The sequence below is a fragment of the Caenorhabditis remanei genome, chromosome III, assembly GCF_010183535.1.
Source record: "Caenorhabditis remanei strain PX506 chromosome III, whole genome shotgun sequence".
Classification (NCBI taxonomy): domain Eukaryota; kingdom Metazoa; phylum Nematoda; class Chromadorea; order Rhabditida; family Rhabditidae; genus Caenorhabditis; species Caenorhabditis remanei.
The window spans coordinates 11,796,435-11,866,132 of NC_071330.1; the positions used below are offsets into that span (position 1 = coordinate 11,796,435).

Sequence of the window (69,698 nt, forward strand, 5' to 3'; positions counted from 1 at the left end):
CGTGTCGAAAATTTCTACAGTAATCTTACCTAGCCGTATGCGATCCCCTTAGATGATGAGTCCTGTGATTGAGTGATGCATGAGGTCTTCCTCCTTTAAGAGATGTTGCTGAGTATCTCGGATAGTCGGGAACTTCGTCACTCTCCTCACTGATTGCATTCCCGGCTCGGCAGAGTGGAGGAATTGGAGAGGATGATCGCTTTTTGGGCTTCACGGCAGGTGGTGGGGACGTCTGAAAATTTCTCTGGTTTAGGAGTTCGGGACTATTCAGGAAACAGTGAGAGAGCGCAGTGAAACGACAGTGTCTAGCTTTTCTGTTTCCTCGCTTACACACCAAAAGTTTAGAAGGTGATATATCTGCAGGATTTTAAGATACAAAAAAAGATTTTGACTAACAAAATATGCAAAATTTTACACTGATAATTTTGATAGTTGTCAACTTTTTGATTGCTATTCAAGATTTAGAGATAATTGCTTTGAAAGTCAAATCCTCAAAGTCCCTGATGATGGAGCGCGCATAGAAGTCAGACTCTCTGATTTCTCTGCACTCTCTCTCCTCATAATCCATTTCCTCCTTCGCCCCCACCTATCAAAAATTCTAACCGATTGAAGATATCGAAAACTAAAAAATACTCCAAATGCCTTTTAGATCACTTTAGGTGACAACTCTTTGATATCTCTTCAAATTTTAATGATAAACTTCATCCAGTCAACTCACATTATTATTTTGCGTGGCAGCTGTGTTACTACTACTCATTGCCTCCTCTAGTGCCTCTACACGGCGGTCGTGTGGTTGTGGGACGCCCTGGAATCGAGAAAATATAAAAAATATCTGCATTAGAATGTTAGTCGAAAACTTGAGAAAATCAGAAGCTTTAAAAAAAGAGATTTGATTTTCAGATTTTGAGCAGTCTAAGCTTTTTTTGAATATTTTTCAACCATTCGTGTTCAAAACACAACTTTTGAGTTTTAAACTCAGTCTAAGTAGCTATATTTTCCAAAATCTTTTTCAAAACTCACATCCATCAACCCGCTGGGAACCCATTTCTGAACATTCACCGCCGACTCTCGATCCTCTTTATTGGCTCCGTTTACTGGCCACCTACAAAGTGGACGAGATCAAAAACAGATAAGAAATTTCAGGAAAAAGACATACTCGTTTCCTCCTCCATGTCTTCCACGTTCCCGTCCCCAATACGAATAGTTGACGGCGGCGTATTCCAAGAGGGCGGCAAAGACGAAGACGAAACACATCACCTGGAAATGGAGGGGAATAACTAGCGAAGTAGGAGAGTTAGAAAAAAGTTGTCAACTACAAAGTTAAAGAAAATGAAATTTCAGCTATTTTTGTAGTTAAAAAGATTTTGATAACTAATATCATTGCAGAGTTATATGCGTTCAAAGTTGCCCAATTACAAAAAAAAAATTTGCTCCTGGCACACTTTAAACACTTAAAAATGTGTCTCTGCACACCCGAAATTTCAATTAAAGGAGGACTGAAGTCATATTTTTATTTCAGATTCTGATACATCAGAAAATTCTGAACAACTTTCATCATTGGAGCATGTGACTTCAGTCCTCCTTTAAACTACAGTAACTCACCAAATAAATATCAATACTCTTGACATAACTAATCCTCGGTAAACTCTGTCTAACACCTGTAGAAATCGTTGTCATAGTGAGTACAGTAGTGATTCCCAATGCCACTCGAGCACTCGTCGCTTCATGGTTAATCCAAAAAGAAACCCATGACAACATGACGATAAGAACACATGGAAGATACGTTTGAAATATGAAGTATCCGACGGAACGACGGAGTTGGAAGACCAGAGATAGTCTCTGATAAGAACCAGTGGCTGTGGAGACAATACTGTCCTCTGTGTGGAATCCAGTGATGGTGAATTGAGGTACATCGGCTTGTTCTACACCGTGCACTGCTAGAGGATAGTTCCATTTCATGAGAACTTCCGAGGTGGTGTATCCATCTGAAATTTTTTTTAAAATTGTAAAACTTTCGAAAAAGAACTTTCGAAAAAAGAATTGCTCTGCTTACACGACTCAATCTCCACTGTGCAATTCTGAGAATCCAATGGGAAGTTTCTCAGATTCATGGAACAACTCAATGTAGACGTCAGACGCATTCCATAAGCGACCTTCCCATCTACATTTATCCTCAGCATCTTATTTCTTTCGGTAACTTCATGAAGGTAGGAGTGTTTGTCGTTGGCCAGGAAGGTATCCGGCACCCAGATGTTTCTGGAAAAATTAAATTTTTTTTTGCAAATTTTCAAAGTTGCCCTTTCTTTCTCCTATCGCTTTTCTCACTCTCCAAACACATGATGTTCTATAAAACGTGAGAAAAGAGAACAAATATGACAACCTTGCGGCGGCCGATTTCCTCGTCGGTTCCATGGTGTAGCGGTTAGCACTCAGGACTTTGAATCCTGCGACCCGAGTTCAAATCTCGGTGGAACCTATCGTTTTTTTAATTGTTTCTACTCACTGTGAGAACTCTCCACTCAACGTCATCTCATCGATCGGAATTTCATTGCTCCACCGTAACCTCTCATCCGTCCAATACTGATGTAAGTACATTGTCAAGGTGTAGTCCTAAAATAAAATCTGTTGTTGTTTTCTTCCTTATTGTTTTGTCAAACCATATCAACTTCTGAAATCGAGTCGAACGACGCAATGATAATATCCATTGTAAGAAGAAGAGCGTCTCCTGAAATTCCGAAGTTTAGAGGGGATGTTGTGGGTGCTGACAGCATTGTGATAAGTGGTCCCCGGGGTACTATGAACTCTCTCGTTTCGTTTCTCTTTTTTTCGGTTTTTGTTTAGAGTAGTGTCTTGTGAGAAGGAAGTTGTGTACAGATAGTTGTGTGCTGTCTGGAATGATGGGCTATTTCTAGGGGAAGGATCGGATAGGAAATGGAATAAATAATAAGGGAAGGGAGGAGATCAAAAAGTATCTGGATGATCAGAAATCGGGAAACATTGAGGAGGGAGAGGAAGAGGGAAGATCAATTCTGGGATACTGTAGCTGTGTCTGAAAGTTTTGAACTGTTCAAGTTTAACAGTAAAAGTGTAAGGGTTGACTTTTGTAGTGGACAACTTTTGAGTAAGATAGATATGTATGGCTTGGAACTATGTGGCTCCTCTTCAACGATCTAACTTTCTAATGAAGATTCCTACCGAAAAGTTGTCAATTACAAAAATGTTCACCTAGATTAGTGCTATAACATATTTCAAAACTATACCTATAACTCCACATCTGAGCCCACCAGCCCTACTCAAAGTTACCAATAATGTTCTAAGCTCCTCCATCTGACCCCTCCGTTCAAACATTCTTCGGAATCTCTCGAAGAAACTAAAAGTGTCACATCCTGATGTGTCTGTGACCAACATCTAATTTTCATTGTCTCTGCGTCTCTACCTCTCACCACACTATTTCTTCGTATGTGTCAAAATTCGGTCGAAATTCGATTTATAACCTTTGTCTTGCTCCCCGACGATTTTTCGGCTAGTTTTTTGCTCACTTAGAGGAGAAAGATAGATTTTTTGGAAACAGAGACGATTGGAGGAGGAAAGTGATTATTTTTCGGAATAAATTGAATCTTGGAGGATTCCTTAAACATGTGTACGTATCTTCTGTTGTCCACCCTCTGAAATAATTGGAGGGAAAGGGGGAAGAGGGGGTGGATGGACATAGTGGAGAGAGGATAACGTGGGAATCTGAACATTTGAGGAGATGGTCAGAAATTAGAGGTTCAGAGGGATCGAAGCATAATTTGTGAATTCCCAGTCATTCTCATTAAATTCTTATCACAACCTTCGCCGCCGCGCCTCGCCCCTGCTCCTTGTGGTGTACCTGGTAGCGAGACTGACCGCCAATCTTGCATCTAGGGTTCCATTCCCACTGGGTGCTATTCTTTTTTGCTTTTTGTAAGAAGAATCCTGGTATATTTTTCATTGAATCTAAAGGTATTTTTGATCGATTTTCAGTTAAAGTGTTGTATTTCAGATACGAAGACATAAGAACCTAGACAGAATCCCCAAGCCTTCAGCTTTGTTTAACTCTTGCTAGCAAAACTTGCTCCCATTCGGTTTTATTGTAGTTTCAGTATATGTAAGTGCCTCACCTCCAAACCCGGGTCTTAATCTGATATCATAGTCCAATAGTAAATCACTTAGGAGTGAAGATGCGTTCGAATACATTGTTTGACTCCGATTACTCCAATACCGGCTGATTTGATCTGATGTTGTGTTGTGGGCGGGGCTGAAAAAAGGGTTGTTGAAGAATTGCTGAAATTTTAATAAGGTTGTTACGGTTTCACTGAACTCAGAGCCCAAATGTTGGAATTTTTACTAAATGATAACTCATTTAGCCTTGTCCATTTCGCTATAGGAGAACAGATTCAGAACCGTTACTATTCTGACTTTTCAGATTCATAGATCTCCGCTTGAATCCTGCCTACCTTGTTCCATTCTGACAAAATATCGTTGACACCAAGAGTAGAGTAATGGACACATGAAAGACTCGCCGCGTTTTGATGCGGCGCATTCTGAAAATTTTAAAATTGAACCATCTGCAAACTCGATACTTTGAGAACGAGCAAAATTAGAAAACGAAAAAAGACTGTGGCCCGAAACAAGTCCTAAATCAAGAAAGCGTCAGTAGAGGTTTAGGGACTTGACGAGCATCTCGAGAAGAGAAGAAGACAAGTGAGGGGCGGTCCCAGTAGGACGCTTCTGGAGAAAGAATAGAAGGGGATGGTGGAGAAAGAGAGAGAGGGAGACGGACTTTTTTGTCTTTTTGTTCTGACTTTTCACATGTTGCCAGAATAAGGAAAAGGGGGGGGGTTATAAGTGAGGGATGTTTTTAAATAGAACCAACAGGGATAGGGGGAGGATGAGAAGGGAGCGAGAGGATATCTTGATAAGAAAGTTCAAAGTGCAAGAGAAAAAAATCGCGAAATTGGAAACGAGAATAATAAGACTAGAGAGAATTCAATGGTCTTTCAGTTTACGGAAAATTTGAAGCTTGAAATACAGAATTATAAGAAATATAAGGCATCCAAACAATTGATTAGAAAACAAATGCTGAAATTGTTCAATCTTCCTATAAGAATGTAATCAAGATTCGATTTGAAGGCGAATCGGAATCTACTTCCGAACAAATGTTTCAACGCGACTGATTAGACGCCACAGTACCGGACAAAAAGGTATCAACTTTTGGTATTTTCAGTTGAAAATTCCCAACTTTGATAGTGTGTCATAGTAAAACTAACTGTCTTATAAAATAACTTTTTATGGAATCAAACAGACCAAGAGTAGTACTTCTTTTTTGTAGTTGACAACTTTTTTGTACGGACATTTCCTGGAGAGTGATAGTAATTTTAAGTGGACAGCTCAAAAATCGCACTATTTTGAACTGAAAAAGTCGAATCGAGGGAGAAATTACTTTGTCGACACGTAACTTGCTAGGAGGCTTCCGAAAAGAAAAGTTGTCAACTACAAAAATGAAGTTCTATTTTTGGTCTATTCGATCTCATAAAAAGTTATTTTGTGGGACAGTTAGTTTTACCATGACACACTTTCAAAGTTGGACATTTTCAACTGAAAATACCAAAAGTTGATACCTTTTTGTCCGGTGCTGTACATGCATAGTGGATTATTCTTTTAAAGGGTGTTGTGTAGCCCTTCTTAGAAATAATTGTGCTTCAGGCAAGTCACAGTTATGTATAGGCAACCAAAGTGGGGAGATCTTGATCAGAGTTTATTGAAATCGAATTCCAAACCTTTTTCTCTGACAGTAGTCTATGAACGGGAGCGAGGGACAGGAATGTCAGGGTATCTGTACATGGTAACACACAGATAGACATACGCAGAAATTGATACAAATAAATCACAAGTATTGTAACAGGCTAAGGAAAACTGTTGAAAACTAGGAAAAAATAAGGAACTTCTGATAGAAAATACATAATTTGCACGTTAAGATAAGTCTAGACGAAAAAGGATAGGCAAGAGGTCAGGATGAATATCAAAATTGATATCATAATGAAGACCGAGCATAAAACCAAAGACTTGTTTCCAGACTTACCAGAACCTAATCTCAGATCAAACCTACCATCCTACATCTTCTCTCCGGTCAGATGAAACATACCGAAACAACAAAAAAGAAGAAAGAGAATATCGGAACCTAGGACCCGCCGCACGAAACGAAGGGATAATAAATATGCATGAAGAGGGGGACCAATGTCTCTCATCAAGATCCTTCTCTCCACTCATAAAAAATGTTTCATTCCACTCCAATAATAAAGTCATCAAAAACGGAGAGGATCCATCTGAAAAAGACGAGAAAATAGGGTTTCTCTAGAATAAGGAAACAGAAGAAGACGAAAAGACGAAGAAGAAGTCAATTCAGAATTCATGGAACAATTCCGATGTCGCCTACATCCCTCCTCTTCCGTATCTTTGCTCCCCTTTCTCGGGGACTCCTTGTGTTTTAGTCCCAATTTTAGCCTTTTTTTCTTTTTTCGTAGATGTCGTTGAATGGCATGACTGACAAAAATCAATTTTTAGTCTCGGGACATGACTTCATTTTTTTGGTCGAAGTGAATTTTTTCGTTCTACTAGTAAACTACCGTACGAACGAACTCTCGTAATGCTAGATAGAATACTTAGTTCAGATGTATACAGTGTTTTGTCACTTATCCGTCGGTATTTGCCTTGAGTGGGTAATAGGAAGTACAGCACAACGTAAACTAATATCCGAACTTTACAAAATTTGATTTTATTTCTCTCAAAAAGCGCAATTTCCCCGGTTCTGACTGAATAGTCCAAAATCGAAGGAGACAGCTTCCCAGACAATGAAATTTCTTAAAACGAATGCTTTCTGCAGTTAACTTTAATGCCATACACCCCACTTTTCGAAGTAATGGTTACGTTTTTCGTAGACACATAGAAATTATGATTTCACTTTGAGAGAATTCGAAAAAAGTGCAAAACCTCAATTTACTGATAATTGATGCGGAGGACTTTCTGAATTTTCAAAAAATGCCCAGAAAGCGAGCAGAAGATGATAAAATTACCGTAGTTTAAGGCGCCATGATGCCATGGCGTATTGAAAAAATTTAACCAAACGGAATTATTCTACTAGTTAACTTTATAGCAAACATTCATAAAAATTCGAGAATTTTTAGTTTTTTGAATCTAGAAAACTCCTTTAGGATGGGACTGCAGATAAGTTCAAAGTGCCGCACTGTAAGAGTATCACAGTGAGAGATATGTTATTTTAAGAATTTGAGGGATTTTAGATTCCTGGTGAAATCAAGAAAAGATAGTGATATCTTATACCATCAAATTACCAAAAGTTCAATTCGATTCTCACTTTTTCCACCCAAAACTCAATTTCCTACTGTTTCTGCAAAGCCAGAAAAACTAGAAAAACGAAACAAAATGGAACACTAACAAGTGAAAAACGGAACATCAGAAAAACAAAAAAATGTCTTGTCAACCCAATTAGCCGGGGTGGTGCCCAATGTCACATACATATCCATACACATATTTTGTTTTAAAGAGAGAACAATAGAGAGAGTGAGAGTAAGAGAGAGTGAGATAGGATGAGCTTTCCTTTTGGAAAAATGGTGTGACAAACATGGGTCCTTCGATACCCCCTGGGGGGACTATGGACGGATGGAAAACGGCCGGGTGTGTGTCACTTTTGGTTCTGGAGAGAAAGTCTCTGCCCTTTGACTTCTGGAGATTCCAAAAACCAAATATAGTCACTTTTTTGGGCCACATGTTTTTTAATCGATTGGTTCAATCTTGTCATAATTCTCTTCTCTTAGTTTTTGATCTTCCGGGGCTCATTGTTGAGCGCCCTAGATGATCAGACGCTTCTTCCAAATGCAAAAAGCGATAGGTTCCACCGAGATTTGAACTCGGGTCGCAGGATTCAAAGTCCTGAGTGCTAACCGCTACACCATGGAACCGACGAGAAAATCGGCCGCCGCAAGGTTTTCATATTTGTTCTCTTTTCTCACGGTGTAGAGATCATTTTGTGTCTAATGCAGTGACAGAGGAGAAGAAAAGTGGAGAATGAATGAATTTCGATGATTTTGAAACTGATAGTGAGAACTTTTGTGAATGATTTTTTTTTCTTTCATCTCCCTTTAGGCAAGAGTTATGCATGTTTATTTTATGGAACAGTAGGTTAGACTTACTGAAATGAAAATTTCATCTCCCAAAAACTTCTAAAAGTCAATTTTTCAAAATCTTATAGCTTCGAAGTCTTATAACTAATCAACCTAAGCACCTACAAAAAGTTTTCCACTACAAAAATGATCATCATAAAATTTTGCACATTCCATTAGAAGATTACTTCCCGGTAGCTCCTTTCCCCGGGGAGATACGTCTTCTAGAAACTTAGATACTGTAGAAAGCTAGAGAGCGGGAGGGTGCAGAGAAGCGAGACAGTCTCGCTGTCTGCGTCTCCCTATGTGCTTTACTGTCTAGGCTGAACTCTTTGTAAAAACTGAAGGGCCCTAGAAAAAAAGCAGAAAATAAATGTCACCAAAAAATTGTCTCGCAAAACCGAAACAACAAAAAAGCAAGATCCACAAAGGTGATATCTCGAAAAAGAAAAAAATCTCCTCCTCCTACTAAACTAAAACAAGACAAAAACTTGTTTTCTCTCCCTCTTCTCTTTCCTTTTTTGGCTCCGTCGGCCGTTAAATCAATCCGCCCCGTTTTTCGTCTCCTACTTCATTTTGATGATGCACTATTCTTCGTCTTCTAAGGAAATGTGAGCCAATTTCGAAACGGTGATTGAGAGGAAAAAAGGCGGCTTGTCTTCTAGTAGGAAAAACGTGTTATGTCGTGTTGAGAAGACGACTTCATCAGAATAGGCCACGCCCACTTTTTGAGGTTTAGAAGATTTATGGCTTCTTAGGAGAGCTTTCCGACAAAGGACTTGAAAGAAAATTGATGTCAGTTTTTTGAATTTCGAAAAAAAAGTAATTGTGTCGTATTGGGGTCTGTCTAGACCTGTCTAACCTATCATTGCCGCTGATTTCTCTTTTCTTTCTGATTATTTAATTGCATTGTTTTTTTTCGAGTTACAACCGAAATGAAATCATTTTCAGACGCTTCGACCATGGTGAGCGTCTTCCTTCTTCCCATCATAGCCCTTATCCACGGACATCACGCAGAAGGAATAATTGATATGAAGAAGCAAAGGTAGGTCACGGTTCGAAGATGGTCTACACTTTAGATTTTGTGATTTCTAATCATTTTTCGGTATGAGGGTCCTAAATATCTTTTCAAATTTTCACAAATCTCAAAATTAGCCGTGATACGGTGCTATGAAGTTTCCATATTCATAGCGGGGACCCCTTCTGACTAGGGAAGGTCATGGAGTCAGTCTGGAGATATGGGACGTGGCCTATATCGTTTGAAAGCTGGGGAAAACGCTGATTCCAAATATATATTCAGTCTTTATCCTCGAGATCTAGTATTCGAGGAAAAAGAGGTCAATGTTTGGACCGCTGACAAGTCATTACCTTATCGACGTGGGAAAAATGTCGGCAGCGTGGTGTGGGTAGTAATGCACAAACTCTAGACTTTGACCTCGTTTTTCTCGAATACTAAGCCTCGAGGGCAAAACCTGAATATGTATTTGGAATCAGCGTTTTCTCAGCTTTCGAATAATAAAGGTCACGTCCCATAACACCACGGTCACCTGGAGACCTTCCCTAGTGAGTGGAAGCAGCTTTAAGTCTCGTACATTTTCTGATTGACAAAATTCCCCACGATTTCTACATCCTAGGCATTTAATTTTATGTAACATTTCAAAAATTTTAAGCTTCCCCCAACAAGAACTCTCCGATTCCAGACTAAACAGCAGAAGCACCACCTATAACCAAACCCTCATCCGATACACCACCAAAGTTCTTGATACTATTCTACTCAACCAGGACAAGAATTTTAGACCAGTAAATCCAGGTAGATCAAACTAATTTTACGAGTGGAGCACAGTTACCATAGTTTTCAGATAACTCTCCGTTACAAGTCGAAGTGGATATTTCTGTCAGATCAATGGGACCGATTTCGGAGCAAAATATGGTAGGTGACTGATTTTTTTTTGTTCCGTGACTTTGTCTCATTTTTTCTTGGGAATCCCCTTGTCATTAACATGTCGCTCCTTCCTACTAACAGAGCCTGTCATTAACTTTTACGACACGCAGAGAGGGAACAAAAAGAGAGAAAAATAGATTTTCTAGGAATTTTTTAGTAGAAAATTTGAAAAACCTATTCGTTCTCTTTCCAGGAATTCTCTCTCGACTGCTACTTCCGTCAAAAATGGCTTGATCGACGTCTCGCGTTCACTCCAATCAATCCATCCAAACCAGAAATTCCATTGGCTTCGAAAATGTTAAAGGATATCTGGGTACCTGATACATATATACGAAATGGGCGGAAATCTTATTTGCATACACTGACAGTGCCTAATATATTGTTCAGAGTAAGGTCGGATGGACAAGTTCATGTTTCGCAGAGGTAAGACGCCCAGATGGCAATCAGGGCTCGACAACTTCATCTTTTGAATATTCAGGCTGACCATCCGTTCCCGCTGTCAAATGTTCCTGAAAAAGTTTCCTATGGACACCCAAGCATGTCCCATAGAAGTGGGATCACTTGGCTACTTTTCCAGGGATGTAATTTATAAATGGAAGGAAGTAGAGCTGGACTCAAAAATGGGAAATATGTTGAGTCAGTATCAAATCTTGTCTCTTTCTAAATCAGAAAGGAATGTCTCCGATTTTCGGTTCGCCGATAGAAGTGAGTTGAGAAGACACTAATTAGAGTAACCCACTCTGAAAACTTCAGACATCTCCGTCCTGAATGTCTATTTCAAACTTCAACGTCAACAAGGCTACTATATCCTTCAAATCTATACCCCTTGCACTCTTGTAGTTGTCATGTCTTGGGTGTCCTTTTGGATTAATAAGGAAGCATCTCCTGCTCGAGTCTCATTGGGTATCATGACTGTCTTGTCAATGTCTACCATTGGATTTGGTCTCCGTACGGATCTTCCGAAAGTTTCACATTCAACTGCACTTGATGTTTATATATTGTGAGTGTGGATTTATGTACGGGGTGAGAACAATTTATTTACGCAGCTTAGTTTCCAGAACTTGCTTCGTATTCCTCTTTGCTGCTATGGTAGAGTACGCTGTCATCAACTACGCCCAAATAGTTTACATCAGGAAGCAAGTCCACGATCTGAAGGGTCTTGAGCAGAACAGTGCGGTGAGTGATTGTGGTAGTTATCTCACTTTTCTGTTATCATTTCCAGATGAGAATGTTCACTGCTGGACTGATGGGAGCCCGACGGGACACCATTCAAGTAGATAATCTTGCTGTGGAGAAAGAGGAGGCGAGACTGAAAGCAGTACCGTGGTGGAAGAAGTTGTGTAATAAAGATGAGCAAGGGAACACGTCAGGTTACTCTATCAGTTAAGTAATGATAGTCTAATATATAATTACAGTCTTTTACCGCATGGCTGTCAAAGCAGCAATCGCCAAAAAGACACTGAGGAATGGAGACCCGGCGGAGGTAAACTTTTTAATGTAAAACTTCCGTTTGAACTTTTTTCGTTCCAGGTCGTCAATAAAATCGACAACTTCTCGAAGTGGGCGTTCCCGACTCTTTACATCATATTCAACGTGTTCTACTGGGTCGCATATCTGCATTTAATACCCGATGAGATTGATAGTCTGCCGAATATTGCTGGAGGATTGTATTGATTGATCTCTTTTTCATGTTTTGTGTTTTGATAAATCGCCTGACGGTCTGACTCCAGGGTGTGTTCAAAACTGTAACAATTTGAAATCTATTGAAATAGGGAATTGAAAAATGTTTCATTTCAAAAAATAAAGAAATTCACCCACACATAGCGGTAGAAAACAGTTTACTCAAAAACGATCCCTCTCCATGGTTCTTCGTTAAAAATCTCTCACTCAACAAATGAGAATAAAATGCTTCTTCTGAATTGATTGCTGGAGAATGGGGGAACACGCGAGCCCAAATTAATTGGGTCATCACGAATCTATATTGGCCTTCCAACCCGGTAATAATCAACTTGTCAACATCGAAACTATTTTCCACTAACTCGAAAAGGAATATCCTCTCAGCAGATGTCTTCATGGGCTCCTTGAGTTTCGAAATCTTAGAAACGCGTCTTTCTAAAAAGTCTTCAAATTTTCGGACCTCTTCCATCGCTTTATCTCCAGTCACATCCAAAAACTTTTCAGTTTCCTCCATCTCTTCAGAAATGCCGCGGTAAATACAGAAATGAGCATCTTTTTGCTCCTCGAAATGACCCATCCTTGTTAAAAACTCGTTTATCTTCTGATCCATCTCCTCGTCGATTTCTTTAATCTCATCAGAAGTTATTGGGGTGACCCGGTAGTTGTTGAACTTCTCGGCAAGAAGTTTTAGGTCGTCTGAAGAAAAGAGACAACATGAAGTTTGAATTCAGAAAAAAAGTATTTGCTCACCTTCGACCTCTTTTAATCCTTCTTCTCCAAGAATACTAAACATTTCCGCCGCATTCTTATACACCTCAACCTCATTTTTCTTAATCAATAACTGTCTCTCCAATACTCTTGAAATCCGATCAATCACTTTTTTCGCCATTTGAACTGATTTTTCCTTGGCCCTGTGTAGCTCTGGTATACTGTGAATGTTCACATACTTCTGTCTCATCAATCTCATTTGGTCTAGCAATCAATACATCTGATTTCCACCAGGCTGACAGAGGATATCATATTGTGCCGCTTCTCGTTTGAAATTCAAAATCTTGTTCTTCAAAAGATTCTGCTCCAAAAGCAGCGCTTGAGTCATTTGATTAAGAAACGCCGTATCCATTTCGAACGAATCTACACGAGATTCCAGTTGGAATTCATGATCTTCGTGATTTTGACGATTGTCGAGGAAGCAATTGGAACAGAGATAAATAGTTTTTTGAAGATGTAGTGCTTTGTTTTCTTCAACAATTTGGAATTCTCCATTCGGAAGTTTTTTTTAGAAGACCTGATGATTCGGCACAAGTGATACAGATACGAAGTTTTCCGGTGGCTTTGCAGAAAGAACATCTGATGTCAAGTTTCTGGAATGAAGAAATGGAGTAGGCGAAGTTTCCCATGGAAATTCATGAATCACATTTTTAAAGGCTTTATCTGAATCAGATCTTACCGTTGGCTCCAACATCAATTTCGCTAAGTTTTCCTCTGTCGCGTGTTCTCTAAATGTTTGCAACATTCCGACCAACTGATAATTTATTAATTTATCAGAGAATCCATTTTCTAAACCACAAACTGGACACTTGACACCTTCCAGACAAGGCTCACAGACTGTATGTTTGCAAGTCCCCAAACGAGGTCTTCTGTTTGTTTCATCTGGAAAAAGACATCTGGATTGGCAGACAGACAGACAGATTTACCATAGGGCTCATGACATAATGGACAGAATATTGAAGCGAGTAACGACATTTTCGAATTGGTGATGAGTTGACTTGACAAAAATTGAACAGAAAACTTTTTTGATAAGAGGAAATGTTGCGTTTTCAAGTAACCTCCCTTCCTAGTTCTTAAAATTTCCCTCATTGCTTACCACTATCTCGTTCAACTGATAACACGTTTTCTTCCAACTAAATTCTCATTTCGTTCAAGAATTCGTTTTAAAAATGGAGGAAACAATCGAATCAATGATCTGCCCACTGTGCGGCGCTATTTACGGTATGTCGATTTGCAAGTTTGTCCAGATGTCCAATGTATTCCAGACATGGATGAATACTCCCCCAGAATCACAAAATGCAATCATTCCTTTTGTTTGTCATGTTTGTCAAATATGGAAGATTTAAGTTGTCCAGTTTGTGGTCTGGAAAATGGAATGTTAGAGACTAACGCAAATATAAAAATGTTGGATAATATTGCTATATTGAATAGGCAATTGGAGTTTGAAGACGAAGAGTTCATTGAGCAAAATGTAGAGGTAAGCAGAGTGATTCTAAATCTAGGCTATGTAGAATTCTTTCAGAAGTTGCTCCAGTCACTCTGCTCTTCATGCCAACAAAACTCTCCTCCTAGAATTTGTAAAGAATGCGCTGAACAATCTGGAACGATCATCAAACAGACTAAAGACCAACAACGGGTTGTAACCGATTACACCGCCCAGAAACTGTCAAACTTCCCATTTTTCTGTGACGAATGTGCCAATAAAACTCATGGGAATCACGAAACAGTGACGATTTCAAAAATCAATAACTTATTCGACTTCCTCCAGTATGAACTAGTTCGAGAGTATTTAACTCACGAAAAAACTATCGTGGATATGTATTCTACGTATTCTTTTAAATATCGGGATGTTCTGAAACAAAATAAGATACGAATCGAGTGTGGAGACGGGATAGATGAGACGTTTGGAAGATATGATAAGGAATTGGTGAAGGCTTATAAGGAGTCGAGGAAGGAATTGGAAGAATTAAGGATGAGAGAGTCGAAATTGATTTTAAGACAGATGAAATTACACGAGGAGAGTATAAAAGTGAGTTGTTGTCCCGTATACATACTAGAATTATTAAAAATCAAACTAGGTTCAAATCAGAACCGTCCGTATCAGACCTGTCAGAAATCAGAACTAGTACGGATTGATTCCGAGTTCGATCGTTTCGAAACTATGCCGTCTCGCAACTAAAAAAATTTTAAGTAAGTATTGTAGATTCAATCAAATGGCGTTGTCACATATCGGGGTTGCAGAATGTCTCATTTCCATTTCCAATTGTCTTTCCATGTTCTCAAATCGAATCGCAACATTTTCAGCTCCATATCATCGATCTCGAAGTAAAATTGAAGCAAACAGAGGATGAAAATCAACGTATTGAAATTAAAGATAGTCTAAAAAGACTCAAGAAAATAGAACAAGAATTCATCGACTTTGCCTTGGAATGCTCATTTGTCCAACTGACTGAAAGGGATATTGAGGAGATCGACAACGAAATAATTGTCAGAATGGAGGCATTGGAAGCAGAATACAAAAAAGGATTGTTCGTGGAAATTGAGTTGGAGAAGAATTCCAAGTTCTATAAGTTTCAGGCGATACGAAAGGCGATTAATGTTAGTTTTTGGCTTACTAACGGGATTTTATCAGTTTAATTTCAGGCATTGACCAAAATAGCTCAAGAATATAATAACAATTGTTTCGAGGTTGCAGATGAAGAAGTGGGTCCATTGGAAGAAAGGAAAAAACAATTGAAAATTATCGCGTTGGCAATGGAGAATACAGAAGCCCAAAAAGATACTATAGATTCAGCAAAATACGAGTTTGCGATTTATCAATTCACAAAGTTGAAGAAATTCTATGAAATAGAGAATCTCGATGAATGTTGGGAATGTGACAAAAGCAATATGGATGCAACAGAAATCACTGTGAAGATAGTTTTTCTGGGCTTAATGCACGCTACATTTTTTCCAACGACTCCAGGAGCAGATGTTGAAAATTTAGTTTATGAATCATTTTTGTATGATTGAAAAATATTGCTAATTTGAAATATAATTACGGAATAAACTACTTTTTCAATCAATGAATGGGTTATAAAGATAATTGTGTATCATTGTACCGTCTGCATTGTGCCGAAGATTTTCTGGACATCTCCGAGCAAGCAGAGGGCTTCCCGGGTTACATAAGACGTTGTTCTGGTCTTCGACTCGGCTCATCGGTCATTTTAAACATCTATTTGCTGCGTACAATCATTTTAACTTTCGAAATTCATTTTCTTAAAATCTCTCTATCATTCTTATATATAAAACACATGTTGAGTCTGTCTGTCCTCGAATTTTATTTTCATTTCCAGAAATACAAATAAGAATCAAAAAAGTTATTACGTGAACTTGAGTGGCGTAGCCACGAAAAGAAAAAAACGCCGTAGGTTCTTCAGCCTCATTTTTCAATAATCCACGTAATCGTGACGTTTTCCCCAAAAATCATTCCGCCACATTTCAATAGATTCATTTCGAATTTTACTTTCACAACATGCGCGAGAGATGTGAGTTTCTTTTGAGAATATTAGAAAATAATGTGTATTGTATGATTTGTTCAGTTTCCTATCGAGACAACTGATGGAATAGACAAATATAACTTTCGATTACATTCCAGATTCGAAAAATGGACTACATACTTTCGAAAATGTTGTTGGTCATTTAGCACAAAGGGAAGATCAAATGCATTCCTTAGATCTGATAGGTGGTTATGAATGGTTTGTGTAGGTCCCCTCATTGGAAAAAATAAGAAATGTTGTTCAGGAAGTTAGGATTGGGAGTAGACGATGAATCATATTTTCGCCTGTTTCTTATTCGCAATAATGAAAATTCAATAGTTGAGATTGGGATTCGTTATTATCTCAAAGTCAAGAACACGAATGAAATTCTTCAAGAAAAGTACAAGACAGAAGGCTTCGTGTTTTTGAAGCACCGTGAAGTAGCAAGTAACAAATACATTCCACTTATGGATGTTCTGAATCTGAAAAATGGATGGTTGAATGATGAGAAATGTACTGTGGAATATGGAGTTCAAGTCGAATCTATTCTAGGATACGATGGAATTTGGAAGTTTAATTTCTACGACGAATTGTTCGATTGTAAACAGAAACAGAATATGATCAGCTTTGGCAAAAAGATAAATTCGAATTATAAGAGTATTTTGCATTCTCATAAGCAGGTTGGTTGATAAGAGTAACTAAAAAACAAATAGAAGGATTTCCAGGTTTTGATTCATAATTGTCCACATTACTCTGGTAGCACTACAGAATCTCATGTACTGATTCCGGATGATGTTGTGTTGAGTGATTTGGAAGCATGCTTGCAAATTGCTCATGGAGTTAAAGAAGGTTTGTCAAGTGAGTAGACCGCATTGCATCTTCCCATAAGTTAGTGAAAAAAACGATGAAAATAAATTCCAGTTTCCTGGCTCTTAGAATTGCCAGAAGTTGCTCAAAGCCAACATTTGACAAATGCTTCTCATTTCATCGAGGAACAGTTGATCTGGAAAGAATACAACAACGAGAAGCGTATTCTTCTCGCAATCCAACATAATTTATCTCGTTTTCTGGCGGTTCTTCTGAAAAGTGTCACACCAGAATATATTTTAGAAATAATTCGAGAATACGAATGTATTTTATCGTTGGAGATTAAGAAGATGATTGTAGCGAAGGTCCTCTACGGAAGATATTGAACTTTTTGTCAGTTTCGGATTAGTTTTTTTTCGAAATGAATGAACGAAAAAGTTAGAAAACGACTGAATTATTGAAATTAACAGAGTTAGAAGCGGGAGATCTACACTTCAAAGAGAAGGTGTTTTTTCATGGATAACTTAAAAGCTCGATAATATTAGTAATTCAAAAAATTGTTTTCATGGATACGAAAAGACTGAAAATTGTGAATGGCAAAGACATGACAAAGTGCGCCGAAGGCACGCCAGCGACAGCTGGTTATTAAAATAGACATCCGGATAAACTAATACAGACAGCCCCTTTCACAACTACCATTGAATAAAAAAGGTGTAAAAACGTTCTCAATTTTTTATAGTATCATGCCATTCTTCTTCCATCTGCTAAAACAACATCCAGTTTTATTTTCTAGAAAATATGCGGAACAACATACACACATGTTTAAAACTGCCTATAGGCGGAATATGATCTTTGAGATCAAATAAGGAAGCATCATGGCCTAACATTTCCATTTGAAGTTTCCAAGGCATCAAAAACATAACTGTCTCATGCCCCTTAAACCTTTTTTCTTTTTCCCTATTCAAATCCATTCGCCAGTGCGTTGACCTTAATCTGTACCTCCTCCTTCTCCTTAGACTTTCCCTTACTTTCCTCATTCTTTTTTATTTTTCCCACAGACTTCAGATGTTCGACGTCTTCTTTTTTCCTGTCCCCACCAGAACAATTTCCGCCTCATCAAACCGAAAACCAATCCATCATTTTTCGAAAGTCAGAAGAGAAATCCGTTTCGTGTGTCCCTTTAAAGTAATAACCGTAACCCAATCGTCCGTGGTTTCTTGCCTTCTTTCGGGATGAAATTCTCTGAGAATTCTGGTCTCAAGACAAGTTTTATCTTTTGTGGATTGGGGGGGGGGGACTGCCTTCTTCTCTATTTCTCTCATTGTCTCTTCATTTTCTTTGTCTTCTTGGAGTAGCTTCGTGATAATTGTCATTTGATGAAATTTTCTTTGGATTTCTTTCTTCAGTTTTCGAGATTTTCGAGATTTTCAAGTTTCATAGTGCTTCAGGATACACTATTTCAAAAACAGGGATTCTTTACTTATCGCCCCCCACATCAGTACAGTCCCCCACGTTGAAATTTACCTAGGAAGAGCCCCCCACCCAGTACAAAACAGGTGGGGGCTTTTTCCTCACGGCGGGGGGCTCTACTTCTATTTTGGTGTGAAACAATGACCCCCCACCAGTACAAAGTGGGGGACGATTGTTCAAGAACCTGGTATTCATGACTTATCGCCCCCACCCCCCTAGAGCCCCCCACCGAAAGTGGAGTTGTAATTCTTACTGTTTATCTTTAGCTGTAATCATTTATTGATAGCCCCCCACCATTGAACATCGGTCCCCCACCTATGGATTATCAGACCCCCATCATCATTGAACTCCACACTATGAATGAAACAAATGGAAGCACGTTTTCAGACTATAAGCTTGAACATCATAAATATAAATTATGCCGAAAATGTCTTTCCGGGTCTTTTTACCTAAGCCTGAAGATTCGGGTATAGTTGAATTATGTTGGACTAAATGGTTCAGGAGTATTGTCGAAATAAAAAAAGTGATACCCGGTGTTTGCGGACTTAATGCTAATTTTAATAATTTTTCCACTAAGTCCGCAAACACCGGGTATCACTTTTTATATTTCGACAATGTAAGCGAAAAAAGAGAAAAGGGAAAGGGGCTAATGTTCAATGGGTGGGGGGTCAATAATCAATGGTGGGGGGCTTTTCCCAGGTCCTTTTTGGGGGGTCATTCTTCAATATAGGGGGGACGAAAAGTAAATATACCCATCCAGATGTCTCCCTCTTCTCCGTCTCCCCTCTATCCCCTCTCCTTCCTGCCGAAAATCACTTTGTTTCGTTGTTCATCCTGATCCCCTCCCACTCTTCCTCTCTCGTTCCAACTTCTTCTTTCCCGCCATCTTCCTATATGGCACGTGTATCTTCCCCCCATTGTGTTAATTGTGGCTTTTGAAGTGTTTAGAGGAGCGAATCTTCACACCCGCCGCTTTCTTTGTACCCCGGTGAGACGAGACATGTAACATTTCGGATCTCATTCTCAGGGAGGGTATAAAGCTACAGGGACTCTAGCTTTGTAGCTAGAAAGATGAGATCTACTTCAAAGCTTGAAATGGGCTCCCTGTCTCCAATGAAGGCGTTCGTAGTCAGAAGCCACAGACAGACCACCGAAACTGTTACATTAAGCCATCACACTCCCACCGTCCCGCCGTCCGAAAAGTCCATAGACAAAGATCTTCGGAGGAGGAGGGATTGTTGCGGTCGAGTGCACTTCAGACTAATCTTAGAAACACATCATCATTCATAATCGACCACCGTAATTCTTGTTTCTCAGGAAGGGAAAGATTTATGTTTTCTGGAGAGAGGAGGAAAAAGTTGATCTGTATCCATAAGGAAGGTGTCCAGATGTCCGCCTTCAGCTGAAATATGAGTTTGTCTAGAGGGGTGTTGAGGCATGGACTTGAAACTATCTGATCCTGATTTAAAGGCTTGGCACAGTTCTCACAAGTGTGCTCCACCGAAATTCTCTTAAAAATGTCTGTTTTTTTCTGAGTTTCTCAATTTCGCACACAATTTTCTTCGGTTTCGGTAGAGCGCGGTCGTTCTTCTTAGTATCAAGTCTATCAGTTTCAAAGTATGGATCCACCATCTCCATCTCTATCATACCTTTTCAAATTTTGCAACTCCACCGAAATCTTCTTGAAATGTTTTTTTTCGCAGAAGCGTGCCGTGCCAATACCTCTTCCTTTCCTGATCTCTCATCCCCTTCCCCCATACAAAACCTCTGTGCTGGTGGTGTTGCTCATGAAGTGAAAATCAGAATCAGGTTTCGCTTTCTTCATCACAAACACATAGACAAGTGACGGAGAAAGGAGCGGTTGGCGGACGGACGACGGCGGCGGAATGAATGCGTACGCGCCAACCGAGATTGTGATCTGCTAAATGGAGAAGTGAGAGATGAGACAATTCGTGTGCCATTCCGATTCTCTCAGCTGTTTTTGGGCAAATAAATAGGTTTTTCAATTTTTTAATGCTTGATTGTTTTTACTTTGCTGACTAAAGAAAACTCTCTGAGCCCCATGAGCTCATAAAACCCTCGAAGTAAACACTGCCCCCTTTTCACTTTTATCCTTCAAAATCTCGTTGTAAATTACAGTTTGCAGTAGACAATATTACAGCTATAACCTAGGTATACCAATTACACCCATCGAACACCTCGTCATCATTTAAAATCATATTTATTAATCTTCATCTCGTCACACTTTCATTTTAATATCCTCCGACCTTGCGTAATTATTAGAGATTTTTATCCTAATAAATTTTTCGGAATTCGGATCATAAGCATCATTTTTTCATCATTTTTTGAAGGTTTTTCATTCTTTAATATTGAAAATTGGTAACATTTTCAATGTTTGGTCCAATTGAATTCATTGGATGAACTGATTAAGAAACATCCGGATCTCCAGACACACCGACAGATAAAGTCTTCAGTGTTTTCTAAATTTTCCATAAATGTCAAGGGTCGGGCTGGGCCGGGCTGGACTTTTTTCAAAACTTCGGGCCGTTTCGACCCGTCTTTTAGAGGGAAATAAAAAAAATCAAACTTGATTAAGTTTATTAACGCTAGAGGCGTCTCGACTGAAAAAATCAGTCAATCTTGTGAAAAATATCCAAAACAATCAGGAAGAAAGTATGAAAAAACGAGTAAATTGCGAAATTTTTCCGCATCAAAAGTTGAAAACTGAAAAAATATCACATATTTTTCAAAAATTCCATAGCCCTGAAAAGACGGGCCTGACGGGCTTTTTACGGTCCGTTCAATCATTTACCAAGTATGAAAATTATTCATAATTGTGTTCAATTTTCGGCTCCGGGTTATTTCTGACCCAGGACGTTTTGAAACTTTAATAAATCCGGGATCAAAATTTTTGAAACCGAAGATGTTTGTCCATTTAGAAACACGGGGTGCCATACCCGCTCCAATCTTGTTCACCTGGTTTCCAAATATCTCGGGAGACAGTTTTTTTGAATAAATATTTTCAGCTCTCATCAAAAAAAAACCATTGCCCCTGTCCTGTTAACAGACCAAAGTTCCAGTTTCCCACTAAACCAACTTCCGCCACTTCTCTTTATAGTCAGCCTCCCCTCATCATCCCGTCACATCCCTCTTTTTACAGAATCGCACCACCTTAACAGCCTAACAATCAGTCAGCAGGAAAAGTTGCTTCTCTCTGCTTCTCAGCTTCTCCTTCCTTCCCCTTTCTAGAATGTGTTAGTCATTTGAAGGGAGACCGGTCTCTTCCTCTCATATCCATACCATCTCTCACTCTCCAATAACAGCTTCTTCCCCCTTCTTTTCTACTTCTTCTCATTACGTCATCAAGGTTATCCATTTTTCCCCTCCGTTTCTTATTCAATCTCTCATAAGCTTTATGAGAGAAGATCAACCTACCAGATGATTCCAACGAAACATTCTAGAATTCATATCTACGAATTCCTTGAATTCTGATTTTTGATCACTATCTCTTATCATTTATCTATTATCACTGCTTAGTCTTCATTATTATAATTTTGTATATACGGAGAAGAGAGCCCAGAGAAAAGGGAGTGTCTGACTTCTCTGCGTCTCTCTTTTTCCACGTTTACCTTTAAACCTTCATAACTCGATAGCTTAATTAGCTAGAGAAAAGTGAACTACTTACAAAATATGTAACATTTTATGTTGATTATTTTTTATAGTTGACAACTTTTTTCTATTTTTCTTTGTTTTTGAGATACGCTCCGTTATCTTAAACTTACTTTTTTTTAGAATCCCCCTCAAATACAAATGAAAAAAGGATGAACGAGACGGCATGGTTGGATAGGGTCTTCTCGAATACATCACTGGGTCATCGGTTATTGGAACGGTAAGAACATCTGGACCTACAAACCCTATCTACCTATATTTTCCAGCCTGACTCTGACAAACCTCCGTCACGCTTTCTACCTGATATCCCCTTATGAGACTACTGTAGAACGAGTAGAAGACGTGCCGAACTACAATGCAGAGGTGTCCGCGTGGTGGTTGGTATTCCTTACTGCTGAATTCTTCATTCTGTTTATATCTGGACATGAGGATAGATTCGCACTGAATGACTCAATTACGTCGATATGTGCTGGAATGTTGAGTCAGTGTTTCAAGTGAGGTTTTATGACTGGGAGACTAGAAAAATACTCTTTCATTTTTTTCAGATTTGGAGGGAGAGCCGTTGCGATATTTCTCTATGTCATCGTATGGGATAACTGGAGATTATTAGAGCTACCATGGGATTCACCATGGGTTTGGATATTCTGTCTGTTTTTCCAGGACTTTATGTATTATCTGGGACATCGAGCTGTTCATGGTAAGTTTTTTTTGAATGATTTCATGGAAAACTCAATTTAAAATTATTCTGACCTATTTTTGGAGTTTTTTATCAAACCGTCATATCTCAACAATTTCAAAAGCTATCAAAAAGTTGTCAACTACAAGAATGTAGAACATTTCTCTTTCTAGAACTTGCTCTAAAAACATATTTGATAGTGCCAGAAATCGAAAAGTTATGATACACTAATGACCGTAATTCTAACAATTTTTGCCGTTTTTAGTTGAAAAAAAGTTACGGTCTGGTATCTATTGTCCCACAAAGTAAAATTTTTATGGATCATACAGATCGAAAAAGATCGAAAACACCATTTTTGTAGTTGACAACTTTTTCGCACGAGTACTCCCTAGGAAGTTGTGTATCGACAAAGTTATTTCTCAAATCGACCGATTTCAGTGCAAAATAGTGATTAAGTTGTCGTCTTAAAACAATCATAACTCTCTAGGGAGTGTCCGTACAAAAAACTTGTTAACTACAAAAATGAAGCTCTACCTTTGTTCTATTTGATCCATTAAAAACTGTCTTACTGGGACAATCAGTAATACCGTAACACATTTTCAAAGTTGGATATTTTCAACTGAAAAAGGCCAAAGTTGTAAGAACTAAAAAAAAGAAACCAAAAACTAGTCAGTTAGCGCTATCTCCTTCTGATGTTATTAAAATATTGACAATTACTAAATTTCAGTACACTTCCTGTTTTCTTTAAAGTTTGCCGTTTTTTGATAAAATCAGAAATAACACCACGAAATAAGAAAAGTCATTTCCAGAAGCCGGTTTCTTCTGGGGTCTGCACACCATCCACCACAGCTCCGAATACTACAACTTCTCGACTGCACTCCGTCAAGCAGCTATTCAAGATGCAGGGTTGGCTATCTATGATTGCTTACAAGCCTTCTTCATCCCACCGCCTATCTTCTTGGTTCATCGCTACTTTTCGGAAATTTTCCAGTTCATCATGCATACCTCGGTAAGATTTTGGATTTGATGTTTGGAAAATTGAACGTTGATTTTCAGTTAGTGGACTCTATGGGACCACTCGGATTAGTTTTCAACACCCCATCCCATCATCGAGTACATCATGGAAGGAATCCATATTGTATCGATAGAAATTATGGAGGTGTTTTCATTATTTGGGATAAGGTAAGCTGTCGGTTTGTCCAGATGTCTACAAATGCCTTTCAGATGTTCAACACATTCGAAGCCGAACGTCCAGAGGATCCTCCAATCTATGGACTGATCACAAATGAAAACTCTTTCAATCAAATCTACCTCCAATTCCACACTCTCTGGGACCTCCTTCTATTCAAAGGATTCACAAAAGACAAGAAAGGAGAACCTCTTTTCCCGGGAGTCGTCAATAAAATCAAAGCAGCCGTCTATCCTCCTGGATGGTTCCCTGGTGTTCCTATCACTCCATTTTTCCATTGGATGTCGATGGTCGACCCGGCTTATAAAGTTCCAGAGCCAAGTAAACCAGTTGTCAAGTACTCACCTCCTGTAAGAATCATTGTGAAAATCTATGTTGCTGTCTCGTTTATTCTCTTGCTGGCGATTTTCTTCCATTTCGAATTCGATAGAATTCATTTGAGTTATTTGGAATGTTCGGTGAAGATTGCGTACTTTGTGGTGACGATGCAATCTTTCGGAGCGTTTTTTGATATGAAGTGAGTGGAAATTTCAGACTTTATGAAATGAGACCTCTTTTTTCCAGATGGTACGCTCGGTACATTGAAATTGCCCGGTGTTGCGGTGTCCTCGGCTACTACGCCTTCTTGATGTTCGACCACATCGGTGCAGGAACCCATCGCCTCTTTGTCATTTCATTACACGTTATGGCTATATTGTTATGGACAACTGATATTATTGTGGAGGTGAGAAAAATAAGATTTCAGTCATCATCATCTCAACCTTTTTTTCCAGAAGCTCTCCGTATGCTGTTGCTCAAAACATCAAATCAGTCCGAAAGGAGAGGAAATTGGAGACTTGGAACGGGCGAATGAAGTGAAGACGATCTCGAAAAATGTTAAGTAATTTATAGTTCTCTAAGTTATATTTTTTTTCTTTTTCCACCCAGGCTTTTCTCATATTCTAGTCATTTTCTGTTGTTTGTTAGTGGTTCTGAAATCCAATAAATTTGTCTGTCTTTCTGCCAGTATATCCATGCACCCTTAGGCAAAAATATTGTAATTTTACTAAAAAGATCGAAAAAAATTAGAAAGATCTCTCTGACAAATACTGTTTGAATCTCTGAAGACGGCTTGGAGTGTAAGTTTTTCTCCATTTGTAAGTCACTGGGGCAAAGCTGAAATATAATGATTGTCAGTATGTCTGGAAGATCTTCTGTACTCACTTCCATTTAACAGGCTGTCCAAAATGTGGAACTTTCTTTCTCAATGGATTGGTTCTCCAATCAAAAATTGGAACGTCCTTTGTGACACCGCCTGGTGGTCCGGAGACGGCTGTGAATTGGAGGGTGTTGATGAGACGGGAGTTGGTGACTTTGACGTCGATAGCTCCAAGGTCGTGAAACGAGAGCGACTGAAAATATTTGAAGAGTAGAACATGCTGCTAATTAATTTTGACCTACCCTGAACGGATAAGTACCATTGATTGGATTCAAATCAGCTCTGCTAGCAATTGCATTGGTCGCCGAATATGGTGGATTACAGTCACACTTTGACAATGGATCCTTAGTGTAATTATTTGATCTCATCAATGAAATCATCGAGTCCATGTCCTTTACATTCACATGATCTCGCGCGAAGATGAGTGCTCGAGGGGTCTTGTCATAGCTGTACCAGTCACCGTACTTCTCAACCATTTTGTCAGTTTCAGAGAATCGAATAATCTGTTTGTAGTATGGTTGATTGTATCCTGGCCAGTAGGAAGTACGGAAGAGATGGGCGGTCTTGTCGGAGTGAACGATGTGGCCTCTGAAACATGGGAGAGGTTGGGATTCTGGACATCCGGACAGATAGACACACAGACAGACACAACTCACGGCATCTGCTCAATGACATGAATGATTCCAGTCTCTGGCTGAACCTCTTTTCCTCTGTGGAATTGCTTGTAATCCACTACAACCCATTCATTATTATATGTTCCACTGTTATGTCTTCCAAATGCTTCCGCCCATTGCAATCCAGATGATGCTGTTCTGTGAGCAATTTCAGCACGAATCCAAGTGAGAACTGTATTAGGAGTGATGAGGTCGAGTGACTTCTTGTTATAATTCTCGATCGTAGTCTCGAGAACTGCGAGTTTAGCAGAGGTGAGAATGAAGTCGTCGGTGGAGGTGATGGATGCTGAAAATAAAGATGATGACTTTTCAACTTTTCGACAATCTAGTAATATCACAAACCTGGATAACTTGAAAACGAGTAAACCTGTCCTGGATCTCCAGTCTTGAACGAATATTTCTTGTTGATTCTGAGCATAGTGCTGTAGGAAGACCAGGTGACATGAGAGAACAAGATATCCTCGTTTTTCGGTAGAAGCTGAAATTGAGAAGTCTTCTTTTCAGTAAAGCGAATTCTCTACCTTAACGAGAGCGGAGCAATGTCCTGGTCCTGAGAAGACTTTCTTCGGATTTTCTGGTTTTTTGAACTTCATGGCTAAGTCCTCCAGATCTCCGGCAAGTTGAATCATGCTGGAAATTGAAACTTTTCCTTTCAATTATCCTTCTCATACAACTCACAAAATTGGGTGAACTGCAATCTCCCGATAATTGATCTGAGCTCCCAATGTATTCTCATAACCATGAATCAACCCGAATAATTGATTGACTGTTAGATTCACTTGCTGCCAATACTCATCTTCCGGATGTTCTTTGATCTCCGTCTCCATCCATTTCAAGTTATCCTCGATGAACTCGGCGAGCTCATCGCAGAAATGTTTGGCACCGTCACAGTAACCGGTTACGGTATTCATGATGTGCATGTCGATCAAATCACGAGTTGCACGACCTGGAATTAGGTTCACGAACTTGTAGAGTTTTACCTAATGTTCTTATCAGTTTCATTTTGTTCTCTCATTTGTTACCTTCAGCAAATCCAGCGGCATATCCTTGCAAGTAGTGTGGAATCTTCGGGCTAATCACGTCAACTTCAAGGAAAACCCATCTGGAAAGACGTTTTTGAAATTGAATAATTTAGATATAGTTTTGAAATCTTTGTATCTATTTTTTGATCGATGGAAATAAAGGTTTTAAAGTGTGTACTCATAGTCAGATACCAAAAATGATAATTTTCAGTCACAATTTCCCGTAAATATCTTCACGTTTCAGTGTTACAAGTTTTGTCTCGGCGGACCCTAAACAGTTCATGTCTTCTACTTTTAATATGCACCATGTCCTCTGCATTTTTGCCTCTTTTCACATAGTTACAATCCCTTTCTCCTCATTTTCTCCATGCTTCAGAATGGTTCTTTTCGTACTATTATTCTCTTTTTTCGAATCTTTTTCACCTTCACTTTGTGTTCCGTGGATGCCGCTTGCTCATCGTCATGCTACAGAACAGTGTGAACTGTAGGATTCGAGTTACGGGGAAAATACAACAGGTGTCACGTGCAATGTTTGGATTATGATGTCCCAAGATTTACTCGTTTCGCTATGCGGACCTGGAGAACTGACACGTATTGAGTTCAAAGCGTGTCAGGTGTCAATTGCAGGGGACTCCATATAGACAATGTGATGAAACAAGGGGAACAACAGAGGTCACGATATCGTTCACAGAAAGATCCGAGACTAATTATACAGTTTGTTGGAGAAATTTGTAAAGGTATTAATGAAATAACAAGACATGGGGACCTACGAGAAGATTAAGAAAAGTGACTCAACAGTTTCAAACCCACAAATATCCTATTTTAACTAACGAAAACATCAAATTACCAAAATCTCCCGTGAACTTGTCTTCTCACACCTGACGGCTCATTTCCCCTTGTCGGCAACAATAAAGGATTTTTATGCTAAAAGACTGTAAGTGTACTCCCGACGTTTGATGTGACCGCTATACTCTCCCGAGTAAACAAAGGAAGACGTTCAATCTGTCCCGAATTAGCATGGGAGTTTATAAAAATAGTATATAAAGATGGCTATGAAGTGATAAGCGATAAAATGGGAATATTGAAAAGTGAGAGAGCTTCTGAAACAATTCGATGATGATTGAAATCAGATGGTGACTGGACAGTTTCAAACTGCTCTGGATTCAAAGTACAAAATAACATCCGAACGAAATCAATTATGAACAATGAACTGAACAAAGTTAGCACCCAATCGTGACTAGCGCTTCCATCCTCGTTGCAGTCTTTATTAAATTCTGTATGTCTGAACAACGAGGAGTGTCGACTCCAGGATGTAACGCAATTCAGACGTTGCTCGAAAGTTAGATTCTTTCCTGAAACTTTCGAGATCCCGACTTTCATTTGTAATAATAATGTTACTGACATTATAACATTTTGAGTGTGCCAGTCGATGATGAAGTAATAACAGATTCAATCAAATGATACTGGGCCAAGAACTTCAAAACCTTAACTCAGAAGTTCAAATCCCGAAAAACTACCAGATTTTCATATCTCAATAATCATCTCGTTTTCATTATTGTTTTCTCACTGTTTATGTTGTGACCAAAGTGAGAGCGTGTAGCATAGTTGTACGGAATGCCATTTTCCGAAAAACCGGAATCCGGAATCCGGAACCGGAATCAAATTTTTCATTTTCCGGAATCCGGAACCGGAATAAAGTTTTTCAAATACCGGAATCCGGAATCCGGAACCGGAATGAAAATTTTCATTTTCCGGAATCCGGAACCGGAACCGGAATGTCAAAAAAAACCCGGAATTCCGGAATCCGGATTCCGGACAACTATGGCGTGTAGTATTTATGAACAAAGTAGTTTTTGGAAATGAATGAAGACAATGAGCAGAATCCGTGCCAGGAATGAGACAAGTTCCCAAGAGATGTAGATCGAGTGCTGTTCATTGATCATGATCTAGTGTTCATGATCTAGTGTGATATTTGCAGATAAGTGCCTACGTTTCGGTTCAATGACTTTCTTCTGATGAATTCTTCATCCTGTTAAGCAACATAAAAACAGTCAATGGTTTTCAGCAGCAACCCTTAATTTTCCATAATCATTGTTGGCTTCGCCACAACATGAGACACGAGAAGAATCCGAATCAGGAGATTCCCGAGAAGACTTTGGTTGGCGGTAATTTACTTGCCAAGAATCTGTGCCAAGAATCTGGTGTTGGGGACACGCTTCTGGCGGTGTTTCTGATGATCCAAAGCCAACCGGTTTTGTGAAAATGTATTGTCACAAATTAGGTTTCTAATTTGAAAAGTTCTGGTGAAACCTTCATTCGAAATCCGATTTCGATACCATCAAGCTTGATGTTTCTTAGGTATTTATCATTCTTTCGTCTCATTACAAGCCCTCGTTACGAACCCATTTTATTCAGTACCATGATCTTTCTGTATTCCGGAGTATCTACATCCATAAAACATATTTTCTTGTTCTACTTATCCCCTATATTGACTCCTCTCCGTTTGTTGTGCACTATTATACACCAATTTTCATCTACCCTTTTTACCCTAAACAGTATCCTCCTTGCTCCTGGGAAAGTTGAATCACACGCTGTCTCTCTGTGTAAGTAAGGGGGCGGACCTCCCATTTGACTGCGTATATGGGCGGAGCAACAGATGACTGCGTCGAGGGGTACCATCTCACAGAAGAGTATAAATACCCATCTCATTCCTTCATTCTCATCTCATTCGTCTACCCAACTCACTTACTACTTCTCCCGAAGATGTCTCTCTCTAAGATGACAGACATCTCTGTGTCACTCTCTAGCTACACTGACGATCTTTGGAGGAATTGTTTCGAGCTGACCAACGAGATGAACATCACAGCTCCTGGTCGTCGTATCTTCCCTACTCTGGAGTATATCGTCGCGGGGTTGGACCCATCGAAATACTACGTGATCAGCATGCATTTCGAGTTTTTCGATGACAAGAAATTGAGATATGTCAATGGAGTCTGGACAGAATCTCCGTCAACTGAAGAGAAAGGAGTTCCACGGATTGTATTCCATAAAGATGGAGCTCAACTTGGAAAGGATTGGATGGATAAGCCACTCAGCTTTGACCAGATCAGAGTCACCAATCGCAAGTCAAATCAGCATAAAGGGCCATCGTTTGTAAGTTTATTTTTCAATAGTTCCAGATTTTGAATCCAATTATTTACAGGTCTACCTTCTTACTCAACACAGATACATCCCGGTTCTGACAATCTTAGAGGGAGATCAAATCGTTCACATCTCAAAAATTGACTACACTTCATTCATCACTGTGACAGCATATCATGTAAGTTTCAATGGGTCTAGACAATTAGATGATCTCTCAATATTCATCTTTTCAGGGTGATGCACTGAACCAACTCAAAACTGACAATAATCCATACGCAACGGGAAGCCGTCAGGATCGTCGTCAGAAGCGTGAAGCGGAGAGCAGCTCTCAATCTGCGAAGAAAATGAAAAAGGAGTCGGAACCATCCACGTCAAATTCTACTGCTCCTTCCATTCCTTCTCCAGCACCAACCGCTTTCCCATTTCTGTTCCCAACTAATCTACTATCACAACCAAATGTACTCCTCCAACAGTTTCAGTTGTCCTCTCAAATGTTCACTCAACCACAGCCTATGTTTCCTAACCCACTTTTAGCTGTACTCTTCCCAACTCCACCAATCACTCCAGGTGCACCGGCTCAAATTGTGACTCCTCCAGTGAATGTTGAGCCAGTTGAGCCACCTGAGGAGGATGCCACTGTTGATGCCTAAGTCCCCTTACATCTCCACATTTTTTATTTAAATCCAGTTATCATCAACCTATCGTTTTCCATCATTTTTTCCCACGGTTATGATCTCTTGTGTGTCATTCATTCATTCAATCATCACTTCATCTATCCATCGCTACATCGTTCAGTTAATAAATTTTCAAAAATATATAAAATTTCTCTTTGTTTTCAATTTGTAAAAAACGAATCTAATTCAGGGAATAGCCTTGTCAACGTATCGAAAAAGCACAACATTTCTTGTCCATCTAACCAATAAAAGTGAGAATATTCTTCTAGAAGGACCAACAAAACATGAACTACGGGAACATCTTAGATGGTTAGGTCTAGTTAGAGATAAATCAATGGAAAACGTGAACGGGTATTCAGAAAGTATTCCACTCACAAATCTTAAGATATTTCTTTTCTTGCACTCACCCCGTTTGGTTGACTTCATCGTGGAAATAAGCCGTCGCAAGACGTTTTCCACAAACATCGTCGTCTCCTGTACGTCCTTCTTTAAATGAGTGTAGACCACCGTCTTTATGTCCGCAGACAGTATACTGGAATTAGGAAGTTGACATTTTTGAATAAACTATACATTACTGCTCACCTGTCTCTCGAATCCTGCTTCTGTTCCGATAGCCAAAGTGGCTATCAGAATCGTCAAAACCAACTTCATGATTTTCAGCGCCCCGAGATGCTAGCCGACTCGAATTCGCTGTTTCGACTGGGTGCTGATCCAACGTTTGAGCGACGATTCACGGGTCCCTTGCAATTGCAGCAGGTACTGAATAGATGGAGAAAAAGACAGTTGTTATCAATTTGAGATAACGGGGAGAGAAAGAGATAAGAGGATAGCACCACTGGCTATTTGACCCCAGACGGGGGTTGGAAAGGTGTCAGGTGGTCAAGTTTTGATAGCAAGATTGTGTTTTATGGGGTTATTCACCTCCGGAAAAAACGTTTTTTCGCTCGATTCATTTACCGGAAAAAACTGTTTTTCCGTTTTTTGCCGTTTTTTCCGGCAAATGAATCGAGGGAAAAAACGTTTTTTCCGGAGGTGAATATCCCCCATTATATTGAAAAATAGGTAAATCAGATAGATATTTCCAATACTTATTCTGGTTTTCCAACGTTTTCCAGTGCAAAAACAACCTGAAATTGATAGCAGTTGTTTTTCGTTCTGAAAATAAGTTGTCTGTCCATCTGAAGGTCTCGATGTCTGAATGTGAAATTACTTTATTGCCACTTAAAAAAAATTAATAAGACTCTTGGAACAACAATTCCTTCAATCTGTCAATACGGCTTGGTGTGTAGGTCTTTCTCCATTTGTAGGTCACTGGTGCGAAGCTGAAATCAGGGAAATCATTATGTGTGTCAGATTGTCTGGCCGAAGATCGTCTGTACTCACTTCCACTTATCCGGTTGTCCGTAATGTGGAACCTTTTCTCTCAATGGGGTGGTTCTCCAATCAAAAATTGGGACATCCTTGTTGACTCCGCCTGGTGGCCCAGAGACGGCGGTAAATTGGAGAGTGTTGATAAGACGGGAGTTGGTGACTTTGACGTCGATGGCTCCGTGATCACGGAATCCAAGAGACTGGAATGGAAACAGGGGAAATTTATTATCTGATATTTATACTTACCTTGAATGGATAAGTACCGTTGATTGGATTCAAATCGGATCTGCATGCAATAGCATTTTCAGCAGAATACGGTGGATTACAGTCACACTTTGACAATGGATCCTTTGTGTAATTATTAGATCTCATCAATGAAATCATCGAGTCCATGTCCTTGACATTCACATGATCTCTCGCGAAGATGAGTGCTCGAGGGGTCTTGTCGTAGCTGTACCAGTCACCGTACTTCTCAACCATTTTGTCAGTTTCAGAGAATCGAATAATTTGTTTGTAGTATGGTTGATTGTATCCCGGCCAGTAAGAAGTACGGAAGAGATGGGCGGTCTTGTCAGAGTGAACGATGTGACCTCTGGAAAAGGAGGAAATTGGGATTCTGGACATCCGGATAGATAGCCACACAGACAGAAAAAACTCACGGCATCTGCTCGACGACATGAATGATTCCAGTCTCTGGCTGAACCTCTTTTCCTCTATGAAATTGCTTGTAATCGACCACAACCCATTCATTATTGTATGTTCCACTGTTATGTCTTCCGAATGCTTCAGCCCATTGCAATCCAGATGATGCAGTTCTGTGAGCAATTTCAGCACGAATCCAAGTGAGGACGGTGTTTGGAGTAATGAGGTCGAGAGATTTCTCGTTATAGTTTCCGATGGTCGTTTCGAGAATTGCCAGTTTCGCAGAGGTGAGAATGAAGTCGTCGGTGGAGGTGATGGAGGCTGAAATATTGGAGTGAACGATGGGAAAACGGAAACTGAGGGATGAGAAAGAGGGCTTAATAAAGAGACGAAATCATCTATATGCTTGAACTGTTCTACATATTCCTCCTCACGAACAACTGTTCAAGAGCTTTGGAGATATTGAATACCGTTGAAAGCAAAATGTAAGCTAGCGACATTCAATGATCCATAACTATTTTGTACTAAACGGTATCAAACAATTTTCAACTGCAAAAATGTGGAGACTAAAATTTGCAACAACTTTGCTGTTAACATCTTTTTGATACAATCCCTCTCTCTTGTGATATATCCCCGTACCTGGATAACTCGAAAACGAGTAAACCTGTCCTGGATCTCCAGTCTTGAATGAATATTTCTTGTTGATTCTCAACATGGCACCGTAAGATGTCCAGGTGACATGAGAGAACAAAATATCTTCGTTTTTGGGAAGAAGCTGAATTGGGATAAGTAGATTATGTTCCAGTAAAGCGAACTAATTACCTTGACAAGAGCGGAGCAATGTCCTGGTCCTGAGAAGACTTTCTTCGGATTTTCTGGCTTTTTGAACTTCATGGCGAGGTCTTCCAGGTCTCCAGCAAGTTGGATCATGCTGGAAATCAAAAGTTTCCGTCTCAATTATCATTCTCATTCAACTCACAAAATTGGGTGAACTGCAATCTCCCGATAATTGATTTGAGCTCCCAGAGTATTCTCATATCCGTGAATCAACCCGAATAATTGATTGACTGTTAGATTCACTTGCTGCCAATACTCATCTTCCGGATGTTCTTTGATCTCCGTCTCCATCCATTTCAAGTTATCCTCGATGAACTCGGCGAGCTCATCGCAGAAATGTTTGGCACCGTCACAGTAACCAGTTACGGTATTCATGATGTGCATGTCGATCAAATCGCGAGTTGCACGACCTGGAAGGATTTTTAAACATTGATTTCCTATATTCCTAAGTATAAGGAATCTGTTTTAATTCAGTTTTTGTAAAAGTGCTAAAACCAAGACAACGCTGGTTTTATCTGGTTTCTGCTCGTATTCACTCAATTTTCCTGCTGTACGGATGATTTTCGTTTTTTGTTTATCGATAAAGACTAGTGTATTTCTCTAAACATTAATTTTCTGCGTTTTCCTCTCTTCTTTCTTTTCACAAACTTTCAGAATTCGTATTTTTGCCAAAAGAAGTTCACAACGACACTCCGTTATTCCGCTAGTGCGTGTTGTTTATCGTAAATCCACACACACTTATTTCACTGTTTTTCTGACAACAAAGAAGGAATTGAGTCGAAAAGTAGATTTTCAATAGATTTTTGTGATTTGTGGTTTGGTTTTTGGTATTTTTCGAGTTGAAATTACTATAATTTATCAGTTTCCGGTAAAAAATTGACCAGGAAAAGGGTTTTCGAGTAGAAAGTGTGACTCATCGCTTTGTTTTGAAATCCGCTGTAAAACTAATTTACTTTGTTCCTCAAACAGTTTCATAGACTTTCACTGGTTCAAGATCTTTGGATATACTTCAATTCACCTCATTTGAGCCTCTTTTCCTACACCTCGTTGCTAATTTCTCTTCGTTTTTCTCACCTTCAGCAAATCCAGTGGCATATCCTTGCAAGTAGTGTGGAATCTTTGGGCTGATCACGTCAACTTCAAGGAAAGCCCATCTGAAATAAATTCATTAAATAAAGTGAGAGAGCTTTCAATTTTATCCAAAACTGAACAACTTCTGTCAAAAATAAAAATTTCTTCATAAAAACGTCTCAAGCCAATTTCACTGCTCAACATTTTCCATTTTCTTTACAAAAGTTTTGCGAAGTTATTCAAAACATACTATTCTCCCTGTTTTCCCTATAGTTTTATCGATTTTCCGTGTTTAGCAAACAAAATTTGTCTCGTTCTGGTGAATCATTATGTGCTTACCCCGTTTGGTTGACTTCATCGTGGAAATAAGCCGTCGCAAGACGTTTTCCACAAACATCGTCGTCTCCTATACGTCCTTCTTTAAATGAGTGTAGACCACCGTCTTTATGTTCGCAGACGGTATACTGGAAATAAGATTTATAATATTTTCTAGAGAAAATTATATTTTTTGATATAATTTATTTTTCAATCTTGAATATCTTCTCACCTTTCTCTCAAATCCTGCTTCCGCTCCGATAGCCAAAGCGGCCACCAGAATCGTCAAAACCAACTTCATGATTTTCAGCGCCCCGAGATGCTAGCCAACGCGAATTCGCTGTTTCGACTAGGTGCCGATCCAACGTTTGAGCGACGATTCACGGGTCCCTTGCAATTGCAGCAGGTACTGAATAGATGGAGAAAAAGACAGTTGTTATCAATTTGAGATAACGGGAGAGAAAGAGATAAGAGAATAGCACCATTGGCCATTTGACCCCAGACGGGGGTTGAAAAGGTGTCAGGTGGTCATTTTGGTAGCAAGAATTTATGTTTTCTTGATGAAAATAGCTCCAAACACCGATTTTTTGAGTCAAAACATCAAAAGGCGCACGCAACGCAGTTCATAACTAAGAAGACTGAAAAGAGATTAGAAAGTACTGAAAGTTCCGAAAATCCGTCTCCATTATCCGAATTGTCATCAAAACGACAAAAAGATAGAGGGTTTGACCTCAGACACCTCTCTGTCAGGTGCTTTTTCACTTTTTCATCCTTCTGGATCGCTCCGAAGAGAACATAATCAATCTTTCTCTAGGGTCGGATGACCCAATCAATTGGAATGCTTGTTTTCTTTTTTCTGTTAGCCAGAAAATCAAAGAAAAGAGATAAATATTTTGATGGATCTGGTCTTCTGAGCATCTGCGAAGTGCTCAAAGGGCACTGATCACAATGTAGTTTGATGGAGATTTCGTAGAAGAGTTAAATTTGTGAATTTCAGTTTATTTCACACAAAACAATAAATCCGACTTGTAAATGTTAACATGATTCTCAATAATTTTTTTCCAGGATTTCCAATGGCGTGCTGGATGGGGTGTTTTGAAGGCGAATATGTTATTTGTATACAATAAATCAGAAGAAGAGACGTCATCAACCCCTCCATTCCTTCTTCTTATCATTGAAGACTGTTTTATTGAGCTGTGTGATGAGAATAAGATTGGAAAGGATTTTACGTTTGAAATTAAATTTAAATCGTGAGTTTTCTATGAATACTAACATCCCTTTCTAAGATGCATCACAAGGGTAGTATTTGGAGACGCGGCTTTCAAACTATCTATAAATTTGGATATAGGTATTTTCGGCTCCGGGACGTTTCGACACCAGACATTTCGACACCGCGACAACTCGACACCGCGACATTTCGACACCAGACATCTCGACACCAGACGTTTCGACACGAGACATTTCGACACCAGACATTTCGACACCATTGAAAATCGAGTAAAATTTGACTCAAAAAGGAGATGGTTTTAGGGTTTGAAGGGTCCGGGGTTCGACCCCGGGTGCTTGAAAAAATGTTTTATTTTTATTTTTGGGTTTTTGGTACCAATCTGACAACCAGGGTTCGACCCCCACGGGTATCAATGTTTTTTGTTTTTTTATTTTTAACATTTTGGTACTACATGGTCTTGAAAAACCATTCCCTATTTTGTATGTTTGAGAAAAGTTTCTCCGTATTCCGGGAGTGGTTTTCTCGAACATTCGAATTATCATCATTTGAGTTGATGCACGCACAAGTCGTTTGATCAAGAGTTATTCCCATCTTCCTCGCAATTATACTTCTATCTAGCTTACATGAAGAAAAATGTCAGAAATCAAAGTCAAAATAACTTTGCCAGCATCAAGAGGTGAACCCCGGACGTCAGATTAGTACCAAAATGTTAAGAATAAAAAAAACAAAAAACATTGATACCCGTGGGGGTCGAACCCTGGTTGTCAGATTGGTACCAAAAACCCAAAAATAAAAATAAAACATTTTTTCAAGCACCCGGGTCGAACCCCGGATCCTTCAAACCCTAAAATCATCTCCTTTTTGAGACAAATTTTACTCGATTTTCAATGGTGTCGAAATGTCTGGTGTCGAAATGTCTGGTGTCGAAACGTCTGGTGTCGAGATGTCTGGTGTCGAAATGTCGCGGTGTCGAGTTGTCGCGGTGTCGAAATGTCTGGTGTCGAAACGTCCCGGAGCCGTATTTTCGACTACGGGGATTCCGTTTCTGCAGTCACAACCGGCTAAATGTCTCAGCGAGCCGAGTTATGAGCTCTCACTCTTTTCATATGGTAAAGCTTTTTCTCATGGAATTCCAATATATGCGGCCGATTTGGAATTTCATGTGAAAAAGCCATTTGATTTTGTGAGCTCATATCTCGGCTCGCAGAGACATTGAACAGATTTTGACTACAGAAATGGACTCCCTGTAACCGAAAGTACCTATAACCAAATTTATAGCAAGTATAAAAGCCGCGTCTCCGAAGACTTCCGTTGTTGTTAAATACCTTATTTTTCCGTCCCCAATCAAAGTTGTTGTTTTCAGAACCGCCCGTAGCTTCATATTCGCCGCCGACAACTTCAAATCGCTCGGACAATGGGTGTCACTACTAACAATAACTCCAATCGATTATATTCAATTATCAAAACAAAGTTTCATTGAACAAATCGAACAGACGCAGAAAAAGGCGATCGAGAACAAAAAATGAATCAGTTTTACTCACTTTTCTGTTAGTTTTCTTTTATTTCTGTTAGATTTTCCTTGTTGTTGAGCTTTCGGTGATTTTTGTGCTTCAATTTGATTAATTGCTCCCTCAAAACATGTAATATTTTCCCCATGTAATCTTGTCACATATTGTCATCAATTTTGATTGAATAACGGGTATTTTTTGATTTAAAAACTAACTTTTTCATGTATATTTATACATTTTTTAATGATTTTTCGAAAATTTCTTTGTCGTGATTTTTGGGTTTATGACTCCCTTCAATTTTTGGTGTAATAACTTCTCCCGATTTTCAGAGTTAATCATTTCGAAGTTTCAGGTTTAAAAATGCCAGCGTACCACTCGAAATTCGACACTGAAATCCGAGTGTTGCCACTGGGTAACACAAATATGGGCAAGTTGCCGATTCGGACCAATTTTAAGGGACCGGCACCGCGTAAGTGTGAAGAAGATGTGAAATATCGAATGAAATGAAGTTTACGTTTCTGTCCGCATTTCAACATATTTCAGCTGAAAAAACCTCTGAAATATCACTGTTTAGCGGATTTTTATCTGCTAGAACCCGTAGAATTTGCCAATTGTCTATAAGCAGTAATTACGATACCACAGCTTTGAAAAATTAAATGTTTGTTGAAAAATTTCAACCGAAAACTTTGAATTTTACGATTTTCCTTTCCAGAAACCACACAAGAGGACATCATCGACGAAGCGCTCAACTACTTCAAGCCGAACATCTTTTTCCGTGAATTTGAGGTAATTTTGCGCAGGGATAGTTCTCTTCTAACACAAACACTGATTTTCGTCTGAGAAATGCAAAAAAAAATTATGCTTTAAAAAAAACGGTCTCTGTCTTCATTTCCCGCTCAAAAATGGGTTTTTTTCTTAAAATTATTCGCACACCACATAATAATCTTTCAGATAAAAGGCCCAGCCGACCGTACGCTCATCTATCTCATTTTCTACATCACCGAATGCCTCCGTAAACTTCAAAAAAGTCCCAACAAGATTGCCGGTCAAAAAGATCTCAATGCTCTCGCCCTCTCTCATCTTCTTCCAATTCCTGGAGAGAACGGATTCCCACTGAATAGTATGTACAAAGCACCACAATCGAAGCCAGATGAAGACGAAATGCGTGCGTATCTTCAACAAATTCGTCAAGAACTCGGTGTTCGTCTGTGTGAATTGGCATTCCCGGATCCACATGACCGCCCGTCGAAGTGGTGGCTCTGCTTCTCGAGAAGACGTTTCATGGATAAGGGACTCGTTGGACAGGGTGTCAATCTTTAATTTATGCGATAATTTTGTGAAATATTCAGCTAAAAAATTGCTTGGAAATCTCATTAAAATCCAGTTTCCCTCCTCATTTTTTTGCTGAAATTCTTCTATCTATCCGCATGTGATTCTGTCACTTGTTCTCTATTTCTCCATTCAGAAAATTTTCACCTCATCATTTTCTCTAAAAATATTCTCTCGCTTTCTCAAAAAATTCATCATTCAATCAATTCAAAACATGTATTTACACTATTTATGTTGTGCTTTAATTGTAAAATTTATCAACTCTATGAATGCAATTGTATTGAAAGAAACCCTAGATTACCGACGATAATTATTCTGTTTCGACCCAATCACGGATAACAAAAAGGCGACAGTGTCATGAACGACTTCTGGAGATGTGATCTGACATCGTGCCAAATGAGTTCGCACTTCTTCGGGAAGATGATTGACGGGAAGTGTCTGGAAGAAGGGATGTGTGGGCGAATGGGCATACAAACTGACTTACCGCCAATCTCTCTAGATCTTGTGGGGTAAATGAGCCCATAGATTTACTCAATGCTGCATCTGGAGCAGTTGCAGAGAGGGCAGTGGTTAAGGACGCTTTGGCAGAGGTGAGAACAGCCAAGTCGACAGGATTTAGTTGCTGAAAAACGTATCTTGATAAGAAAAATTCATTAAATTTGGGCAAAATGTCGATTTGCCATGCCACTTTGAAACTCCATAACTCTGCAGCCAAGCACGATATAAACAAGATGTTTAATTTGATCATGTAGCCCTTGAAATTTACTATATTTTTGTAGTTGATCACTTTTTGATAGCGCTCATGCTTGGCGAGATATAATGCTGTTTAGCTGGAAGGTGTCTATAATTACCTCTCATTTCTTTGACTGATTATAACTCCACAACCAATTTAGCTATCAAAAAACTTTCAACTACGAAAATATAGTAAATTTCAAAAGCTACTTTTTTGTAGTTGATCACTTTTTGATAATACTTCTGGTTAGCGAGATATGAAGCTCTAAAGCAGAGTGAAGTCGAACTTCAGTTCAAAATCGACGGGAGAGAAGAAGCGGAGCGAGATGTCTGCGTCTCTCACAGTCGACAGTGAGCCGGCGAACTCTCTCGCCACTCTCTTCCCCCGTGAGAATAGGGATAAAACCACGGGAAAAGTGAAATTTCGTCCATTTTGAACCGAATTGGAATCGGAAAAAAGAAAATTCTATTAGAATACAAGATTCTCTATAAGAAAATTTTAAAATTTTAACAAAAATATCTAGTTTGAGTCAAATTATGGTTCATCAAACTTTTCCCGCAAATCGGAGCTTCCCTTACTGTCACGCTTCTTTGATGCTTTATAACTCTCCTAACAATCTAGATATCACGAAACTTTCAGGTAAAAAGATATTGGAAATTTCAAGAGCTACTTTTCAACAGTAGATCATTTTTTATAAGCTCTTCTAGTTTTCGAGATATCCCCGCTTAAAACCAAAACTCACATGAAATTTATAAACAAAAAACGCTTGCTCAGCGAGTGTATCATTCAAATTCTCCATCATATTCAGTTGATCTTTCTCCGTACTTGTCAGTTGATGTCTCACTTGATCAATTATCTCAATTGATCTATCGTATTGATGGAACAAATCTCCCACTTCTTTCTGCTGGTGCTCATCGCAGAAATAGGCGGTCCTCTCACAAACATATGCTCTCAATCTATCTATTCTCATCGAGTCGATAAATCTATTAATTTTTGAAGATATTGTTGGATCAAATGAGGCCGCCAAACGGATTCTGGAGAGACATGAACCGGCAGATGGAGATAATGGAAGGGAGGGTTCAGATGGGTAGCCATACTGGTGGGGATCCTGGAAATAGAGAATTTACGGGGGTCGAGTGTAGACTTACGAGATTACATGATATCCATGATCCGGACCTGGCGATGGCGGTCCCGTTGGGTAACCTAAATCCTGATGATGCTGGTACCCATTCGCCATGTCATCGTGAATATTCTGAAGCTCCTGACCCACTTCGTGATGATAGCTTCCATGGTAACCAGGTGCAGAATGGTCTTGATGATGGGAGGCTTGATAGTTACAGTAGGCCAAGTGCAGATGGAGAAAAAAGTAGAAAAGAAGGGGATGGAGCATTTTCAGACAACGTTAAGGGAGATTTCAGAACGCGTGGTGTCACAACAAAACCTTCTCACGGCTAAGCCCTACTACCAGATACCTCCATCACTCTACGGGAAAAATAGGAAAAAAAGAGGGAAAATCCGGATACTCTCTTATCCCGACGTCAAAAATATATGGATTCCGAATCGAAAGTGATTGACGATGCATGACGGTCTCTTCTTCTCTCGGTGGCAACTACTATGGGTGACAAACAAAAAATGGGGGACTTGACACGTAATTTTATGTTTTTTCATTTGGAGAATACATAAAAATAGTGGGTTACAAATTGATGAATGGGGTGTGTTGGAACGGAGAAAAGGGAAAGTTTTGATTTTTGGTTAGCTCGTAAATCTACACGAAGCCGCGTAAATCGACACAGCCTGAATAAACATTTTTTCATATTTTTACGTGAAATTCCGCCAGAAAACTTTTTTAAAAAACCGCATAGATCAATCAAAGGGTCGTCCCATCTCATTTCCATTTATATTTATCTGTTTTTGGTTTCGCTGTTTCTGAAAACAAGCCGAGTTGACTGTGTGAACAGTATGTGCTTTTGCCGAAGGAAAACTAGTCAAAGAGTGAGTGGGTTTATCTAAACAAAGGGATGATGGACCAAGAAGTGATCAACAAAGAAAATGTAGAGAATTTGTTGGGCTATATTTTAGTAGTTTATAACTTTTTGGTAGCGGTATTGGTTGCGGAGATATGACGCTTTGAAGTTGGAAATGCCTTACAAAGGGCGTAATTACTTTAATGCATCAGAACTCCCGAACCATAAAGGCTACCAGACAGCTGTCAATTACAGAAATACAGCTCTTTAAATTTTTTAAAATTTAAAAGTTAGTTGTTTCTTTCTATCTCCCCTGATATTCCAGGAAGAAGCCATTGATTCCAGTCGTCGCGGTGACAACAGTCGAAAGCAATGTCGCGACCAACCGTTGGCTGCTCCACAAAATCAAATGGGTCAACAACAATTACAACAACAGAACCAGCAACAATCCGCCCGTCACGCGAATCATAACAATAATAATAATCAGGAGAAACGAGGAGAGAAGAAAGGAAAGAAGGAGAAAACTGTTCCGAGAGGAAAGGGTTTGACGAAGAAGAGAGGCAGAAGTGAGTTGGGATAAGAGGGGGGCGTTGAGGTTATGGAGTCAGTTTGATGATATGGCACGTGACCTATATTATTAGAAAGCTGAGAATCCGCTGATTCTAAATATTTATTCAATTTTTGTCCTCAAGGTTGATATTCAAGAAAAATGAGGTCAAAGTTTGGACCACTGACGTTCGTAAGGGAATGACATGCCAGTATTCCAAACTTTGACCTCGTTTTTCTTGAATACCAGGATTCGAAGGCAAACATTTAATATAAATTTTTTTTGGAATCAGCGTATTCTCAAATTTCCAATGATATAGGTCACGTCCCATAACTCCAAACTGACATCACGACCTTCCCTAGTGAGAGCAGTGTAGCTGGAGAGCAGTGAGCAAGCTAGTCAATTCAAAAAATATATAAAGAAGTTTAGTTTTGTTTGCAGGAACACGTGAGGACGACACTATTTCGAATGTAAGTTCCTCCATTTTCTTTTTGGAATCTACTCTCTCACTTCGAATGTTCCAGATCCCCGACGAGATGCCCGATCTGGAGATCACCCGTGAGCACGCCGAGCCATTCTACACGGATGAGCAATTGATGTAGAGAAGAAATAATCGTTATTTTAGATCTACTGATTTACTTGCCTGGGAATATTAATGAAGCGATTTATTTTATGTCTGAATGTCCACAAATTATTTATTCACAAAAAAGAGGAATTGATGGTTGTTATTCTGGTCTCGGACCACAAACATCCTCCGCGTCGATCACTTCTCGATGGTATTTGCCACATTTGCTGCATTTGTAGGTGTAGATTTCTGAAACAAGAAACAATTAATAGTAGTTAGGACTACAGCATAAAATCAAAACATTTCTGAAACCCAAATATGAACCAATAACTTAATGGGCCAACCGTTCTCTTCAGATTCCGCTGGCAGGTAGACCATATCCTGACCACAACATTTTGTAGAATGGGAACCCATCTTGAATTCAACGAATAATAACAGAGAAATGTGTTATGCCTTCAGCTAGACTGCCTCTCTTTTATAGGAACAATATTTGCGGAAGTTCTTCGAAAATTTTGAAATTCTTCTTCAAATTTTCTTTCGGGTTGACTGACAGATGTGCAAAAATGCACATGACAGACTACCATCGTGGTCAAAGAATGGAAATTGCGGTTGACAACAAGACAAAAATTGCTTCCCGATCGTTGTAGTTTATGACAGTGAGCAATACGAAAATGTCAAATTGCTAAGATTGTGAAATTTCCGGTTGCGTCGCCAAAGTGACAAATTTTATATTATCACCTGTGTGTTTTGAGACTTTGAATTACAGTATCTACACACTCCATAAAAATTAGCAATTTGAGATAATTAGTGAGGTCGTGGTACACACAAAGTTGACCGTTTGCAACTGAAAACTGCAAGTGGGGCATTCATTATGATCATTACTGTATTTCAGTTCAGAGGTAAAACCAATATTTTCTGAGAAAAGTTTTTTATTCAGAGAGTAATACGGTTGAAATGATGAATAATATCAATATTGTAATAAAAATTATTCATAATAATGGAAGTTTGATATTCATTGAGTCGATGATGAAGCACGGCTGAACCAAAGAAGATGATGTCATTTCAGAAGAGCTGAAAAAAAACCATTTAAAATCATCAAAAATTTATGAATCATCCTTACATCTTTAGTGTTGACAACATCTCGTTTGTAGCTTCCGCACTTGCTGCATTTGTACGTGTAGACTTCTGGAATAAAAGATTGTTAGGTCTCACCCCGAAAACTGTATAAAATTTGACTTTCAGGATCTAGATCACATCGAAATCAGCATAAAACTACGCCTGAATGTTATCGAATCTGGATGAAAAAAATAATAAAAAAGAAAGATTTCTCCTAAATATTTTAAAAACAGATTTCAGACTAATTATTTTGACCAATTTTGTAATTGATCTTGTAAAAAAAGCAACAAAAAAACTCACTAATATAAGAATCGGTGCTGGATTCCTCTGGAACGTATTTCATTGTCTCTCCACAACACTTCTCAGGCATTTTGACAGTAGTTTGAAAATAGGAGTTAGAAATGAATAACCTAGAAGATCCCCTTTTATACAGAGACTTACACTGAGCAATTGCTATGGCATGGTAAAGATTCAAGGGATGGTGTTCGTTGTCTTGCTCATGTTAAATACATTCAGACATGTGTCAGAGCGTTGAATGACATGATACACAGACAGAAATAGATTTGAAGAAAGAGAAGAAAAAGAAGAAAAAATAAAGGTTTCAAATGAAAGGGGGATCTAACTATTGGTATATAGGAAAACATTTTCTTGGGTTTTCGAAAGTCGAATGAAAAATCACAAACCGTAATTTGACATCAGTGGTTATAAAACTGAATTAACATTTGTAAACGACTGTAACTAAAATCAGTTTAAATTTTCCATAAACTTTTTTGAAGGAAATCTACACAAAGTCTTCGAGAATCAACATCTCTTCGAAACAATACAGGTTAATCAGACTCCGTTACGTTTTGAAACCAGATATTTGGAAACCGTGTCATTTCGAAACCAGACGCTTCGAAACCATGACATTTCGACACTAACCGTGGAAAATATGTATACTGACAGAGAGTTATTTCGCGATCTAATAAAAGTTAGAAGGAAATTGCACAATTTTTCATTTTGTAAGGTATTCGGTCAATACCTTAGGCCTGCTAGCTGTCTTAACCAATCCCCCTTCCAACCCTCTATCTCTAACCATTACAATCTTACACTTTCCAGGTCGAAACTGCTCGCATTCGCTCACAGTCTCCCCCACACATCATCCTAGGCCTGCCATTGTCATCACCAACACCGACACCACAACGACACTCCGCTGTTCCTGTCTTTCCCGCTCATCACCGGAGGCGCCACTAATTCTCACCCATTAACTCCGCCCATTTCTCACCCTATATAAGCCATCGTTTCTCGTTATCTAGGCAGTCTTACGGGGTCCCTGCCCGAGACCAACTTCTCTCATGTTTTCCGCCTTTAACCATTTAATTGTAAACGTTAAGTCTCTTTAATAAACTAGTAGTTCAGTACAAAAGTCTTGCGTTGTTACTGGTAGCAGCGACCTAGGTTTTTCTTTTCTTTAGACTAACTTATAAAGACCCACCCACGCTTCCCACTCGTACTTTCTACTCTTTCTGTTTATTAGCTTTGGCTCGGGACCATACCCCGTTCTCTTTTCGTTTACACCCTCCCACCCACCCCTTTCTGTAGACAGCGCGCGTCTTCTTTTAGGTTCTTGTCTGGTGTAGGTTTAGGTTAGGTGTCTTGAATTCTCGATGGGAGAATTTGGCGTAAGATGCGCGTCCGTTTCTATTAGTCTCGTTTAGATCTTGTCACGCTTCTTTTCGTTTCTTAATATTTCGGTCAGCGTATTCGAAGGTAGTAATACCGACGTTCTGCCGATAAAATTATCGATTTTATCCATATACCCGGCTTCGGCCAATCGCTCCTTTTCCGGCAGCACATGGGCTGCTGGAATTAATTCGTTTCCTCTTTTGCAGGTAATTCTTAGTTCGGTTCATCAATCGGAGCGTTCAACAATGTCCCGTCGTGGACATGGTGATACCCGCCCTCCATGGGCAGTTACGGCGTCGGCTGGTAGAGTCACGGACAATTCGACAGTCACTCCGCAGCACATTTCGGCTGTCAAGAGAGCAGTGGCATCTGATCTCACCTGGATCAAGGAGCATCTGGAGGACTCTATCGCCGAGAAAATGAGGAATCTTGAAGGAGCAATCAACATGACGCAACAACAAGTCAAGGAGGCAGAGGGCAAAGCAGTTGCCATGGAGGAGAAGCTGGAGGATGTGCTCACCCAGTTTGGGATTCTGTCCGAGAGCTTCAAGAAGCTTCAGGAGACTGCGGTTTGCGAAGGCGTTAAACCCGACGCAGCGGTTCTCCTAGGAAACTTCGTTCCTCACCCGATGTCCTTTTCTAACGTGCCTTCGGCAAATGGTTCCGCATCGAACCTGGCTTTCAATGCTAATGAGGAGCTGCCGAGAGCGTCAACACCAATGTCAATCAATGGGATCAGCGGCAACCACGATATGCAAGTGGAGATGCCAAATGTGTACTATGACGGAGACAAGGAAATAGACATTTCCGCTATTGCGGAGGAAGTCGTGACAATGGCTGGGAATCCAGCACAGCAGGAATCTGGTCTGCAACCGGTGCAGAATGAACTGGGATCAGATGTGAACACAATGCAGTTAGCATTGGTTGGACAGGCGCAAGAAGCGTCAGTGGTCAGCGAAAGCGACGGGACTCCAGTAGTCGGTGAGGAGGGGTGTTCCCTTGATAATCACGATAAGATGCAGTCGTCAACAGTTGGGTCGGCGACGGTTCAGACGGAACCTGTGCTTGCTTCAAGGCTGAGCAAAAGTGCCAAGAAGAAGCTGAAGAAACAAAAGAAGAGAGATGCGAAGATGATCGCACTGGACGGTTCTACACCGATTGGATCGGATGAGAGTCGTGAGAGCACTCTGGAAAACGAGTCCTCGTTGAATATCGCTTCTGCACCGATTGGAGCTGATCAGGAACATGGTCCTGAGGGGTCTTCTGGAGTTGGAGACGCAAAGGTAAGCCCTGTTTTCACTGACACGGTATGCGAAGGTCGCAAGACCAACGTGGTGTCTAGTGATAACGTTAAGGGAGATGACAAAAACATTTTAACCGAGCTTGGCTCAAATACTGAAACACTTCCACGTGTTATGGCAATTTCATTGGCGGATGCTGCACAGATCACGCCGTATAGTGGATCCAGCAAAGAGGATCTGAATGCTTTTATTCGGTCTTTTCAAGACAGGTTCAATCTGACGGAAGATGCTACGAAACCTGAAAATAAGGTAAGGTTTCTGCTCGCTTATCTCCGCGATGAAGCGAGGGATACTGTACAGGAAATTCTGGATAAGAAGAACGATGCCACGTTCGACGAATTGGTCGGTGAACTAAAGAAGAGATTCGCACATTCGGCGATGGGTGATCGTTATCGTGAACAACTGCGTTCAAGAAAGATGCGTCCTGATGAGACGGTGGAAGAATTTTACAGAGCTATCACACGCTTGGTGAAACAAATTCACAACAGTACAACGACGGATACTGCTAAGGACAGCATTTTCGAGCATTTCTTGTTTGGTCTACGGGACAATATGAAGATGGGTGTCAAGCTACACAAGCCGAAGAACCCTCGTGAGGCTCTGGAAGCAGCACTCGATGTTGAAGCCATGTTGCCACCAACAAATTCTGAAAGCGAGTTGTTGGCTGAGCTGAAAGCAATAGCTGCTAGTGTGCAAGGGAAGCCTTGGAACAATGGATCCTCGAGTACACAGGAAGGCGGAAGCAATCAGAATCGCTTCAACAATGGCCAAGGAAATGGTAACTACAGAAAGAAAGGAACATGTCACTACTGTAAGAAAGAAGGACACTTTGTTAGAGAATGTCTCAAGAGAGCTAGAGACCACCAGTCAAGAAACAAGATGAATCCGGTGGACAACCATCGTCAACAACAACCTCAGGTAAAGCAAGCAATGGCAAGTTCGACGGAGCTGGAATACCAGGCAAAGATCAAGGCTCTGACCGAGCAGGTGGACTTGTTGAAGCGACGCAACGATCAGATCACAGCAGATCAATACGAAACTGATCGGATGCAGTGTTACATGTTACAACATGCGAACGAAACAACGGTCGAGCAGGGCACATCATCTCGACCTGGACAGTATGTAACTCCGCAGATACTCGTCAGAGCGGAAGGTATACCTTGTTGGGCACTCATAGACACTGGAGCAAGCGTGTCAGTGGCTACCCGAGCTGTTGCTAAGCTTCTGGGAGTTGCCAGATTTGAACCAAACAGCGCTAATACGATTGTAGGCGTCGGGGGCAACACGGTCCCGGTTATCGGATCTGCATTGATCACATTCAGGATTGGAGCAACCTTGATTGAACACCGAATTCGTTTTATGGAGGATTCGAGCTCGCAGACATCACATGAAGAATCCGATTTCATATTGGGAATCGACATCTTGTCGCGTTTGGCGTTTCTACAATTTGACTACCACAATCGGAGAATTGTCATCGGTAGTAGCACATTGTCCATGAGGACTGGTCGACAAGCCGAAGTTGTTAGTACAAGATCGGAGGCGGAGAATCAAGACCTCTGCGAAATGGAGAGGAAGGAGGAAATAATTCCTTCCGATCAGGTTGCGAAGAGTGGTGTACTAAGCGAACACCCAGCCTTTGGCACCATTTGCGAATGTGGAAACACAGACGCGGTGCGTTCGGGCAAAGAAAGAAATAACACGAAAATTTGTAACAAATTCCCACGGGAGATTAATGCAGCGAAAGAAGCGAACGGATTGGATGATCCACACTACGGAGGTTCTTTGGAGGAGAAATGGACAGGAGAAACACGCCAAGATGAAGCAAAAATCGAGGAAAACGAGAAATTACAGGAGTTCTCTGACGAAAACCCAACAACGAACAGTACCGAGAACATACGCGAAGATTGTCAACAAATTACGGAAGCATTCGATTGCTGAAAATTTTTGGAGACGTGCTCAAATTAATTACCGTCTTTTCTCTTTATTCTCGGGCCGTCGAACAGTTTAATTCACGAAGCAATACAGTAAAAACTTTTTCAACGCTGAGTACGGTATTAAAGGCGCACGCCCAAAGTCGAAATGGTCTCGCGACGCAAAGGCGGCCGAACGAATGTGGCGCGAAACGCTACGAGCTTGAATTGCAATTTTCGCGTGGCCTAACGTGTTTGTCGCCACGAAAAGAGTGTTTTCTGTATTTTGGGAGTAAAACTTCTCCAAAATTTTTATTTTCGGGTTTTTGCAAAATAAAGCCAGGCCAATCTAAGGCGTTCGTGCTCCGGTAAGCGCCTTTCCCTTCAGGAAAAGGCTGTTAAAAGTTCGCGGGGGGCGTTAAACGCTCTGGCTCTCCCTAGCATTCACTATTATCATATAATTGTGAGTTTTCTTGCAGAATCGCAGCTCAGCTTGGTTTTGATGTCGATGTCGAAGAAGAGAGCAAAGAAAAGTGGAGGAGAAGAAGCCGATCCCCACTCGGCTGCGGTCGAAAGTAAGGCTGTTTTCGCGCCTCAAGGCGATAAGGGTTCCGGAGAGGGTACAATATTCGAAGGTCGCAAGACCGACGTAGTACCGCTCTCCGGGTGCAAGCCCGCAATTTCACAAAATAACCCGCTCATTGAGCAAATTGATGAATCTAAAGATTCTATTTCGAATGGAAATTCCGTTATTGTCGAATCGTGTGATGAGGAATTGAGAAGAAAGACGCCGATGAAGAAGGAGGAGTCAACGCCAATCTTGCCTCCGGCAGACGACGAGTTCGATAACTTCATCAACGATATCGAGGCGGACGGGTACCAGTACGATGAAGAAGAGGTTACGGACGTTTTAAATGGTCCAGACGCAGTGGAAGCCGAAGCCTTGTCACTTGATGCAGTTTCTGAGGAAGAAAAAGTGAACTCAGGTAACACTTGTTCAGAGAGTATTCCCACGTCGCCATCACCCCCACCCATGCTTTCTTCATCAGGATTTTCAGAGAGTAACAAAGGAAAAGAAGCACCGACGGCTCGTGCAAGGTCTCCAATCCGTGCACCATCACAGGAACCGGCGAAAGATCGACAGTCAGTAGAAGAAGTTCCAGAGCTGGAGGATTTGGAAGAGATTATGAGTTCGGATTATCACAAATACGCTCACTGGTATGACTGTGCTGAGGAAGGAGAAGAAAAGCCGAAAGACCCGAGAAGAAAGGCGGTAGCTCGCGAAACCACGTTCTCGATTCAAGCGTTCAGGAAATACTCCTACAGTATTAGGAACGTTCCGTATGAGTTGCCCGACGCTCTTCCGCAATCCCTGCAAGACAATAAATTCGTTGTTGTTCCGTCATCCAAGATATACGCGTTGTACATGGTAATGGAAACAGCGGGCGGCAGCTTCATGTGCTGTCCCGTACACAAGGAGGTCGTAGCGGACGATCGGGCTGATCTGTTCGGAGTCTTGCTGGACGATACGGCATATGATTCAGCGTCTGGACGAAACTTTGACATGTCAGATATCAATGTCACGGATGTCATCTTCGTGGAAGCACTCACTGTTCGCCCAAAAGCGCAAGTTGGTTCGTACATTAAGAAGATTTCGGAGGCAGGAGACCTCATGTCTCATAAGTATTGGAAGGTAGCACGGTGTTCTCGCCTGCTAAGAGATGTCCTTCATAATGAAACCGCGGTGCATGTTCCAGAATGCGATACCCGAAAGTCCAAAAGTTTCCTAGTAAACAATGTAGCAGAAACAGCGGTCGCTCACATCAAACTCTTCTCCGAAAGGGTGGATCTCTCAGGATTTGTGGCTGTTGACGTGGTGAGACCCATCGTGCAGCCGGGACGTTGGATAGCGGGTTTTAAACCACCCTTTGAAGAGGAAGACAGAGTGATCAAAAACGTACTATACCATCTGGACATTCCGCACGTCTTACCGGTGGTAACGCGAGTATATGCGTTAGATAAGAAAAGGTCCGATATCCTTGAGAAAGCACCGATTGTTTTCTGCAAAGAAAAAGATCCAGAACATCAAGACTTTCTGCAGTTGCAGAATCTAACGAAACTCGGAATCTACGGCGCGGAGGCCATGGCATCCGCCTATTATGACCCGCACAAATACCACGGAAGAGTCCAGAAAGTCGTTCAAGGAAAGATAACAGAAATCTTCATCAAACTACAACTTCCAGAAAGACGAGCTTTTGCAAAGAACAAATGGAAGCAGGGAACGAGACTCTCTCTGAGATTTGAAACTTGCGCTCTAAGAGCCACGCTGTTATCTTTGACAGTAGAAAAGAAAATCGCCGATATTCGGGTGAAACCCTTACGCCGTGACGATTTCCCGTTCACATCGACTGGAGCTATTGGTCAAGCGGTCTTCACAGCCCATACACTCGAAAATCCACGCCAGCGAGTCTTCCGTTTGTTAGGAGTAAAAAAGATCCCACGGTACCAAGAATGGATGCCTGCCATGAGAGCTCTAGCGACGATTCACGGAGCGGAACCACCACCGGCGATTCCCAAGTTTGATGGCTCGTCAGCATACGAAGTCGGTGAATTGAAGCTAACCGAGGAGCAAGGAGCGGTCTTGAGACTTCTGGAGTCCGAGCAATACATTGCGGCCACCCTCTCGTGTGGTCCTGGATCGGGTAAGACGACTACGATCGTGTCGGCGATGGTAAAATACACCGCGAAGGTCAAAGGCGAATTCGCGGTGTTCACGGGTAATTCTAATGCGGCGATCACCCAGGGGGTCACGACTCTGCTCAGACTGGATGCCGAGCGTAAAATTCCAGCCGTTCGACTCATCTCCAATGCTCATCGACAAGTCGTAGATGAGAGTGCGTTGACTGAAATCGACTTCCCGGCACTGTGGCCGGCGACACTGAAAAACCAAGTCATGTTCGAGGACAAGTTCGCGGGACCTCCTCGTCAGTACACGCTGTCAGCGGTGAAACATCTGAAGCGATACCAGCTGATTGCGAAGAAAGAACTGAAAAACAAATACCTGAGGGACGCGATCACCGATGTAGCAGGCCAGAAGCCAGAACCGCCAACACATACTTTGATGGAAACATTCTTCCGAATTCTAAAACCGAAAGTGGTTCTCGGTACAGCTGACACTCTTAGACAAACGTTCAAGAACGAGCCCTGCCTCGACAACTGGAAACATTTGGTTAGAAATGTCATCATTGACGAAGCATCGCAAGTCGGTCATCACGTCATCTCCAACCTATGTTTCACCTTCCCAAGAGGAAAGCTGTTGTTAGTGGGAGACGAGAAGCAGTTGCCACCATACAGTGAACACTCATTTCCGGCAAAGTTGTACCGAATTCACTGCGGTCCAGTGTTTAGCCAAATTGTGAATCAAAACCTCCTGCCAAACTACACACTGAGCCGAGTCTATCGTTGCCCGGAGCAGTCAGTCAAGCTGATTTCAAGTCTCTATTACGGAGGAAGATTGACAGCAGCAAAAGAAGCCCAGGATCACTGTGATGTGCTGAAAACGATGGGACTTCCGGATCGAACGCCGTCTGTAGTCATAAACACCAGATCCAAGGAAAAGAAGGAGGGAACGAGTTGGTCAAACCAGCTCGAAATGGAATACGCGGTGCGACTCGCGGAACGATTCCTAGCAGCCACAGAGTCGGAAGGAAAGACGGTGGCCATTGTGTCATTTTACTTGGCCCAAGTACAGGAAGTAGCAGCCAAGGCACCAAACGGAGTTACGGTAGCAAGCGTCGACGCTGTGCAAGGAAAGGAATTCCATCTGGTCATCCTTCTGACAACGCGCAGCCAACGTTTCTCGGGATTTTTGTGCTCACCGGAGCGGTTTACAGTAGCGGTCTCTCGCCATCAGGAAGCTCTCATCATCCTTGCCAATACGGCTTATCTTCTGGAACCACCGAACTGGAAAGCTCTCATCGACGCAACCGCCAAGACTTCAATCCTGGAAGCATCATCGATTCCGTTTTTGCGATCGGCAAAGACAGAGGGGACACCATTGCGAAAGTAGAAATACCGACGCGTCCCCTTCTCACATCATCATTCAACAAACCTTCAATTCACGAAACAATTCAAACACCCATTTACGAAGAAGACTTCACAAGTAATCAATAATCGCAAGTTTGAAATGGGGCTCTTTTTCACCCGGTTAGGAAAACGCTCATACACGACCGAGGGCGGTCGTTTTTCTTAAAAAGGGAGGTGTAAGGTATTCGGTCAATACCTTAGGCCTGCTAGCTGTCTTAACCAATCCCCCTTCCAACCCTCTATCTCTAACCATTACAATCTTACACTTTCCAGGTCGAAACTGCTCGCATTCGCTCACAGTCTCCCCCACACATCATCCTAGGCCTGCCATTGTCATCACCAACACCGACACCACAACGACACTCCGCTGTTCCTGTCTTTCCCGCTCATCACCGGAGGCGCCACTAATTCTCACCCATTAACTCCGCCCATTTCTCACCCTATATAAGCCATCGTTTCTCGTTATCTAGGCAGTCTTACGGGGTCCCTGCCCGAGACCAACTTCTCTCATGTTTTCCGCCTTTAACCATTTAATTGTAAACGTTAAGTCTCTTTAATAAACTAGTAGTTCAGTACAAAAGTCTTGCGTTGTTACTATTTTTCATTTTTCAGTTTTTTTTGGTTTTTGAACGTCTCGTACCTATACGTCCCGAAGCTGTTATTAATGAAACCACTCAGCTCTAAATCCGTAAATCGACTCTTTATCTTCGTAAATCCACCCCAGATGCTGGTGCTCCCATTCTGAAATGTTCTCCAACTTTAAACTTTTCATATTCCAAAAACCAGGAATCACTTCCTCAATTCACCACGAGATCTCTCTAATTTTCATATTTATTCCCAACATATAAACAGAAAAATTATGACTAATTGTCACATATACAAAATCAGGTGGCTCTCTCTCTCCTGCCAACTCTCCAAAGGATAAATTGATAATAAGGGGGTGAGGAAGGAGGTAGAAAAAGGAAAAATGGGAGGGGGATGTATAATAACTCCATGTTCAGAAGTAGAAACTCAGAAAAAAGAGTAATCATTTCTCTCCTGTGTAGTTTTTAATCAAAACAGAGTATTACTTATTCTTTTTGTAGCCTTCCCCTGATACTGGGGGTGGCCGGAGAGACTCTGTGATTATTTTTTCTTGCAACAAGTCTTTGGTCTTATTCCACAAACAAAAATTTCAGACTTGACCTACAACAGATTCTGAGTTCTGGAAAAAAGGAAGATGGGTATCTGCAGATGGATCAGAGAGGTTTGTTTTTTTTATCTAGATGTTTGAATGTGTCTGTGTGATTGTCGGTTTGTCCACATGTCGTGGATCGCACTTGCACAATTTCTGTCTCAAGAAATTCCTGACCTTTTTTAATCTCTGCTACGTGACTTTATCCTCACTGATCCCCATTTTCATCACCAATTTAAGAAGATTTCGAATGTCTTCAGTAAGTCTTCAGTCTCTTACCCAATGTTCCTCTTCCATCAAACACCAGAGCTCTTTTTTGATTTCAGATTTGAGTTTTCGCAAAAAAAAAAAGAATTTGTTAATTTTGGAAGCGCATAACTTCCCCAGAAAGTTTTTTGTTGATTTTTTAAGTGCATACTCTTGAAACCTGGAAATTTTGAGTTGAGTTTTTCAATTAGTTTATTTTGGAATCTCTACTCCCTACTCAGGGAATTTTAGGCGTGGGTTGCGCGCCTTGCCGGCATTTTGCCTCAATTTTCGGCGAATTGCCCTCACTTTGGGCAGGTTGCCCACTGGGCGAGGGTTGGGCAAGAGTTGGGCAAGGATGGGGTAGAAGAAATGGGAGTGTGCGTGAGGATGGAGTAGGGCAAGTTGCCCATTTGTAGGGCGATTCGCCCACTTTATAAACATGCGCTCTACTGCACTCTGAAAATCATCAATTTTTTGCTGCGTCATTTATTATTTTAATTTATTCGTTTTAAATACACTATTCCATCAAATGCATGTTTTCAAATTACCGGAAACGATACTATTCGATAGTAAAGGAAATGTTCGTAAGTGAAAAACTTGATCAACCCAGTATAAAATAATTTGCGACTTCAGAACACTGTTTGATGGAAATGAGAGCTGTCTCTTTTTGGAACTTCTAACGGCAGCTACTGATTTGATTGTCAGCTCTTCATCGACAATCAAATCAGTAGCTGCCGTTAGAAGTTCCAAAAAGAGACAGCTCTCATTTCCATCAAACAGTGTTCTGAAGTCGCAAATTATTTTATACTGGGTTGATCAAGTTTTTCACTTACGAACATTTCCTTTACTATCGAATAGTATCGTTTCCGGTAATTTGAAAACATGCATTTGATGGAATAGTGTATTTAAAACGAATAAATTAAAATAATAAATGACGCAGCAAAAAATTGATGATTTTCAGAGTGCAGTAGAGCGCATGTTTATAAAGTGGGCGAATCGCCCTACAAATGGGCAACTTGCCCTACTCCATCCTCACGCACACTCCCATTTCTTCTACCCCATCCTTGCCCAACTCTTGCCCAACCCTCGCCCAGTGGGCAACCTGCCCAAAGTGAGGGCAATTCGCCGAAAATTGAGGCAAAATGCCGGCAAGGCGCGCAACCCACGCCTAAAATTCCCTGAGTAGGGAGTAGAGATTCCAAAATAAACTAATTGAAAAACTCAACTCAAAATTTCCAGGTTTCAAGAGTATGCACTTAAAAAATCAACAAAAAACTTTCTGGGGAAGTTATGCGCTTCCAAAATTAACAAATTCTTTTTTTTTTTGCGAAAACTCAAATCTGAAATCAAAAAAGAGCTCTGGTGTTTGATGGAAGAGGAACATTGGGTAAGAGACTGAAGACTTACTGAAGACATTCGAAATCTTCTTAAATTGGTGATGAAAATGGGGATCAGTGAGGATAAAGTCACGCCTTCTAACCCTTTTTTCGTTCACCAACTCTTCTCACATACATATTTTTAATTTTGATTTTGTATTTTTGAACAAATTAATAAATTGTGATTGAATCCATAAATTTTCTTCTTTTTTTTATTACTAAAATTAACAGGTCGCGACGAGAGGAGCAAGCGAAGCGCACGCTAGAAACAACATAAAATGGGCAATTCGCCCTCAATTTGGGCGGCCTTGCCGCCATCGTGGCGGCAAGCCTGCCCAATTGATGGGCAAATCGCCCAAAATTCCCTGAGTAGTGAGTTGCCAACGAACTCCAGTTACCTCAGTTTTCATGGGCCCCCACGACTGCGCCATTTGAACAATGTTTACCGGCAGTGAGATGTCGCTGAAAATGTTGGGAGAGAGATAGTTGATAAGGGCATGCATATACTCGTAACAAGCACAGTTCCATGAGTCAGACTCTGAGTTTATAATTAGTGGCAGGCAGAAAGTTTGAATGAAATTATGTGAAAAGAAATTTTAATTAGTAAGAAGTCAGGAGGTTGGGGTGCCTCTGACGCTTGATTTTAGTCCAGAGCCTTGTGTCATCTCCTAATCTTATGTTTATTTGAACTGCTTAATCCATTTTCTGACTTTGTCTGGAGGAATCATCATTTTTATCACATGATTTGTTGGTTTTTCATAACGAAATATCATATTTTCCATTTTACAAGTTTGAAGAATTTCTAGTTATGATCTGGTAATGCGAACCACATCAAAATCAGAGAACATGGTCCTAGTCCTAGGCCAATAATCCAAGAAATTCAAAATCTTGGAGATCAAACTCTTGTGAGAACTACAGTAACCCTCTATAAGATTCGTCATCTATTAGTCACTTTTCGTCAAATCCGATCCCTCACTCATTTTTTCTCAACCTCTATACAATTTCCGTACAATTTCCGCTCCCCTCTCTGTGTCCGATTCTTCTAGAATCTTCCTCCAATTAATCATATTCTCTGCTTCTTCTTCGTCTTCTTTTTCTTCTTCTTTTCTTGATCAGTTTGTCGTTGACAAACCTCACATCTCTTCTTCTCCCGTATCCGCAGTAATTTCATTATCAATTTCAACGTCTTCCCCTCGCCTCTTCTGTATCTTCTGAATACACGGATGACGACGGTGGGGTCGAAGAATAAAATGGTGACATCAGAAGACGGGTTTTGTGAATTTAAATCAAATATTCACATTTTCTGTGATCAGCATCACTATGAAGAGAGAGGAAGCTTCTTTTTTCTGAATGATAAGAAGAAAGAGGTGAACAATGAACACAAAACTAGAAAATTGACCTATGATGAAGATCACTTTAAGATGGAGAGAGAGAGGGTGGGTCGTTGATCGGTTACACTACGAAGGGAAAAGCCCCAGATGTTTGATGGGAGATGGAGTACTGTAGAGAGGTGTAGGCTAGAAAAGTAGAGGTGGGTTACTGTAGCGGAATACACCGAATGTGTGGGCTATGGCGTGTAGTGTATGAGCTGTACCGTACAACGCCATTCCGGGTCGGAGACAGGGCAGTGCAAAAAATTTTTGAACAAAAATTTCTTTCGGTTTTTTCGGTGGGTTTCGAAAAATTTCAAGCCGAAAATCTTTTCGGTGCAAACTTTGAATTTTTTCTACTTTTGTACTCAAAAACCTGTTTCTGGGGGTATGACCTTGAAATAGTTACAATTTTCTACAAATTCAATAATTTTGCCTCCGAAAAACTCTTTTTTTTTCAGACAGTTTTCTTGAATTTTTTCGAATTTCTTGTTTTTCTGTCAAACATTTTCGAAAAAAAGAAGTTTTTCGAACATTTTTCGGAAAAATTTTTGCACACCCCTGGTCGGAATATACCAATGGTTGAAACCAATCCCCCACCACAATGAATTTTTATAGATGTATCAATGTTGATACCTATATTACAAGAAAATCTTTGATCTGCCCCTATTTTGCAAAACCCAAAAAACCGTTTACATAAAACTTGTTCAGCCAACAAATCTTTGGTCTCCTTTCATTCTTTTTTCACCCCCTAATTTCCCCCTATAATTGCAGGGTTATAAATCTTACTGCACCCAATAGAAATACATAGTAAGGCATCAGGATCACCCGTATTGAATTATTTTTTCCCAACGTGCGACTTCTTATCACTACTGACACGATCGTGATACGCTTAGTTTTTGTAGACTACGAAATACAATTGAGAAGCGTGTTGAGAGCTACAGAAATCAAGATTACTGTAGATACGAAAAAAGAATAGTCGTATCGGTATCAAAAGATCAATTGCATGGCAGAATAGGTCGGGAAGCGCGGTGAGGTTGTAAAGGGTCGAGTGATCTATTAACTTTTTTCACCAATTTGGGTTTCGAACATGACGAATTTTAATTTTAGAACAGTGGTCAACTGCGGAAGTTTAGGATTTAAAAAATCAAGGTTGCATGATGTTGGTTACGGTTTTTGAACGGTTTTTGAAATGAACGAATTTGTTTTTGGAATCTAAACTGCTGTAGATCAAATCGCAAGCGGTCGAATTCATAGGGACCTCAAATTTGAAGTAGAGACGCTTAAAAAGATTGAAGTTTTCAACTGAGAAGCCGAAAGTCTGAATCTGGAAAAAATCAGAAGATCATGGAACCTAGAGCCTCAGGGTGACCGAATCTAAAGAAATCAGACTTATCAAAAATTGGGCTCCGCTCGGTCGGCCCCTAAACTCGACGTTTTCCAAAAAATACATTTCAAAAAATTTCAAAAAATTCAAACTTTGGTTCAAAATGGTCCGAACTGGGCCGGGTCGAGAATAATTTTGATTTCAGTCCGGCCTGTGAAAAGTCTGAAAGAAATATCAACTTTTCACATAGATTTCCCCATAAACCAAAATCCGTATGATACCGTAACTTGCCAAGAGAAATTTCGGATCAAATCTGAAAAAAATTATATTCAAATCAGACGAAAAACACCAAACTCAGATTTTGGTCTTAAAAATGTAGGGCCGAATCGGAGCGAGATAAATTTTGAAAAAAACCACATTCTAATTTCACAGACTCCCTAAAAATTGGAGTGGACCGAATCTAGGATAGTCCTGATTCGAGGAAGACAAAACCCAAAAAATTTGGTAAACCTCTGGCTGGGTGAACTCAAAACAATGCTCATATTCTAGTATTTTTAACATCCGGAAAAGATCTGAAATCACACCTGAAATTCCCTTTCTATCATCCCCAACGTCTTTGAAATTGCCCGCACAGTACGATCCCTGTGTACCTACTTATCTTTTTTCCTTTTTCTCATTTTCGTATTTTTCTTTTTTCTTGCGTACTTTCCGAATTCCGTTATCTTGCCGTACAAGAGTACATCCTTCCTTTCTTCTCCGATCGTTTTTCTATCCTTTCGTATCGAATTAAACGAAAAAAGTGCGTGAGAAGAGACTCTAATCGGAAAAGTGCATGTGTGGAGGTCCATGTGACCATCAGATAAATCTTCTTTTCTCTCCGTTAAACAGTTTTTTTCTTTCCGCGGAACAGAATAAAGTCATGTGAGGAGAGAGAAAACGGTTTCGGAGGGGAGTTTTCTAGTCCTTCTGAACCTTTTTGTTGCAAAAAATTAATTTCTAACTGACAGGGCGCTAATGAGTGATGGGGAAGAACAGATAATGGGAGAACTGTCAATTTTGAGAGAATAGGTGTTTGATGGAAGTGGTTGGAGGAACAAACACTTTGATCTTTTGATCTACGTTAAGGATAGTGAAATAGCGAGTTAGGCGTAGTGCGGAAGAGCGTAAGGAGCTCGGAAGAGCGTAGGGACCTCGCAAGTGCGTAGTGAGCTCGCAGGGGCGCAGTGAACTCGCGATGGCGTAGTGAGTTCGCAATCAAGAAAAGTAAAGTATAAAAAGTTGTTTGCATGGTGAGTTCCCCATCGCGTCGTGAGCTCACTAATGTTAATCATATGGTGATGAGTTCTAAATAAAGCGCAGTGAACTCAGAATGACGCAGTGAGCTCGCTTTGATTTGGCAAGATATCCCTTGACGTATGTATAACATGGTGAGTTGAGCATAGTGAGCTCACCACAGCGAGCTCACCAAAGCGAGCTCATCACGTCCACCTTTCACCCAAACTAGACCATCTGGCTAAATTCTAGTGTCATTCATTTCCAACCCAAAGATATATTTACCTTTTCACGAAACTCAAGTCAGCTGCCCCCTGGCCCATCGAATTCCTCGAGAAATCTACTTTTTGAGGGGGTTTTGTAATCCATCATTCTCTGCCCCCTTCTCAGTCTACTGATAAAAAATTCGCGATATGTGAGAATTGACAAAAGATGAAAAGTACTTCCGTGTTCACTTTTTCTGAATAGATGAGGAAGCGGAATCTTTGGACGAAACAAGAAGAAAAAGAGAGAATGAATTATGCAAACGATGGAAAGGATAAGAATAGAAACATGAGGGAAGGGGAGGGAAATTGGATTCTGGTTGGGAGCAGCTTTAGAAAAAAACTGGGCATGGATGGATAACTGGAGTCGTGGGGATTCGGAATCTCTGTTCAGATTTTGTAGAGGACCAAAAAAGTTTGGTCGTTTTCGATTTCTGGAGCCAGATTCTAAACTCCACCTGGCTATCATTCTCGCTACAAAAAATATACCGAATAAGGTCAAAAACTAAACCCTCAAAACCAAATGACTAACCAAAAATTCAAATTTATGATAATCCATTCTAAATAACCCTCATCACCCTCGCTCTGTCCATTTTATTCCATTTTATTCCATTCGACGGTCAATTCACAAACATTCAAAAAGAGACCACCCAGTCAGTTTTCTTCTCTCATTTTCCTCTCATTTTCCCAAGTTGAAGAAAAAATGAACCAATGTTTGCACATTTCCTCTCTTTTTCTCTGACCCATTTGGGATCGACCATTCGATGTAAAGTCAGTTGAGTTCTCGGTTTGTTTGCTCTATCGTTTTTGAACTTTTCGTTTTGAACGTGTGCACTCTTCTTTCGCAGAAAACTTGTATGATTTTTTGGTGTTTTTGGCAGGAAAACAGTTATTTCAACTTCTCTCTGAATATTTTCAGACATCTCAAAGTTGTATCAACTCCTAACTAAACCGTTTTAGAATTGAGAATCTCCCAAAAGTCCATTAGTTCACTTTTTTTTAATCTGAAGTTCGCGTTTATTTGAAGGTTAACGAAACACTTTTTCTTTGAAAATTTCCGACATTTCCCTTCTTTTTTGAGTCAATTCCGTCTTTTTTATTTGACCGTGTGTAACCGATTAACTTTCAATTTCTACGCAATTTAAATTCGAATTCATGTACTTTCAAGGTTGAAACCAAATTCTCAGAGGATATTGAAAATTTTTTTTGGAATCCATGAATTTCACAATTCTTCATTATGAAATCAGCAGTTTTGGAGTTTTCAAATTCCGAGACGTTTCGAAATTTGGCGGGGTTTTTATATTTCAAGCTTGATACGGGTTCCGAGATGTCTGGTTTCGAAATGTCTCGCTGAAAACGTTCTTGGTTTTGTGGTTCCTAAAAAGTCTTGTTTTCGGAATTTTACCGTAAAACCTGTAGTGGAGGTCGGTAGCAAGAGTTTGGAGCCACGGATTTTCAGACCAGAATATCTGGATTGTGGAGGTCATTCAGCAATTTCTGAAAACTGACTTCTCATTTGAATTCGATTGTTTTTTGATTGTGCTAGGTCTCGCTGCTGAACTCCACGGTCAGTTTAGACAATTCTTTAGTAATTCATCTCGTTCTTCCAATTTTAGACTCTCATAACTCCAGATTTGTCAAAAATCGGGCCGGGCCGAGATTTTTCCTGATTTCGGCACAGCCCGGCCCGGCCCGTGACAAGTCTGCATAGCTCTGATTTTGAAATACTTCTATTTCTAACTATACCGAATTTTGGTAGAATTCTTCAAAATTAGAAGTCCCCATACAGCCATTCGTCAATTCTGCCTTCTTCAATGCTACAGTACTCCTCTCCTTCTATCCCTTCTCCCCCCGTCTTTATCTGACCTTTCTTTGTATCTACTCACCAATTTTTCTCTTCTTTTTCTCCTCTCCCAAATTTCCCAGGTTTTCAAACCTCTCCCTGTCACTTTAATGATGTTTCTTTTCTCTCTTAATGACCCATCCATTCTCTCTTTTTCTTCTGATGGATCATCCTATGTTTCATTTCAAAAGTACATACTCTCCCTCTCCCTCCTTCTTTTCTTTCCGATCATCGACTTGTTCATTTTTTCATCTTTGATCTCTTATTTCTCTTTTCTTATCTTTTTCCCTTTTTTCGTTTTAATTGTCCTTTTCTGCGATGTCCATTTGATTGTGTGACGTTGATGAGGGTCAATTTTCGAAGTGTTTCGAAACAAATCGTTTTGATATTTTTTGAATGGACGAGGACTGTACTTTGGAGGGGGAGAAGGGGGGGTGGTGAGTCAGATGTGAGAATTGAAGATAGGAGGTTCGAATGGACTGGAAAGTAGTCACTTGGAGGGCGAACATCTGGACTAAAACGTTTGATAGCCTAACTTCCGGTTTCATGATTTCATACGGATGAGCAAAATTTTGGATCTGGAAAATCGAAAGCTTTCGTTCAAGCCATCTTGTCAGAATTCAGCATTTCCTTCAGCCGAAAGACAATCTGACATCCAGACAAACATGCCACCGAACAGATTGGCACATTGATTTACCTGGAAGAGCAGACAGGCATCCGAGAAATTTGAAAGCCTGGAAACCTGAGGAATTGGATTGGCAACTCGGACATCCGGGCACACAGAAGTTTCAAGAAAGCTGACGACTGTGAGCATTTGGACATCCGAAAACCGAAAATAACAAGACATCTCGTCGTCCAGACAACCTTCATAAACCGAAATAAAACATTTTCGGAAATACTGACATTCAAAAAAGTGGACATCCGGACAAATGGATTTTCAACTGGATATCCGGTCTCGTAGAAGAATCCGAAGAACTGGATGTCCAAAAGTATGAAAAAGGAAAATTTTGGCATTTTGACAAACGGAAATCCGGAATTTCCAGCATCCGGAAATTCAGTTGACTGATAAGACAGATTTCCAGAAGTTTTAAAACTTGAGTGTCTTAAAACTTTTAAAAACTTACAACTTGGACAATCAACGGAAGATTTTGTTCAGAAAGAATGTGCGAGATATTTCTTACTTCTTAAAAATTTCCGGTTCATGAAGTTTCAATTTCACCACCCCCGAAATCCTCCAAACTCCTCCAATTCCTCATGATTCATCTCCCTCAAACTGTACAAAAAATGAAATCATTCCGGTGTCATCCGCTCGTCGGAATCCAAAGCATCTCGAAGCTTCTCCTTCTTCAAAATTGCGTGGTGCAGACTGTCAGACCATCGTGCCAGACACCTCATACGACCTAAAAATATCTCATGATTCTGAAATATCCCTTTCTGAAGTCTGATGGAAGTCAGCTGAAAAATTTGGTATATAAAAAAGAGAGATGAGCTTGAGATGAGCTCTCCTCTCTTTTTAATCTTCTTCCGTTTTTATGATCTTGTGATTTCGTATAGTTAGAGGAAGGGGATTAGGTCTTTTTATCCGGAAAACTCTTCTGACTGATAATCCAAAATGTACTAATTTTTGGATTTCCGGTTGAGTGAATTTAATTTTTAGGACATGTACTGATCTCTGCTGGATTTCTAGAATTAGGGATAGAGGGACATCTGAATAGGGGGATTTTAGACGGAATGAAAATCCGAAATTCATTTTTGCAGTAGCTCAAGAAACTGTTATCTCAGCACGCTCCACCGAAATGTCCTTAAAAATGTCTCTTTGTCTCTGAATCTCTCAGTTTTGCACACAATTTTCTTCGGTTTTGGTAGAGCGCGGTTGTAAGAAGCGTGTCGTGATAATATTCTTAAATAAACTTATACCTCACAAGAGCTGAAAAATTGCATTAAAGACCCGGACACGGGATTTTTTCCACACCCCCAGTACCTTGACTCATACTTATCTGTATTGACGTCTTTTGAATTAATCCGAGATTCCAGATTTCTGGGTTTAGTCATTCGGGCGCATATATTTATATATAATACATATGTGATTGGTTGGCAAGGATTAGAGAATTGAAGTCAGGAGGACTTTTCAATTTTAGAAACGATTAGCTTTTTCTTTTACGGATTTATTTTCTTCGATTAGGATTTCGGGGGATAACGGATTACAGAAAAGACGACACACATTTTGAGCTCTAGTGTGTATTTACGGGAGAGTTGTGGAGATTTACGAAGAAACATTTTGTACATTCATAGACTACTGAACTCCAATTTTTTCAAGCTCTTGCGGAGGAGTTTTCTCCTATACAAAATTAAGGATTCTATACAATTTTTGCACTTGCATATCTCTAAAAAGTCACGTAGAGTCACCAATGTCTATTTTTAAGACCAAAGGTTTCATGTCAGAATCTATCTCTCTCTTCTCATATAAAGTGCAGGTAGGTGTGACATGTATCCCTTACATAATCTAATCTTCCCATTTTTTATTTCTAAGAACTCACTTCCCCTATATGTACACTTTTTCATCTGCTCACGAATTGCCGGAGGCTAGTTGAGAGAGAGAAAAAACTGCTGGGAAATGAGATATTTGAGATGCAAATGACATGTTTCGTTGGTTAGACTCGGGTAGATTTACGAGAATACCCTCTTTTTTGAAAAATGTGTTCCTTTTTCCTTCTCTTCCCGACCACCATTATTTCATCATCTATAGAAATTTCGCTTGCTTTTTCACATTTTACACGGAATGATGCAAATTACAAAAGTTTTTGCTTTTGTGTAGATTTACAAAGATCTGACACCCGTTCTTGAGCTATATCAATTCTAAGGCTTCTACATTTTTTTCTGTTTCTAGATTTTTCTGAAATTGGAATTCCAGATCAAATCCCTGCAAGAAATGTTTTGAAAACTTCCTTGCAGCAGCTAGCCGATCCTTAGTTTCCTGGAAGTTTTTGCAGACTCGACACAATTTCATTTTCAATTTTATTTAGAGGCTACAAAGATATATAGTATATCTATATAGCTACAGTAGGAAACTTTCGTAAATCTACACATAACTCTTGACAGCAACTAAGGAAGATAATTTCACACTAAAAAATATACTTTTTAAAAGTTCACATGTAATTTACAGTGAATAATTACCTTGAAAAATTTTAAAGCTCAAAATTCATAAATGTCACTTCCTATTCCTATTCCAGCTAGGCCTACCACACACTTCCTCTCTGTCTTCCCTTCTCATTTCCGCATCGAACACCTCCCTTGATTAAAATGAGTCATGATTTTATGCTTCCGGGTTAGGTGTAGATTTACGAGTCATTTTGCAGATTTACGGTCCCCCGTGTGAATTTACGAGCCTTCAAGATCGTGCGGTCTTTCAAGATTCTCTTGAAACATTAGTTTTTTCAGCTGACCAATTGTAGGTTCTCAGTTGAAAAAGTAATAGAGTGAGCTATGATCCATCAGTAGTCGAGAAGAGAAAGAGTGGAATAAGAAATTGGTTTCTATAAATAGCTCTTTTTCTCTCAATTTGTCCCCAACAAAGAGCCATAGATTAGACATTGAATTCTTAAGTTTTCTCGAGGTTTCTTACTGTTCAAATCTACAGTATCTCTATGATCTACTAGAATATATCCCGACGTAGATTATCTTTTCGCCTTAACGATTCACTGAAATTCTAGATTTTCGAAAACCTGAAATTTTCGAAAAGGGGACAAAAAGCAAGTGGGTCATTCATCTGTAGACATAATCTATACCGGAGATCACTAGTTTTGAATTAAAACATAGATCACTGGGTGTAGATTTACGCTAGTGTCGATTTACGAGTGTGCAAAACTTCTTCCAGCATGTTCCATCCCCTTCATGTTTACCATCGTTTGCATTCTCTATTTTTTCTCCTCCCCTTCACTTCCCGCCGTCCACAAACTAGTCACGAGTAGTGATGTTTTCCTATTCCTTCTTATTTTTAGTTTTTGTTGTCTGGTCTGGCACATTGCCAACCTAATCTCTATTCTTTTTCCTCGTTCCTCCTTTGATCATGAGTATTACGGAGACCACCGATTAAATTGTTCACTTTTTCAACTGGTTTTTGCTTTTTTGAAGGTTGGGCGAGGTGTTCACGTGAAATGAACGAGATAGGTGGAGTTAATATGTAAGATAAGAGAGACGCAGACAACGAGACTGCCTGCTTGTCTGTGTCTCTTTCCATCACCGTCTATTGAAAGTCGCATATCTCAAAACCCTGAAGCTCTATCAAAAAATTGTAAACTACAAAAATAATCTAAATGAAATTTTCTATATTTTTGTAGTTAGTAGATTTTTAGTACAGCTATATCCTGAGAATTTACAAAGCTTAGAAGATTGAACCAACGAAAAGTCAATTATCCCACAATTTGCATCATTTTCCAAAAAGGCAATTTCCCCTCTCATTCGACGTCACCTTGTCTCAATATTACCTCTCTCCTCCTCCTCCTCTTTCCACCCTTAAACCCTATTTCCTATCATTCCAGAAATAAAAATCCTATCAAACCTGAAAGAGAGTAACAGAGACAGAGAAAAAGAAGGTCATTTATTTACTGACGCCATGAAATGACCAGTTGCCCTTTTCCCTTCTTCTTCTTGTCCTCCTCCTCCGTCTTCATACCGAGAAGAAAAACGAAGAAAAAGTGCATGTTCTGTCGTGTTCTCTAGTTCCTCTTCCCTCATCTTCATTTCCCTTCTTTTACCCTCCTCTCCGACACATTCTCATCTTCTTTCACCCGATTAGTTTCATGGCTCTTCCTTGGCGAGAAGGATGCGTTTTTTAGTATACTCGACTGGATTACATTGAGTTTTTTCTTCGAAGATTTCTAGATTTCTGGTTCTTAGGGCTCTTTCTTCTGGACATCACTTAACTTTGATTACTTCTAGGTTTCTTGGATTTCTGAAATCCTGGATTTTGAATTTGGATCTTCTTTCGACTTTAATTCTTCCGAGATTGGTTTTGCTGGGTTTCTGGATTTTTTTTTTACCTTACCAGCTTTTTCATAGCTCCGCCCACTTTTGATATGCTCCTTTAAAGGTAGGTCTGGGAGGAGAGACGCAGAGAAACGAGAGCGCCTGACTGTCTGCGTCTCTCCCTTTCCGGGCTCCTCACTTCAAATGCGCTTATCTCAAGAGAATGAATAGCTATCAAAAAGTTGTTAACTACAAAAATGGAGATCTGGATTTGGTCTACAAGAAAATTATAAATTTTAGACACCTGAGACATAATGTGAGGGGACAGAGGGGTTTTCCTTCCTTACGCTGATTTTGCCTTATTCATTCTTCATGACTCTAGAACTTCCGTTTTTTTGATGAACTTACATTTTCAAGATTACTCATTACCTAGGTTTCAGCCTCCCCGGTGTTCACACTTCGTAGACTTTGCTATGCCTCTTTACCTACTTCTCACTTTCGTTCTGTTTTTCCTTTTTTTTTTTTGAAATTTCAAATTCAATGCATTTGACACTAGCGTTCGAATTCCTGTTTCCCCTCTCTATCTCCTTCAGTCACTTTTTCGTATACCTCCCATGCCACTTGATGGACGTTCCTCTCTCTCGTTTCTCGTTTTTTTTTCAAATTTAATTCGGAATTTCCGTATTCAATTGAATTGAGAAATGACCCTGTGACGTAGGTCTTTTACTATGGTGGGAACAGAGTAACTGGTTATACTAGGTTCTTATCAAATTGATAAGATTACTCTCTTATCAAGGAATCTTTCAACTCTGCTTGCTAGCGATTCTAGCTACAGTAAGCCCCACCCGACCTACAGTACGAAACGTGCAAATTGTAGGCGTACCTTCTCTTTTGTTCAAATGAAATTTCACCGAAATGACGTGAGATATCATCTAAAGTTCGACCATCCCCCTTCTCTTCTCTTATCTTCATTTTTCTTCTCTTCTTCTTCTCTATCAGCTGCCCTTCTCCTTCCCACACGTGTCGGCGCAACCCTCTCTCTTTAAGCCCCGCCCACTTTTCCCACCCCTCTTTTTCTGAATGTGGCCAAATCAGTTTCATGTAAAGTGTAGTCTTGGAGACAGTTTCGTTTCGAGCTTTTACTTTTTCTTGACTTTCAACTAACTTTTGGATTTTCAGAAAATGACTCAAAGTCGCAGATTCTCCGCATTCATCGATCAGATAAGAAATTGGACTAGCGCTATCAAGTGAGTAATGGGTTACTGTACATCCTAATCAGTCCAATTTTCCAGAGACAAACAATACCGTAGTCTCTCTACTGGCGACCTGGTCTCCCCATCATCATCCTCCAAGCCATCAGAATTCGAGCCAGACTTCATGGAGATGGACTTCGGATCCACACCAACCACCTCCTCCCTTCCAGCTCACTTTGATGACTGTGACCTCGTGCCAATGGAATTCAAGAAAAACGGTGTGAAACTTCTCCCCCAAGGATCTAAACAAGCGGAGAAGGCCATGAAAAACCACCGAAAATTCGGAAGCAGTGAGGAGCTCTCCAAGATTAAAATGGAGGATATTCACAAGGCACAATCCTGGTTCTTTGTCGACATTGATCCGAGATCAGCCGAACGGATTCTGATGTCCGATGGATTTAGAGAGGCATCGTTTTTGATCTCCTACTTCCAGCAGAAGTATGTGATGTCGATCTGGAGAAAGAATAAGGTGGAGCACTTGGTGATTCGTCACTACAAGAAGAAGAATGGATCGACTGGTTTCATGTTGGATATCGATAGATCATTCAAGTGAGTTTCGTCAAGAAAGGGGGGGGGGGGTGATAAGAAATTAAGAATTAGAAAAAACATGTAAATAAATCAGAAATTATTTTGTTTGTTTTTTTCCGTGAAGGTCAAAACTTCTTTATGACTATTCGAGAATCCATTTTTAACCCATCTCATTTTCCAGAAACCTCGTCGAACTCACCGAGTACTATACGAAGAACAAGAGCTACGTCTTGTGCACAAAACTCGCGAAAGGAGTCTCCCGACCACGCCGAAACAACAACCAGGATATCCGATCTCGTGCATAGAAGTCCCCACTCTTCTACGAGGAATTAGAATCCCCGACTCCTTATTCTGACGTCTTCTGGAATTCATCAGAAGAAATTCCCTAACTTTTCTCCTCCTTGCTTATCTAGTCCTGATTATCTGTATGTTTAGTATATTCATCTACCGTAACCCCGTGGTTACTGTACCCCTTCGTTTATCATATACGGGTTCCCGTTTACCATACCAAATCTCGAAATCTCAACATCGAAAAATAGTATTTATTCGGATAGAAAAAGTATATATGATAATAATAAACCAGTTTAATTTTAAAGATGTATACACGTGGCAAAACAGGAGAAATATGGGGGGAGGAGTGGGTAATTATACTAATTAGGCTCTCATTTTTCTCTCCTCGTGTCTTCTGAATCGTCGTTGCATTGACTGGGAGACGCACTCAGACAGAGAAGATCTTTCGCAAGCGAATCTGAAAAATTTAGAACTTCGTAAATCCACACAATGTTTCGTAAATCTACAATGCCACGTTTTACTGAACTGATCGCATAAGTCACGGAAACATTTGATCGTTGAAGTTCTCTTACTGATCACTATGAACATATCAGTCAACGAGAATCGAAGAACACGAGGCATGACTTGACGGGCAAAAAATGGTCGTTCAAGTTTTATGAGTTTCCTTTTTTTCGACTGTCTGGGGTAGATTAGATAGGTTTCGAAACGTGCGAGAGGAGAGAATTGGAAGAAGATTCGAGAAGGTTGGTCAGGTGAAATGATCTTGATATAAATTGAACTTTTGAAAATAAATTCAAAAAGGAAAAAGGAAATTCTGAAACATATTAGACTGAAATTTTACAAGTTTCATAAAACTGATTTGTTCAGCGAAAGAGCACAATGAGGCTTGACCCCCCAGTTTTTCTCTAAATTTCAATATTAAAGCCTTTGTAAATCTGCAGTTTGTAGAATTATCGAAAAATTTTCAAGTACAAAA

General features: G+C 40.1%; 15 protein-coding genes across 15 annotated transcripts in view; 8 read left to right on the forward strand and 7 right to left on the reverse strand.

Annotated features, from left to right (window-relative positions):
- Positions 1-4,564, reverse strand: part of GCK72_010876 (uncharacterized protein) — a gene marked incomplete at both ends in the record, with an annotated part of 4,843 nt that extends 279 nt beyond the window's left edge. The window contains 10 exons of the mRNA XM_053728078.1: positions 30-232; positions 719-805; positions 1,021-1,102; positions 1,157-1,257; positions 1,603-1,985; positions 2,054-2,256; positions 2,504-2,610; positions 2,658-2,725; positions 4,143-4,279; positions 4,479-4,564. Of these exons, the coding sequence (XP_053587655.1) occupies positions 30-232; positions 719-805; positions 1,021-1,102; positions 1,157-1,257; positions 1,603-1,985; positions 2,054-2,256; positions 2,504-2,610; positions 2,658-2,725; positions 4,143-4,279; positions 4,479-4,564 (1,457 nt within the window). The remainder of the gene's footprint in view (positions 1-29; positions 233-718; positions 806-1,020; positions 1,103-1,156; positions 1,258-1,602; positions 1,986-2,053; positions 2,257-2,503; positions 2,611-2,657; positions 2,726-4,142; positions 4,280-4,478) is intronic.
- Positions 4,565-9,160: 4,596 nt separating this feature from the next.
- GCK72_010877 (uncharacterized protein) lies at positions 9,161-11,814 on the forward strand (the record flags this gene model as incomplete). Its single annotated transcript, XM_053728079.1, has 10 exons — positions 9,161-9,243; positions 9,899-10,008; positions 10,058-10,128; positions 10,334-10,563; positions 10,619-10,845; positions 10,894-11,140; positions 11,199-11,316; positions 11,363-11,510; positions 11,556-11,623; positions 11,671-11,814. The coding sequence occupies 10 exons, from the start codon at positions 9,161-9,163 to the stop codon at positions 11,812-11,814; spliced, it is 1,446 nt and encodes a 481-aa protein (XP_053587656.1).
- A 1,940-nt stretch (positions 11,815-13,754) lies between these two features.
- On the forward strand, positions 13,755-17,296 carry GCK72_010878 (uncharacterized protein; the record flags this gene model as incomplete). The annotated part of the gene is made up of 8 exons (XM_053728080.1): positions 13,755-13,806; positions 13,851-14,062; positions 14,108-14,614; positions 14,890-15,183; positions 15,229-15,587; positions 16,369-16,783; positions 16,829-16,952; positions 17,025-17,296. The coding sequence occupies 8 exons, from the start codon at positions 13,755-13,757 to the stop codon at positions 17,294-17,296; spliced, it is 2,235 nt and encodes a 744-aa protein (XP_053587657.1).
- Positions 17,297-22,201: 4,905 nt separating this feature from the next.
- GCK72_010879 (uncharacterized protein) lies at positions 22,202-24,798 on the forward strand (the record flags this gene model as incomplete). The annotated part of the gene is made up of 8 exons (XM_003111444.2): positions 22,202-22,269; positions 22,316-22,543; positions 22,595-22,746; positions 23,535-23,734; positions 23,782-23,907; positions 23,950-24,431; positions 24,479-24,638; positions 24,688-24,798. The coding sequence occupies 8 exons, from the start codon at positions 22,202-22,204 to the stop codon at positions 24,796-24,798; spliced, it is 1,527 nt and encodes a 508-aa protein (XP_003111492.2).
- Positions 24,799-24,978: 180 nt separating this feature from the next.
- Positions 24,979-31,274, reverse strand: GCK72_010880 (uncharacterized protein; the record flags this gene model as incomplete). The annotated part of the gene is made up of 10 exons (XM_053728081.1): positions 24,979-25,069; positions 25,118-25,305; positions 25,355-25,700; positions 25,769-26,072; positions 26,129-26,264; positions 26,308-26,416; positions 26,465-26,732; positions 26,809-26,888; positions 31,031-31,155; positions 31,206-31,274. The coding sequence occupies 10 exons, from the start codon at positions 31,272-31,274 to the stop codon at positions 24,979-24,981; spliced, it is 1,716 nt and encodes a 571-aa protein (XP_053587658.1).
- Positions 29,449-30,599, forward strand: GCK72_010881 (uncharacterized protein; the record flags this gene model as incomplete). Its single annotated transcript, XM_003111512.2, has 3 exons — positions 29,449-29,961; positions 30,011-30,127; positions 30,183-30,599. The coding sequence occupies 3 exons, from the start codon at positions 29,449-29,451 to the stop codon at positions 30,597-30,599; spliced, it is 1,047 nt and encodes a 348-aa protein (XP_003111560.2).
- Positions 31,275-31,854: 580 nt separating the features above from the next.
- On the reverse strand, positions 31,855-35,160 carry GCK72_010882 (uncharacterized protein; the record flags this gene model as incomplete). Its single annotated transcript, XM_053728082.1, has 10 exons — positions 31,855-31,945; positions 32,007-32,194; positions 32,241-32,586; positions 32,654-32,957; positions 33,276-33,411; positions 33,459-33,567; positions 33,616-33,883; positions 34,548-34,627; positions 34,884-35,008; positions 35,092-35,160. The coding sequence occupies 10 exons, from the start codon at positions 35,158-35,160 to the stop codon at positions 31,855-31,857; spliced, it is 1,716 nt and encodes a 571-aa protein (XP_053587659.1).
- On the forward strand, positions 33,741-37,613 carry GCK72_010883 (uncharacterized protein; the record flags this gene model as incomplete). Its single annotated transcript, XM_003111822.2, has 4 exons — positions 33,741-33,827; positions 35,170-35,265; positions 35,925-36,109; positions 37,451-37,613. 4 exons carry the CDS (start codon positions 33,741-33,743, stop codon positions 37,611-37,613), a joined length of 531 nt encoding a protein of 176 aa, XP_003111870.2.
- Positions 37,614-37,955: 342 nt separating this feature from the next.
- Positions 37,956-38,915, forward strand: GCK72_010884 (uncharacterized protein; the record flags this gene model as incomplete). The annotated part of the gene is made up of 3 exons (XM_003111669.2): positions 37,956-38,064; positions 38,308-38,381; positions 38,547-38,915. The coding sequence occupies 3 exons, from the start codon at positions 37,956-37,958 to the stop codon at positions 38,913-38,915; spliced, it is 552 nt and encodes a 183-aa protein (XP_003111717.2).
- A 306-nt stretch (positions 38,916-39,221) lies between these two features.
- GCK72_010885 (uncharacterized protein) lies at positions 39,222-41,047 on the reverse strand (the record flags this gene model as incomplete). The annotated part of the gene is made up of 4 exons (XM_053728083.1): positions 39,222-39,362; positions 39,409-39,546; positions 40,400-40,765; positions 40,814-41,047. 4 exons carry the CDS (start codon positions 41,045-41,047, stop codon positions 39,222-39,224), a joined length of 879 nt encoding a protein of 292 aa, XP_053587660.1.
- GCK72_010886 (uncharacterized protein) lies at positions 40,840-42,770 on the forward strand (the record flags this gene model as incomplete). Its single annotated transcript, XM_053728084.1, has 4 exons — positions 40,840-40,956; positions 41,947-42,187; positions 42,610-42,638; positions 42,693-42,770. 4 exons carry the CDS (start codon positions 40,840-40,842, stop codon positions 42,768-42,770), a joined length of 465 nt encoding a protein of 154 aa, XP_053587661.1.
- A 123-nt stretch (positions 42,771-42,893) lies between these two features.
- On the reverse strand, positions 42,894-44,219 carry GCK72_010887 (uncharacterized protein; the record flags this gene model as incomplete). Its single annotated transcript, XM_053728085.1, has 4 exons — positions 42,894-42,982; positions 43,078-43,147; positions 43,854-43,918; positions 44,150-44,219. The coding sequence occupies 4 exons, from the start codon at positions 44,217-44,219 to the stop codon at positions 42,894-42,896; spliced, it is 294 nt and encodes a 97-aa protein (XP_053587662.1).
- A 1,521-nt stretch (positions 44,220-45,740) lies between these two features.
- Positions 45,741-46,007, reverse strand: GCK72_010888 (uncharacterized protein; the record flags this gene model as incomplete). Its single annotated transcript, XM_053728086.1, has 1 exon — positions 45,741-46,007. The coding sequence occupies one exon, from the start codon at positions 46,005-46,007 to the stop codon at positions 45,741-45,743; it is 267 nt and encodes an 88-aa protein (XP_053587663.1).
- A 21,825-nt stretch (positions 46,008-67,832) lies between these two features.
- GCK72_010889 (uncharacterized protein) lies at positions 67,833-68,736 on the forward strand (the record flags this gene model as incomplete). Its single annotated transcript, XM_003111795.2, has 3 exons — positions 67,833-67,897; positions 67,943-68,452; positions 68,613-68,736. 3 exons carry the CDS (start codon positions 67,833-67,835, stop codon positions 68,734-68,736), a joined length of 699 nt encoding a protein of 232 aa, XP_003111843.1.
- Positions 68,737-69,085: 349 nt separating this feature from the next.
- GCK72_010890 (uncharacterized protein) overlaps positions 69,086-69,698 on the reverse strand; it is a gene marked incomplete at both ends in the record, with an annotated part of 4,504 nt that continues 3,891 nt past the window's right edge. Inside the window, one exon of the mRNA XM_003111694.2 lies at positions 69,086-69,179. Within this exon, the coding sequence (XP_003111742.2) occupies positions 69,086-69,179 (94 nt within the window). The remainder of the gene's footprint in view (positions 69,180-69,698) is intronic.